This window comes from Pongo abelii, chromosome 21 (genome assembly GCF_028885655.2).
Source record: "Pongo abelii isolate AG06213 chromosome 21, NHGRI_mPonAbe1-v2.0_pri, whole genome shotgun sequence".
Taxonomy (NCBI): Eukaryota; Metazoa; Chordata; class Mammalia; order Primates; family Hominidae; genus Pongo; species Pongo abelii.
In genome coordinates, this window is record NC_072006.2 from 11,666,771 (window position 1) to 11,738,859 (window position 72,089).

Sequence of the window (72,089 nt, forward strand, 5' to 3'; positions counted from 1 at the left end):
TAAAGATGTTACTAAATTGCTGCAATCTCATTATAAAACTTAACAACTGAAGACTTGCTTCTCATGGATAAGCCAAGAAAGTGGTTTCTTGAGATAGAATCAACTTCTGGTGAAGATGCTATGAACATTGTTCAAATGACAACAAAGGATTTAGAATATGAAATAAACTTTGTTAATAAAGCAGCAGCAGAGTTTAGGAGGATTGACTCTAAGTTTGAAAGTTCTTCTGTGGGTACAATGCTATCAAACAACATCTTATGCTATAGAGAAGTCTTTCACAAAAGGAAAAATATATCAATGTGGCAAACTTCATTTTTGTCTTATTTTAAAAATTTCCCACAGCCACCCCAGGCTTCAACAACCACAGCCCTTATCAGTCTGTAGTTATCAACACTGAGGCAAGACCCTTTATAAGCAAAGAGATAATGGAGATAATGAAGGCTCAGATGATTTTTTTAAGCAGTAAACTATTTTTAATTGAGGTATATGCATTGTTATTTAGACATAATGCTATTGCATGTTATTAGAATATGGTATAGTATAAACATAACTTTTAAATGCCCTGAGAAACTAAAACCTTATGTGACGTGTTTTATTGCAATATTTGCTTGACTGCAGTGGTCTGGAACTGGACCTGCAAGATCCCTTAGGTGTGGCTGTATACTGTATATCGATTATTTCTTCCCTCTAGAATGTAGGCTCCAAAGATTAAAGGCTTCATTTTGCTTGCTGCTGTATCCTCAGTACCAGGCACATATCAGATGCTTTGATATGCAACATTGAAAAGAAGGAAGGAAGAAAGAAAGGAATGGAGGGAAGGAGAGAGGGAAGGAGAGAAGAAGGCAGGAATCCAGCGTATACACATGCTCATGGTACTTTTTTGCTTTTTGCCAGAGTGTAGCTGCTACCTTACACTCATATATAAAACACAAGGATGTCATTAAATAGTGGCATAAGTGGTCTTCAGGAACTGAGTGGTTTGGGGGTTAGGATAATTCTCTTGGAAGAATAATGATAAGGCACTAAGTATGTGTTGGAAGCTGTGGTGAGTATTTATTTTGGCCAGCTCAGTTGAAACATATTTATTAAAACAGAGTTTCACTGATACTAATTCTATTCAACATGGAAGCAAACAGGATAACAAAAGATGAGTTAGGTTCTAGTTTGGGGAACCAGAGGACTGGGACTTGGGGTGGGGGGCTGACTGGTGGCAGTAGAGGGGAAATGTTATTATCGGGAAGAAGTTTCAAGATGTTCCAGGCATTTACAACATTCTTATTTCCCAAAATACCCAGAAAATCAGGTCAAGTAAGACATTCTGGCCCTTCCTTCCTATAAGAACATACTTCTTACTTTTTAAAGAAAGTCTGTGAAAAGCAAAGAAGGGACCTTTTTACCAGAGCTGACTGTAATGTCAGCTACTTGTGGAATGTGACAACTGCTTGTCATTCTCAATGTCCGATCACCAGAAGGTTTCTCCCTAATCACGGATTCATGTAAGAACTTGGCTCTAAATGTTTCCAACACTAAAATTGTCTTTTCCAATAATTCATTTTTTTAATTGAGAACACTAATCTTCCTTTCTTCGAACTTAGAATACTCTTCTTTGACCTTTGCCTCCCTTCATTGCTATGCTCAGCCTACAGTCACATCCTAATAATTTCTTCCTCATTATGCCTCTTCTTTCACCTCAAATGACTTAACCCCATCATTCAAGGGCAGGTCCCCATCACTGGTCATCTAGATAGCTCTGACAACCTGCTAGCTGGCTCCAGGCTAAGTGAGGATACTGTATCCTCAGTACCAGGCACATATCAGGTTGCAAACCCAGATTTCTTTGGGGGACTCTCAGATATAGAAAGAAAACTACAGCGATACAGAGGGATCCATTATAAGTAAAATCAGCTGGGAATAAATGTTTTCAATGTAGCTTACTCAGGAGACCCTTTGTTTTTCTCAAGGATCACTCAGAGTTTTCATTATGTAGTTATTGTACCAGGGTGCTCAGTGAGGAAGAATTCAACACAGAAATTTTTTCAGATATATATATATATATATATATATATATATGTAGGCAGAAACATGGGGTCACCTGAGAAAATATTATTTTCTGTTCTGCTGTATACTTATGGAAATCTGGCACCCTTATACTGGAAAAAAGCTGTATGGCACATTCTATTATTTGTTTACAATTCCATCTCTCCATGGCCCTGGTATGTCTTCCTTGTGGGAGGACTTTGCTTCCAACCCTTTTGATTTGGGGTTTGACCATGTGACTGTCTATAATGACAGCTCTGCATAGAGGCTTCAAAAGGCCTGCCATGTTGCAGCTTGCCTTCTTGAGTTTCTGAGTCCACCGTGAGAAGAGGATGCCCCACACAGCTATGGCTCATTCAACTCAGTCCCAGAGTGAAAATATGAGAAGCAAACCTGAAACTGACACAAGCCTAGAGTCCAGCCCAGCCCAGTCGATTGACCTACAGCTGATCCATGGACCTATAAACAAATGAACATGTATTTCAGATCACTGTATTATAGGTATATGTGTTACGGAAAATCATGGCAGAATGCATGAATACAGGTTATAAGGGGACTATGTGCCGCTTTATGTGCGGGGCCAACCTAACGCTGCTTTGCCCTTAAAAAGGACTTTTCAGCCCCTCATTTTAGTTTTCACCCCACTGTTATTATTATTATCTTGAGATGGAGTCTTGCTGTGTCACCCAGGCTGGAGTGCAGTGGCTCGATCTCGGCTCACTGCAACCTCCACCTCCCAGGTTCAAGTGATTCTCCTGCCTCTGCCTCCCAAGTAGCTGAGATTACAGATGTGCATCACCACACCTGGCTAACTTTTGTATTTTCAGTAGAGACTGAGTTTCACTATGTTGGCCAGGCTGGTCTTGAACTCCTGACCTCAGGTGATCCACCCGCCTCGGCCTCCCAAAGTGCTGGGATTACAGGCATGAGCCACCATGCCCAGCCTCATCCCACAGTTCTGACTTCTGCTCTTTACTCTTGTGTTCTGCTAACATCGCATGGAGCACTGTGAGCGATCTGCAAAGTGACCAGAATTATACCAAAGAGTTGGACTGGGAATAAAATAGGTTAATCCTGGACAGAAGAGAAATTCTGTCATAGGTGAGGACACTGATCACATTTTTTAAGTGGCTTAGGTGAGAAATAAATTTAAATCATCCAATTGACAATGGCTATCACTGGCAGAAATTATCAACACAAAATCAACTTGACAGTGGTGGCAACTTCACATTAGAACATTTGCTCTACAGGAAAAACTAAAAAAAAAAAAAATTATAAAGGAAGTGGTGAAAACTGCAGTGGTTGAGAAAAATTAGATTTAATAGGAATAATCAGCAGCAAATAAGACAATGACAAATGGAATAAAAATTGACCCAAGAATCAAATCATCTCAAGGAATACTAATGTGAAATGATAGCCTTGGAAAAAATGGACTCGGTATGAATAAGTGCCACAGGAACAATGAGAACACATGGACAGTGGAAAGGGAATATCACACACTGGAGACTGTTGTGGGGTGGGGGTAGGGGGTAGGGATAGCATTAGGAGATATACCTAATGCTAAATGACAAGTTAATGGGTGCAGCACACCAACATGGCACATGTATACATATGTAACTAACCTACACATTGTGCACATGTACCCTAAAACTTAAAGTATAATAATAATAAAATTTTTTAAAAAAAGGAAAATACTCTCAATAGGGAAACTGTGATTTGAGGATCTAGACCACCATGGCACATTTCTGCAGTGTTTTTCCTGTGGATTCCACGTCCCCTCGGCCATCAGCATGTGTGCTGTGGACCTGACCTCCAACTCCAGCCAGGCTGCCTCCTTGGAGTGGAGAAAGTTCTCTGAGGTGGCCAAGAGAGGAAATGGGACAACACTGATGTCTCCAGCAAGTTCAGCACCCACCAGTGGGCCCCGGCTGCCAGTGCTCTCCTGGTATGGCTTTGGATCTTATACCCAGGGTGAGTCCATGCATCCAGCTCAAAGGGCTACCCTCTCCCTTCCAGGTAGGTTTCATTTCATGAGGCCACACTTCAGAGTGTGATGAAGGCAAAGCATCCGTGTGCTTTCTATGTCCAGCGCCATCAGTGGGCTTTCCTCAAATTCTGGTATTTTATTGACAGAGGTTACCCCCTGAAAAGGTGTCACCATTTTATACCAGAGCTTTCTGAAACAGTGGAATTACTCTTTGTAAGGCACTGTTGCCTTGTCTGGCATATATGTTAGCATGCATGTGTGCGTGAAAGCACATGAACTCTTTATGTGTGTGTATGTCAGCATGTGGATGTGTGTATTTATCTGTGTGCATTTGTGTGTGATTGTAGGTGCATTTGAGGGTGTATGAGTGTGTGAATATGATTATGATTTTCAGTGTTTGCCTGTGAGTGTGTGTAGGAATGTATATACTTGTGCGTGAGTATTTCCATATTGTATGTATATGTATGTGTGAGTATACTGGGTGTGTGTGTATATGTGTGTTTTTGTGCATTCTGATGAGAACTTTTTCAATTAGAATACACACTACCCGTTTTGGTCATTAATATCATTTATTTTATTCATCTTTTGGGGATTTTAGCACTTTTTGTTTTCTTTTTTATTTTATTTATTTATTTATTTATTTATTTATTTTTTGAGACAGTCTTGCTCTGTTGCCTAGGTGGAGTGGGCATGATCTCAGCTCACTGCAACCTCTGCCTCCCGGGTTCCAGTGATTCTCCCATCTCAGCCTCCCGATTAGCTGGGATTAAAGGCACCCGCCATCATGCCCGGCTAATTTTTGTATTTTTGTAGAGACGGGGTTTCACCATGTTGGCCAGGCTGGTCTTGAACTCCTGGTCTCAGGTCATCCACCCGCCTCAGCCTTCCCAAATGCTGGGATTACAGGCGTGAGCCACCGCGCCCAGTCGGCACTTTTTGTTTTAATCATACCCCACCTCTTTCTTCAATGAGCATTCCTATTTTTTCTCTACTGGATTCTTTTTCTTAAATGTTTTTAATATCGTTGAAATCTCTCAACAATTTGTTTCCCTTCTAAATATTTCTGCTACTTTTCAAAATTTCCTTTAATAATCCTCTTGTATTCTATAAATTTTACTGGCCCACTTTCCTTTCAGAGAATTAAAGCTGATTAGACTTTAGGAACTGGGAGAAAAGTGGGGGATAATTTGTTCACTTGTTCATTTAGTAAATATTAACTGAGCAACTGCCAAATGAGATGTACTGTTTTAAACACTACAACTATAGTTGTAAATAAGATTCACCTTTCGGAGACTTACATTTTAAGGCTATTCCAAGCAGAGCGAACAGCATGTGCAAAGGTACAGTGGTCTGCCCAGTAAAGGCCTGGTTACCAAGCTAAGGGATTGTGTCACACTGTCATTTTGCTCCATTGTATTGGTTATGCATGTCACAGGCACAGACCAGGTACAAGAGGAGAGAACACACAAAAGCAGGAATACTAGGAGGCGCAGTTCATTGTAGACACCAATGTGACAGACATTTGCTCATACCATGCACTAGGCAAATATGCTAAGTTGTGAGGTACCCCTGCCCTTAAAAAGACTGAAGGATCTTGAGGGGCTGAGGGATCGAGAGGGGAATTCATACCAATGTCACACCAGGAACTAAGTGAAGATGTCTGGTGAGCAGTGACATGCATACTACAGAAGCATTCAGGAAAGATCAGTACTAAGAAGAAGGGGCCCGCTGGTCCATAAAAAGCTGCTGAAGTCACAGATTGACCGTGGTTGTTCCAGGAGTGAGAGGGGGATGGAAGATCAAAGCCTAAGAAGCAAAGGCATTTAAAGAACAGACTATTCCACAAAGACTATGAAGCAGAGTTGCGGGATTAAAAACAAAGAGAGGAGAATGGACAAATACATTGTAGGTTTTAAAAATTGAGAAATAGAAATTACACACACACACACACACGTAGTGTACAACATCATGCTCTGAAATATGCATACATTGTGGAAGGTATCGATTGAGCTAATTAACATATACATTACCTCAACTACTTATTTTTTTGTGGTGAGAACACTTAAAACTCACTTTTAAATTTTAAAAACACAATACAGTGTTATTTACTACAGCCACATGTTGTACAATAGATCTCTTGAACGTATTCCTGCATCTAACTAAATGTTTTTCTCTTCGGCCCTCCCCACTAACCCCAGCCTCTGGTAACCGACATTCTACTCTCTACTTCCATGGGATAAACTTTTTTAGATTATAGATAGAAGTGAGACCATGTGATATTTGTCTTTCTGTGCCTAACTTATTTCACTTAACATAAAGTCCTCCGGGTTTATGCACGTTGTGGCAAATGACAGAATTTTCTTCTTTGCTAAGGCTTAATATTATAGTATTCTACTGTGTATATCTACCACATTTTATTTTTTCATTCATCCATCAATGGACACTTACGTTTATTCCTTGTCTTAGCTATTGTGAGTAATGCTGCAATGATCATGGGAGAGTACAGGTATCTCTTTAACATGTTGATTTTATTTTCTTTGGATATACACCCAGTAGTAGAATTTCTGGATAATATGCCAGTTATATTTTTAATTTTTAAAGGACCTCTGTACTATCTTCCAAAATTTACATTCCCACTAACAGTGTATGAGTTCTTTTTTCTCCACATCTTCCCCAACACTTGTTATCTTCTGATTTTTTTAAATAATAGCCTTCCTAACATATGTGAGGTGATAGCTCATTGTGGTTTTAATTTGCATTTCCTGGCAGTGCTACTGAACACTTTTTAAAACATACCAGTTGAACATCTGTATGTTTTCTTTTGAAAAGTGTCTCTTCAGATCCTCTGCCCATTTTTAAATTCGGTTATTTGTTTTATTGCTATTGAGTTATTTGAGTTCTTATATATTTTGTATATTAAACCCTCATCAGATGCATGGTTTACAAATATTTTCTCCTATTCCATAGGTTATCTCTTCTCTCTGCTTATTATTTCCTTAGCTGTGCAAAAGCTTTTTAGTTTGGTGCAATTTAATTTGTCTATTTTTTGCTTTCATTGCCTGTGCTTTCGGGTTCATATTCAAAAGTCATTGCACAGATAAATGTCATGGAGATTTCCCCCTATGTTTTCTTGTAGTAGTTTTATATTTTATGCTCCCTCACGAATGGGATTAATGCCCATATAAAAAAGGCTTCAGAGAACTGCCTGGCCCTGCCATCTTTTCTGCCACGTGAGGACACAGAATTCAGCCCTTTTTACCCTTCCCTTCATGAATCTTGCTGTCTCACCCAGGTTGAAGTTCAGTGGCATAAGCATAGCTCACTGTAGCCTCAACCTCTCGGGCTAAAGCAATCATCCTGCCTCAGCCTACCAGGTAGCTAGGACAGTAGACACAGGTGTGCACCAGCATGCCTAGCTAATTTTTAAAATTTTTTTGTAGAGATGGGGTCTTGCTATTTTGCCCAGGCTGGTTTCAAACTGTTGGCCTCAAGCTATCCTCCTGCCTCAGCCTCTGAAAGTGCTGGGATTAAAGGTGGGGGCCACCATGCCCAGCCAAATTTACCTTCTTTAAAATATTTCTTTACCCAGTGTCAGGTATTACATTATAGCAGCCAGAACAGACTGAGACAAAGTCGGTGCTCACGTCCCTCTCATCCCCACGCTTAGGGTATCTCTTTCTCAGGCAGTGCTGCTTGGGGTTAGCGGAGGGGTGATGCAGATAATGTGAAACTGTTCTTTCTATCCTCTTCAATGCATCTTTTCTTATTTCTGTGCTATACTCAGGTGCTGTAATCTCTCATCTTGTTTCCCTGGTTCTTGTGAAGGTATTTTAATGAATGGATTGTTGTTTAAATTGATGTTTCTATGGAGGGTGGCTGCTGGAATGTCCTATTCTGCCATCTTGCTGATGTCAGCCTCAATAAATTGTAGTTATTCAAGAATGGAATACTAGTCAGCAACAAATGATCTACTGATACACACAGCAACATGGAGGAACCTCTAGAATGAGCACATTTAATCTAGGGTGGTTGCTGTCAGAATAGTAATTGTTTTTACGGGGTCGAGGGGGAATTTTCTAGAGGAAGGAGCACAGCTAACTTCTGGAGGGAAGGAAATGTTTTGTATCTTGATTTGAGTGGTGATTACAGGAGTGTATATATTTGTCAAAAAGTCAAACTATACATTTAAAATCTGTGCATTCATATTATATAAATGATACCTTAATAAAACAACACAAAACAAGAAAAAAACAATATATACTATACCACCTCTATTGAGAGATGTTTTAGTAATCTCCAGGTTTTCACACCCAAAAATGACCCTGAAGTAAAGGAACATTTGGACAAGAGCACTTATTTGCCTCCCTAAGTATTTCCTAAAGATTGATCCATAGATGGGAGATTAAATGTTCCAAATTCATGAGCACTTTTAAAGATCTTGATATTATTTGCTTTTAGCAGATTTGTTAATACCTACCCCTATCCTCTTTCCTTCCCTCCATCTCTCTTCCTTTCCTTCTTTCCTGCCCTCTAGCTTCTTCTTCCTCCCACTCCTCATGTATATAATATACATTATATACATATATGTCTTTTTTGACTGATCACCCTATTCCAAAAGCATTATTTTCTTTTGGTTTGTGTGTCTTTGTAACAACACCACACTGCTTTAAATACTATTGGTTTCTGGAATGCTTTGATATTCTGTAACACCTTTTAATTCAGATCAACATATCATATTACACTACTAAAGAGACCATTCCAAGTCTTGATTGCATTTTTTAAAAATGGAATTATAATAAGGTTTGTGAATAGTCCTAAAGTTGTGCTTAAGGTTTGCCTGAAGCTCACAAATTTAGAAATGCTTCTAAAGATGTTGAATAACTGCACAAGTGTAGTGGAACATTATTTAAGCCTAAGTCCTTCCAGCACCAGCATGTGAAGGGTACATTTTCCATCTCACTTGGTCCATGTGACTTAGCGTGCATTCCATGAGCCAGTAATGTTGGCATCACCTGGAAGCTTGTTAGAAATGCAGAATCTCACACTCCACCCAGACTTACTGAATCAAGCTGGCATTTTTACAAGATTCCAAGATGATGCATATAAGTAGTAAAATTCAATACTCAAAGCTCTCTGTGGTTGCCAATTCTGTGTGCATTAAAAACCTCCGGAGATATTTCCAAAATGTAGAACGGGGATAAAGTGTAGATTTTTGGTGAGGCCAGGCAGGTAGATAGGATTCCACTATGACCAGGGAGAAAGTCCACACACAAGGAAGAGCTGAGGATGTCTAGATGCTAAATGTAGTATAGTCCCTAGTAATAACTAATACAGTAGTCCAAATAAACAGGGAAGATTCCAACCTAGAACCCATGATCAAGTCAGGAGGAGGGTATATGACCCGAGGGAAGCGATTATGGGGAGGGAAATTGCCTTCTGAATATCTATCCATTTTCTGGTTGTTTATGGTTGCTAACGAGGTTGAAACATTCTCCTCTGAGTTCTGCACAATCAAGCAGCCTGCATGAGAGTGAATCCTTATCATAAAAAATCTCCGTATTTTCCTTTCCAACTTGCATCCTTCATTCACAGGTAATCCTTGCAAATTCTAACTCATCTGAAAGATAAATTCCCAATGAAAGGAATTAGGACAGCATAGTTAGTCTTCCTATTCTATAGATGTGAAAACAAAAACACCAGAATTTTATTAGCTTCCTAATTTTAATGGAAAACTAGTCTATAAGGTTGACCCTAGTTTCTGAGTTGATTGATCAAAATTCCAGGTACTTATGGTGAGTATACACTACCAATCTTTTTTGAAGTTTAGAGTTTATATCAAATCAATATTCCTACAGCCTGTCATCACCAAGTAAAATTCAAAAGTGCTGTTCAAAATAATAATATTAGTTGGGTTGTTTTGGGCACATTACACTGAATATAATTTTGGTGGCATAATACTGCACCAAGTAAATGGCACAACTGAATTAAAATAATAAGCTGTGAGTGTGAATTGTGTTTGGTAATGGTAAGCTATAACGGCTTATGTGTTAATATATTATTAGTTTAAAATTATTAATTTTGCATTCCCTAAGGTAAAATGGCAAAATGATGCTGTGTACAAACTCTTTATTTTTTAAACCTACAATTTGTACAAAGATTGAAAATACCAAGACAGGTGACCAGCAGAAGTTCAATGAGAAAATAGGACAAAACTTTACACTCTATTATTTGAAAAATGGCAATGCTAGAAGTGATTGCTAGAATACTAGAATGGCAATGCTAGATCCCGCCATAGCTTAGTGCTCCTAACCCACCCCAAAACATGGTGGAGGAATGAAGTTGTGTGGGGAAAAAAATCTTTAGAAATGTGCTCAAATTTTGAGAAGACTGAATAAAAAAGATGTGTAGGTAGTCCAGAAATAAATGAAACATCTGTGAAAATAAATGCTCCATCCACCCACATTGAGGTCTCTACAGAGACAAAAAAATCTATCAGTCTTTGCCATTTTGTTTCTCTCCTACTGGGAGGAAAGGAGAAATAGGAGCCTAAATGATCATAATGACTCTGAACTGATTATTTCCAAATGTGAATATGAAGCTAACAGGGTAGAAAACTAAAGGGGAAATAAATATGCCAGAGGTGAGTAATAAGAACTCTGGGACAACTTCCCTTCTTGCTCTGGAAAACTCAAGGGTCTCACCTGTACTTTCCCTACATATGTTGGAAGGATGTGAAATGGACTTAGAGAGAAGCGAGGGATACTGGGGAAGGGAACAACTGCAGCTCTTTGATGAAAGCGAAGGCCCTGAGGCCTGGTTTGAATTGGGAAAGGGATGTGAACTGTGCAGCTATCTATATATATCTCCTAGACCAGATTGAATGAACCTTGGCTCATAAAAGTTACAATTTCAAAAGAGAGAATAGAAACTAGAGTCTCCAACCCCCAACCCACTAAGCTATAGAAAAGTCCTCAATACACAGCCCTCCAACTGAAGGTCTGAGGGCAAGAGAAACCGGCCTCAGAGATCCAAGGAAAATTCACCAACATCATTTAAGAATAAATTGAAAGTTTTGATACAGGTTGAATTTGATCTCACTTGCAAAAATCACGAAAAAAAGTCATAAATGAAAATAAAAGCCAATAGTCTATAAACACTTTAAAATCAAGAGGTTCATCCCTAAAATATGAGTAGCTAAGAGTTAATAAATCTATTAATATGACATATGCTACAATAATAGAGTAAAATATGTATTGTATACATTATATACTATAAATAAACATGATACAAGTCAGTATTAAATAGTAACATAAAATAAGTCAATCAATTAAAGGAGAAAATTAAGCAAATTCAATGCCCATTTTTTGGAAAACCAAACAAAATTGCCTTATAACATACTTGACTATTACAAAATGATTTTAGAATGTATCAACCAATGCCAGGATTTTGCAAGGTAATATTTGTTAATTTAGGGGAACTTCATGTCTAGACATTCTCCCTATTTATGAAAATTTTCTTATTGAGGTAGTCAGTGAAAAGTTCTGTCCTTTCTCCCACATCAGAAATCCAGGGAAGGAGATGTTCATTCCTTTTGCCAGTAGGTAGAGAGATTGCAGGTATATAGCCTAGGCTTAGCATTTTTTACACTTTTATCTAGGAATTTAAACCATGAACCAGAGGCTGGGGCTGTGGCTCACACCTGTAATCCCAACACTTAGGGAGGCTGAGCCAGGTGGATAACTTGAAGTCAGGAATTAGAGACCAGCCTGGCCAATATGATGAAACCCCATCTCTACTAAAAACACCAAAATTTGCTGGGTGTGGTGCTGTGCGCCTGTAATTCAAGCTGCTCGAGAGGCTAGGGCATGAGAATCGCTTGAACTCGGAAGGTAGAGTTTGTAGTGAGCCAAGATGGTGCCACTGCACTCCAGCCTGGGGACAGAGTGAGACTCTGTAATAAATAAATAAATAAATAAATAAATAAATAAATAAATAAACCATGAGCAAGAGACAAACAGGAAAAAAAAAGAATGAACAATTATTTATTTTGGAAGAAACATCTGAGATGGTAGGTAGTGTCAAAGATAGCAGTGCCCAGTGGTGGAGGTCTCAGAAATGGTATAAAAGTCACACAAATCTTGGTTTTGCATTCTCCCAGTCTGGTTTTTTAGCCTCTGCTGACTGCTGGAACTACTTGATAATCTTCCAAAAATTACTTCTTGCCTAAGGTCACCAAGACCAGTTTGTGTGGCTTGCACCTGGACTCTTGGCTGGCACTGGGACATGCTGCTTAATGGTGGGAAAACAATTAATAATTTCCATTTAAGTCAGGAAAAATACAAGGTTGTATATCACCATTACTATTTTTAGCATTGTCCTGGAAGTAAAATGTAATTAGACAAGAAGATTATGTTTGGTTTACATATTGAAAAGAAGGCAGAAAATTTATCATGATTTGTAGGCCATCTTATTATCTACCCAGAAAATCTAGGAAAAAGAGAGGAACAAACAAAACATATCATAAGCAATAAGATAATTCAGAGAGGTTGCTGGTTACAAAATTAAAATGCAAAAATTAAAGTTCTCTAGCTACACATAGTAGCCAGCATATTTAGGACAGCAAAACAAATATAACTGTGGCCTGAGAAGATAATGTTCAGAGGTGAGCAATGCAGACACTAGTATGCTCCGTCTTATTGGGGAAGTTTCTATTGGTAAGAAATAAGAGGAGGTGATATACTGGGGGACAATCTGCTCTAACAAGCTTGAAAATATAATTGAAGTATAGATCTCATTTAAAAGAGAAACTTAGTTTTAAACTATAAGTAAACTTAATAGGATGCATAAAGTATTCTATTCTGAATAGAATGCATAAAAGTTATATTATGTGAAAATGCAGAACAAATAGTAGAAAGTTTGCTAGAAATAATTGTCATAATCCTCAGGTAGCATCCTCTAGAAGCACTAACTAACAATAAAATAAAACATAAACCTTTGCAATGGCAAGATCACCTGGACCAGCTGCTGAAACTGAGTATCACTGGCACTGTAACAACCTGATGCCAACCTGAGCCAGTCTGAAGGAGACAGCATCTTCTATTAAGTGCTCTCACCAAAAATGGTAAGCCTAGCCAAGCCTTTTGACTTAACTTTAGGTTTACAGGAAATAGGGATGAGAAAGTAAAACAACTCCTTGATGAAATAATCATATATTCTGCAGGACACTTGGCCGGGTCTTTTCAAAAGTCAATGTCATAGACAATTTTTTTTTTTTAATGGTGAGAGGCCTGTTTGATATTGAAGAGATGGGAGGCATACAACAGCGAGTAAAATGAGTGTCTTTTGATTTGATTTTTGTTTTACAACAAACCCAAATCTTCATCAATTGATGAATAACTAAATAAAATGTGGTATATATTCACACCAGACTGATTCATGCTATAACATGGATGAACCTTGAAGATATCATGCTAAGTAAAAGAAGCCATACAAAAACGCTACATACTGTGTGGGATTCTATGGATAAGGAATGCTCATAATAGGCAAATTCTTAGAGACAGTAAGTAGATTAGTTGTTGCCATGGATGAAGAAGGGGAAATGGGAGAGTCATTGCTAATGGGGATAAGATTTCCTTTTGTGTTAATGAAAATATTCTGGAATCAGAATTTATGCAGTGCTGGTTACACAACTGTGCTAAAAACTGCTAAACTGTACACTTTAAAAGGTTGACATTTACAGTGTACTTCAAAATAAATTAAAAAATGTAATGAAGCTGCAAACAATAACAAAACCCAAAAGCTTTATAAAAGGCATTTTTAAAATAAGTGGGGAAATTTTAGTATAGATTGCATAGTTAACATTAAGGAAATTATGTAGGCATGATAATGGTGTTGTAGTTAATAGAACAATGTCTTTTTTAGGAGACACATGCTGATATATTTAGCATTTAAAGTATCATGATGCCTATAATTTGTTCTCAAATAGTTCAGCAAAAATATAAATGAATTAAATAAAAATTCATAAATATAAATAAAACATGGCAAATAACAATATATGTATTTAAATGGTGAGTATATGGCTTATTGTTGTACTCTTATTTTAACTTTTCAATATCTTTAAATTTTTTCATGAAGAAAGGTTTGGAGAGGAACTGAGGTACTTAAGACATCACTCAGGTTACTAGAAGGACACCCAGAAGGAACTGGTCATATGGAGATACCAAATCTATTGACATTATCTAGACTTTCAACGTCCTCCCAATGAGAATACTGTCGGCACTATTTTTAGAACTTGAGGTTACAATAGGAAAGGTCAGCTGGAGAAATAAACATGTGAAAATAGTCAGAGAAATTTAAAAAATGAGAATGAAGAACGTGATCACCAATCTTATGAGCTATTAAAGCATTATACATCTGGGTGCGGTGGCTCACACCTGTAATCCCAGCACTTTGGGAGGCTGAGGTGGGCGGATCACTTGAGGTCAGGAGTTAAAGACCAGACTAGCCAACATGATGAAACCCTATCTCTACTAAAAATACAAAAATTAACAGGGCATGGTGACATGTGCCTGTAATCCCAGCTACTTGGGAGGCTGAAGCATGCATGAGAATCACTTGAACCCAGGAGGCAGAGGTTGCAGTGAGCCGAGATTGCATGACTGCACTCCAGCCTGGGGAACAGAGCAAGACTGTCTCACAAAAAAAAAAAAGGAAAAGAAAAAAAGAAAAGAAAAACCACCATATAAATCAGTTTGATACCAGTGAAAATAGTCATTTTAGAGAATAAAATAGGAAGCTCAGAAACTGACCCAAATATATATAGTTATTGCTTATATTTAAAGGTGGTTTTAAATATCGGTAGGAGAAGGATTATGTAATAACTTGCTCTGAACCAAATGGCTAGCTGTTTGTAAAAAGGCACATGTGGATCTTTTATTCCTTATTCTAAATACATTCTAGATGCTGTAAATCTTTAAGAAATGAAACCATAAAAGATTAGCCTGCAGGTAATGGTATCATAGATTGTGTTTTCATAATTGAGTAGCAAACAGAGATGGAAAAATCACTATGTATCTGATATTTCCTCAGTGGAAATTGATACCATTGTTGCCATTGGGAAAACGAGTAGTGAGTCCCCAAGTTTAATGGTGCTGGGGATGTTCACTGCATTGCATTTGTTGAAGGCAGACTTTGTGGAGAAGTTTGCTGTTCTGAACATCATTGAATGAGGAACGTTACTGTTACTCCCTTGTTCAGAAAGAGAGAGGGTGTATTAGTCAGGGTTCTCTAAAGGGATAGAACTAAGAGGATAGATGAATATATGCAGGGGAGTCTATGAGGAGAATTGACTCACACAATCACATGGTAATGTCCCACAATAGGCCATCTGCAAGATGAGGAGCCAGGAAGCTAGTCCAATTCCCAAAACCTCAAAAGTAGAGAAGCTGACAGTGTAGCCTTCAGTCTGTGGCTGAAGGCCTGAGAACCCCTGGCAAACCACTGGTGTAGGTCCAAGAGTCCAAAAGCTGAAGAATTTGGAGCCTGATGCTCCAGGGCAGGAAGCATCCACCACGGGAGACAGATGAAGACCAGAAGACTCAGCAAGTCTGCCCTTTCTGTTTTCTTCTGCCTGCTTTTATGCTGGTGGCTGATTAGGTGGTGCCCACCCAAATTGAGGGTGGGCCTGGCTCTCCCAGTCCACTGACTCAAATGTTAGTCTCCTTTGGCAACACCCTCACAGACACACCCAGGAAGAATACTTTGCATCCTTCAATCCAATCAAGTTGACACTCAATATTAACCATCACAGAGACGGTCTCACTTTGGGCCAGGGGTAGGAAAGGGCAGCCTGTAGCTAGAGATGCTTGTCCAGATAGTTCAAGGTCAGCTGAGCTTTGTGAGCAAGTGTACGTGGTTTCAAAGTCAAAAATAAGTATCTGACACCCAGCATTTCGCAGCCTTCAAGGGACATGCTGGGGGCCTGCATACTTAGGTGACTTACAATAATAATGCCACTTTCTTACTTCTGAGTTGCACTGTGAACATGGAAATTGAGCCGTTGCACTGTGAACATGGAAACTGATCCTAAGAATGAGCCCTCTCTATCCTTGGTTTTGGGATAAATCCAATGCCTGTTCCAAAGTTTTCTCCAAATCCTGGAGAAGCTTATATTCTCTTGTCACTTCTGTGTTGGGCAGGCTTTACTGAAAACTTGGGAAGCAGAGGGATTTTAAATGCCCAAATAATTAATTGTCCTAACCCCAAGACTTGAAAAGTCACAAAAGTCACATCCCCCTGGTTGTTTCAGGTCTCTATCCTCTGACTTTCCTTGAAACTCAACTCCTCTCTTTCCAGTATGCAGCACAGTCTAGATAGGACAGCTCCTACTCAGCCTAAGGCTGACTTTTGCACATCCCAAACCTGATGTCCTGACCAAAAAGAAAGAAAAAGAAAGAGAAAGAAAGAAAGAAAGAAAGAAAGAAAGAAAGAAAGAAAGAAAGAAAGCCAGTTGCTAGCTTTTAGCAGCACCGAAAATAAAATTAGAAAAATCTTCAGAAACTTATTTTCTTTTCTTCCTGCTCCACACCCCTACACCCCATTCTCTGTAAGTGAAAGGGAGAGGGAGAGGGAAAAACAGGTTCATTTTTTACCACACATTAAAATTTTGCCACAAAATTTTAGGAGGCAGAATTTTTGTTTTAAATAGATTTCTTTTTCTTTATCACATCACTATTCTCATTCACACACTTAGGGTTATTGAAATGGAAATAGATACTTCTGCCCCAATATCCATTCTTCCCTTCTTTCTCAAAAAGAGAAGCTCAACATTTTAGCTCAGCTTACCTACCAAGAATAAAAACATTTTTCTGGTCTACTTTAGAGTTGGGTGTTACTGTGTGACTGTTTTCTGGCAAATGGGACAAGCTACGCAGAAACACCTTGTGACTTCTGGGGAGTACATTTAATGGAAGGACAAGCACTAATTTGCTCCTTTATCCATCTGCTATTTAAAACATCACTGTGATGGCTGGAGCTCTAGAAGCCATCTTGGAACGTGAGTTGGAGTCAGCATGCTGATGATGACAGCATAGCACAAAGAGGACTGAGTCCTTGGGAAACCATGAAGCTGCTAGCCGTGAAATGCTTCCCTCCAGACTCTATTTATATGGAATAGAAACAAATTCTATTTTACTTATGTCACTGTCATGTTGCATTGTCTGTCATTTGCAACCAATTTATTAATAACTTATATGTCTTTAACTATGTTGGTTTGTTTGTTGTTTTGGCCTGCAAGTCTTTATTTTCTCACTAATACATTGTGTCCTACCAAGACTCTTACAGAAAAGTAACCTCCATACTGAAGGTTGCCCTTTTTATAGCTCTAAGAGGACATTGATTTCCAAGCTCCTAAAGCAATTACAGTATACACATCAGTAGGTGTTCAGCTGCAAGTAAGAAAATTCCTCACTCAAACTACCCTAACCGATAAACAACTTGGTCATAAGTTGATGTGAAATTCAGATGCCCAGCAGGTTGCTCAATTCAGTGTCTCCATTATGTCAAGATGGACCCAGGTTCTTTTCCTCTCTTTACCCTCCCATACTCACTGTCAGCCTCAGCCTCAAGATGGTGCCCAGATGCACTTTTAGGCATCATATCTAGTCACTGTCATGTCCATAGAAGTAGAGAGATTTTGTGTTTCTTTCATGAAACAAGGTTCCTCCAGTTGACCAAATTGGGTCACATACCAGAAACTCATTGTCAAAGATAAGGGATTATCCCTAGAGGATCTGGAACTAGGGCAGTGACGAGGGGTTGCATATGAAGAACTAGATGAAGTCCCATCTGGATGAAATTTGGGTATCTAAGCAATTTAGGACTCTTTCAGTAAAGGATGGATGTCAGGCAGACAATCAAGGGCAGCCACCAGAAATATGAACCAACTACACAATTATATTACTTCTTGATCATTAATATAAAATCTTTATGTTAAGTCCAAAGATAAGAAGAGAAATACAACTCTACTTCACCTATTATTCATCTTATAAAGTAACCTTCAGTAATACAGTTGAGACCCTCTCTCTAATTGCATCCACTTTCCCTTCCTCATACACAGATGCCTACTCTTCAATATTTAATGTTTATAATGTCTATGTATTTATATAAGAATTAAGTATATACTTGTATCTCTAAGAAACATTTGGTATTACCCAGCAAACATAAAGATTAGCATACCCTAGGACACAGCAATTTTATTCTTAGGCACATACAATTTTGCATGTTCTAAAAATGTACATAAAAGCATAAAACTATTATTTTTTTTGCAACTTGATTTTTTCTCACTATTATGTTTTTAAGACTTTGCCATATTGTTATGTGCAGCTTCAGCTTATGTATTCTCATTGCTGGCATTGTATTTCATTGTATAAATATGCCACAGTTGATTTACCCGTGCCCCAGCTGATGGAATTATGCTATTTCCAAATGTTTGCTATTATAAAATTCTCTTATGAACATATTGTATATATCTTCTTGATCAACATGTGCAAGAGTTTCTCCAGATATATTCCTAGGAGTAAAATTGCTGGGTCATCAGATAGATATACATTTTCAGTTTTAGTAAATGCTGCCAAATTCTTTTCCAAAATGTTAGTGCCAATTTACTCACCCAGCAGCAATGAATGAGAGCTCTTGTTGCTCTGCATGTTTTCCAACACTTGATAGCCTCAGATTTCTCATTTTAGCCAGTTGATGGCTAGGAAATGCTACTGTACTGTTTGAATTTTCATTTCCTGGATTAGTAGCAAGATAGGGTGTCTTTTCACATATTTACTGCTCTTTGCTGTTCTCTCTTCTGTAACTTTTCCTTTCACGTACTTTATTCATTTTGCTGTTAAGTAGTTTGTCTTACTGATATGTAGAAGTTATTTATATATTCTGGATTGTACATTATTCCTTTGTTACATGAGCTGCAGATATATTATTTCTGGCTGTGGCTTGCCCTTTCACTTTCTAATGGGGTTATCAATGAACAGAAATTATAGATTCTGGTATATTCATGTTTTCTTTCAAAGTTTGTACTCTTTTTCTTAAGAAATCATTTCCTGCTTTGAGGTTGAGAGACTGTTTTATTATATGTTTCCTTTTAAGGATTTAAAACACCACATTATCTTTATCTTATCTGTTATGTTACAGAGAGTTTTTATGATTCATTTCTAAGATTTAAAAAATTATTTTGATTTCTTCTTTTACTTCTAAGAAAGTTAGAGTTTTAAAAAATTTACAAATATGTAGGGCTTTTATGTGGCTTAATTTTTTAAAAAAGTATAGTAAGCATAAACATAACAAAATTTATTATCTTAACCATTTTAGGTGTACAGTTTAGTACATTTACATTGTATGCAACCGTCATCACCATTTCCATAATTCTTTTTATCTAGAAAAACTGAAGCTGTTCTCATTAAACAACTCCCATTCCCTAGCCTCTTACATTCTCCCTTCCCATATTCTCCATCCCCCATTCCCTAGCCTCTTACGTTCTCCATTCTCCTTTCTGTATCTATGAATTTGACTACACTAGGTACTTCATATAAGCAGAATCCTACAATATTTGTACTTTTGTGACTGGCTTATTTCACATAGCATAGCTGTCTTCTGGTTCATCCATGTTGTAGCACGTATCAGACTTTTCTTCCTTTTCGAGACTAAATAATAGTCCATTGTAGGGTAGAAATTTTGTTTGTCCATTCATCCGTTAGTGGACATTTGGTTGTTTCCACCAAAATGAATAAGGGCTGTTGTGAATAGTGCTGCTATGAACATGGACGTACAGATATCTGTTTGAGCCTCTGATTTCAGTTTTTTTGGAGCATATGCCTAAGAGTGAAGTTGTTGGATGATAAATGGTAATTTTATTTTTAATTTTTTTAGAATCTGCCATACTGTTTTCCATAGTGGCAACATCATTTTACAACTCCACCAACAGTGCACAAGGATTCCAATTTGTCCACATCCTCGCCAATATTTGTAATTTCTGTTTAACAGTAGTCATCCTAATGTGTGTGAGGTGGCATCTCATTGTGGTTTTGATGCGTTTCTCTAATGATTATTGATGTTGATGATTTTTTCATGTGCTTATTCATCATTTATATGACTTCCTGGGAAAAAAGCACCAAATTGTGTCCTTTGACCATTTTTTAATTGGGTTGTTGAGTTGTAGGAGTTTTTTAAAAAACATTCTGGACAGTAATTTCTGTCACGTGCATCTGTGTGAAGAGACCACCAAACAGGCTTTGTGTGAGCAATAAAGCTTTTTAGTCACCTGGGTACAGGCAGTCTGAGTCCGAAAAAGGAGTCAGCAAAGGGAGATAGGGGTGGGGCAGTTTTTATAGGATTTGGGTAGGTAGTGGAAAGTTACAGTCAAAGAGGGTTGTTCTCTGGCGGGCAGGGGCGGGGGTCACAAGGTGCTCGGTGGCAGGAACTGGCCATTTTCACTTCTTTTGTGGTTCTTCAGTTGCCTCAGGCCATCTGGATGGTTACAAGCAAGCCTGGGCTCAGAGGCCTGACAATTTCTTATCAGATATATGGTTTGCAAATATTTTCTCCCTTTTTATAGCTAACCTTTCCACTCTGTTGATTGTGTCCTTTAATGCACAGAGGTTTATTAATTCTTATGATGTTCAACTTTTTTCTCTTGTTGCCTATGCTCTTGGTGCCATATCAAAAAAAAAAGAAAAAATATATATATAGCCAAATCCAATGTCTGAATCTTTTCTCTCCTTAAAGAAGAGATGGTAACAATACTTGCTTGTATGAGTCTGTTTGGGCTGCCGTAACACCACCACAGGCCAGATGGCTTAAACAACAGGAATGAATTTTCCCACAGTTCTAGGGGCAGGAAGTTCAAGCTCAAGGTGCCAACAGGGTTGGTTTCTTGTGAGGGCTCTCTCTTTGGCTCACAGCGGCTGCCTTCTTGCTGTGTCCTCTCATGACCTTTCCTCTGCACGTGCACATTCCTGGCACCTCTTTCTCTTTAGGAAGACACCAGTCTTTTTGGATTAGGGCCTCACCCTTATGAGTTTATTTAACCTTAATTACCTCCTTAAAGGCCCTGTCTCCAAATGCAGTCACATTAGGGTTAGGGCTTCCGTCTATCAATTTTGAGAGGACACAATTCATTTCACAGCACTGACTCAAAATTCTGTGAGATAATAAAAGTGACTCATTTAGCACAGTGATGCTATACATTTTATAGTCAATTAATGTTACCAGTGGGTATTTACACCACCACTATTATTGTTTAAGAATACAATCGAGGGTGTGTGAAAACTGAACTGAGAAGTTCAGTATGACTAAAAGTTTGTCACTTTTAAATGCTTGAAACTCAACTTAATTCTACCCCTTAATAGCTATATGAACTTATGCAAATTACTTAGTTCTTCTGAAACTTAGCGTCTTCTACTGTAACATGGGATAATAGCAGCAGCCTCATTTCAGGCTTTTTTGGGGGATGAGGGTGTGAATTAAATAAAAGAATGCATTTAAGGTACTAAGCACATACCTGGCAGATAGAAATCACTAAATAAATGGTAGCCACTATAGCACCCAAGATAGAGTGGATTTACAATAAATGAAATATCTGAGGCAACTGAAAATTACATGTAGTGAAAATGACAGAGCTAGGATAGTATGAAAACTTCCAGCCACACAGTTGATCCATTTGCCAGAGATGAGCCACTAACATAGTTTTAAACCTTCTAGGAACCATCCCAATAAAAGAAACATGAGCAGTTAAAAATTTCACAATATCTACAAGGCAAAAACCAACCAACTATTCATAAGAGGCACAACTATTTATGATTTTACAAATGGATAGCATTTTATACTGTGAATCCTCAAGAGGCTCTCCATCTCCTTCTGCTGTCTGGGTTCTCACCGTTGCTAGGTTCCTGACCCTCCCCAGGCTGTCAGGTTCTGTGAGCTTCTTTCCATTAAATTGCCTTTTCTGCTCAATTTAGGCAAAGTAGATTTCTCTTGCATGGAGCCAAAGATGCCTGTTTGATCTAAATACCATTATGGGGCACACATTTTGCCTCAACTCTGTGAGAGCTACTATCCCAGGTAATTGACACGTGTTAACTTTTAATCATATAAAGTAATTACTTGAAGTAGGTACCACTGGGGCTCAGAAAAGTTACATGAAGTAAGTACTATTTGGGTTTGGAAAACAATGCCCTAAAGTATGGCTGTTTGGAATGCTGAATGCTTTGAACTAAAGGAGAGCCATTCTCTCTCTGACCTTCTCCCACCCCCTGTCTCTCACCCCTCTTTCCCTTTCAAAGTGCAGGGAGGGGATTTCTCTGAAGTTCCCTTATCTGACTACAGGAAGTTCCTCCAGAGGCATGTAATTTTCATGAGCCTTCCCACTAGAATGTCATCAAACAGAGTAGATAACTCATAGGAAAGGAGACTTCTGAGGACTACTATCTGAGGGACTTTGCCAGTATAATAAGAGAGCCTATGCTCATCATGCATTTCCTCCCTTAACCCACCCATAGCTTGAGTCACCACCTCCTCACCAGAAGCCTCAAGATCCTATTTCTTTCTGTAGCTCAAAAAGCTATTTAAGCTTAACTGCCTTGCCCATCTTTGAGTCTTTTGATATTTGTCAGGCTCCTGTGTATATGCATGTTAAATCTGTGTGCCTTTCTCCTATTAACCTGTCAGCTGTCAAGTCTATACCACAGGCTCAAATTATTAAGACTTCAGAAGGTGGAAAGAAACTTCCCCTCACCCCACAGTTCAGTCAACACCTGCATTTGACAGATGAGGAAATGGAAGCACAGAAAGGTTAAAAAGTTGTCCAAGCTCACCCAGCTACAAGTGACAGAGTAAGCATACAAATAGTACTGTCCATGACCTTGACCACTGCCTTTCCATCCTGGAAACCAAGATCAGTGCCACCAGGCTTTTTCTGACAACATCCCTCAATGCAGGCTTAAGGCATTATGCCCCAGCACAGTTAAGAATAAGCAGTCTTTGTGGGGAGCAAAGTGATCTGGATCAGGTGTGTGGCTGTTTATAAATCTACCTTAAGCCAGGGATACTTCAAAGTATCTAGAGGAATGAAAGGATTTCATATCCATCATGCATTTCTAATTAAATTCTGTTTTTTTTGTTGAACATTTGAAGATGTTGAGCAGCTGAGCATTCCAAATTATATACCCCATCAAGTACCAGGGAGCTAGAGCAGAGTGAGTATTAATGCAGGTCGGCCTAGTTAAAATCACAACTCTGTCATTTCCTAGCTCGGATATCTAGAAAAGGTTATTTAAGCTCCCTAATTTTCTCACTTGCAAAATAATATCTATCTTACAGGGCTGTTGTAATAATTAAATAAAAAGAAAGTTTTGATTAAGTATAGTTCCTGACAAACAGCAAGTGCCTAATGCACATGAGCTTCTGTTACTCTTGTCCATGTGTGCTACTGTTACCTGCAGTGCAGCCATCCTGTGGTGTTAGTTAACTACAGGACCATTGAGTAAATGACTCAAGAGCTTGGGGGTAGGATTGTTATTGTCTAAAAGACAAGGAAAAGGACATGTTTCTGGATGAACATCTTCTCCATTTCCCCTTAAAATTGAGCAGAGGAAGCGTTTGTCATCCGGTCCACAAGAATAATCTTTGGTTGGTTTAACCACATGGAAAACTGGGCAAACTAAATCTTCCAAGCATGGTTGCAGAAAAATTCTAAAGCTGATCTAACCAGCAGTCACTTTGGCCATATAAAAAGTAAAATAAAGCTCAACAAATTCATAAATAGAAAGTCCAATTTTGGAAGGTCAACTTCTTCCAAAAGTAACTAACTGCAGAGTGCACACTTGAATAGGTGATTTGTTTCATAGGGATGTTAAATATGCAGAGCTTGAAGGAAGGTGGGTAGAGATGGAGTGGTTTGACAAACCAAAGACTTAGGCTATAAATGATTGCTCTGTAGCCCTTTATCCTTATAATAACCTGTATGGGTGGTAATAAAACCTTGCCATCTGGAGATAATAGAATGCTAATCCTTTTATATTTACATTACCACCAAACGGCATGCACCCAGTCTAGCCAAGTATTTATGTAATATCACTAAATTGAATAAGCACCTAGGAGATGTTTCCCCAGTAAATATAGGTGGATCACAAGCATAAAGTAGACATGTGGAGCAATTAGAACCCTCACACACTGCTGTCGAAAATGTAAAATAGGGCAGCTACTGGAAAACTATTCGAGAGTTACTAAAAAATTTAAACACAGAGTTAAATTTGACCCAGTAATTCTACTCCTGGGTATATCCCCAAGAGAAATTAAAACACACATGCGTGCAAAAAAAAGTTGTGTATGCATGTTTAAAACACCATTATTCATTATTGAAGAAAAACACCCTGGAAATGACTCAAATATCCATGAACTAAAGAATGGATAAACAAAAGGGTACTTCTACACAATGAAATATTATTCAATAATAAAAAGGTGTGAAGTATTGACATACGCTACAAAATGGATGAGCCTTGAAAGTATTATGCTGAATGAATGAAGGCAATCACAAAAGATCACATATTGTATGATTCTAAATATGCGACAATTCCAGAATAGGCAAATCTATGGAGATAGAAGTAAAGTAGTGAGTGCCTAGGGCTGGGGTGAGGGTGGAGTAGGGAGTGAATACTAATGGGTAAGAAGTTTATTTTTGAAGTGATAAAAATATTCTAAACTTACGTCATGGTGATGATTGTACAACTCTGCGAATGTACTAAAACCATTGAGTCGTACACTTAGGATTAATTCTGTGGCATGTAAATTATATATCAATAAAGATTTAAAAAGAAAGGATTAACTAGGTAGTTTGGTTGAGACTAGGGAGGGAAACACTACCCTAAAAGTAGCTATTGGGAAGAATCACAGATGGAATATCCAGGCCAATAAACTCCAGAGCAGTGCCTCCCATCTGGGAGTGACACTGCCCACCAGGGGACATTTGGCAGTGTCTGGAGACATTTGTGTTATCACACGAGAGAGGGTTTCTGCTGGCACCTAGTGTGTGGAGGCCAAGGATGCTGCTAAATATCCTACAATGCACACAGGACAGCTCCCAACAACAAAGGCTTCTCAGCCCAAAATGTCAACAGTGCTGAAGTTGAGAAACCCTGCTTTAGCTGAAAGGAGTTAGGCAAAGCACCTGCTTCATAGGGTTGTTCTTCTCACCTCCACCCCATCAAAGGAGTCTGGGTTAAGTAGAGGTAGGAAGCTGTCACCTAATGTATCATTTATACTAAGAATTTCACAGTCTAACTGTCTACAGTCTGATTCTTAGAGTTGCTTACCACCCAGGGTCTGCCTTGTTAGAAATTTACCACCATTTGATCAGTTTCCAAGAGCTGGTAGTTTAGAAATAAACACAAGATAGTTTATTATTCATCTGCTCCAACCAGCGTGTGCTGTGTTTAGTGCATCTTTCATACATTCTCAGTAACAAAGAAAAGTTATTGGTCATTTATTGCTAAAGACTGGAAAATAAATTTGTAATAGTTTACAAATAATCAGAATCCATTGTCTCTGTGTTATTTCTGAATCCAACTTCACAGGATCATAATAAATTGGCAAAGTGGAGGAAGGGATTTTTAGCCATTATGTAGACCAGAAATATTTATTTGATAGAAAATCTATACTGAAGCCAATAAAAACACATGGCAGCTGGAAGACATCTCATAGTACTTCTAGAGATACTTTATAATTAGCCACACTTAGAGACAAGCCAAACAGCCAGTCAATCAAGCAAATTAGTGGCAACGAATTTGGGAAAAGGATATGTTATAAAACTGGGCACATAACAAGCACATGCAGAGAATTCTCCCAGAACTTGAGAACATTAAAGTGAACTCAGTTTGCCTGTCAAATATAAATAAATTGCCAGGGGGTCAGGAGGTTTGGTTCACTTATCTCCTAGAAACTTTAGGATCTCATTTTCTTTATGGTTAAAATAAAAGGGTTGAAGTAAATGAGCAGCTCTCAAAATTAGTGGAGCTTATTAAATATGTCCAGATTTTCAAATGGAATTCCTAGGAAGTCTGAATCCACTGGTCTGGAGTCAGGCATAGGCACCCATGCTTCAAGTTATGAATGATTTTCATGTACATCCTGGTTTAGGAATAACAGGACATAGTTATCATATTGATCCTGGATGCTTTACCTACCCAGAGGTCCAGGGCTTGGGATGGTGAGGCAGGAATTGTCCCCTGCAGGTAAATCATAAAGGAAAATCAAAGAAATCTGCCAGGGAAGATGAGGGTCTGGCACAGAGGGTGCTAAGGGGAGGGAGGATTCCCAAGTGCTGGATGCTGTTGCTATGGCAACCCCATCTTTTCCCAGCATGTGTTCTGAAAGGCTGCCTGTGCTGTGCGGGGCAGTGGGTGGGGGAGGCTCCAGGTCTGATGGGATGCACATTGTTCATGTCATAAATTTGGAGATGAGGACTTGTGAATAGAGCAGGATAATCAAATAAAAGCATGTCTTAATATTAAGAACCAACAGCATTTCTTAGTAATCTTAAATGTTTGGATGTTTGGTTCATGTTCATTGCAGGTAACCCAAATGGAACCCTGTTTTCTACTTTGATTTGTTTTCTAGAGATTTTTCTGAGTTTGATACTTTAATGCTTCTCTCCACCCCAAGCCCCCACCTCATGGAGGTTCATTGTATCCTTATTTAGAAGAACAACAAAAACGACCCAAAAGGTTTAAACTAATTAGAGTGAAGCAGCATGCCTGCCCTCATAGTGAGCCCCAGGAGGACAGACTCCTCTTCCACTCTGAGTCAGTCCTTCTGCATCATTTGTTTTCCCCTCATGCTCCTTGTAAGATGGCAATGACAGGAAGGGAGGAGATTAGCTGTGGAATGGAATACTAAGTGTGGGGAATGAAGGTCCCTGAGAGATCCTGACCTACTCAGAGTTGTTTCCTCACTGATGGATCAGCAGTACAAGGTGATGGGCAGGAGGATGTCTGAAATGCACATTGCAGTCACAGCTTCTCTACTGACCCATGAAGTCTAGTGTTTATTAGAGCCTGCATTATACTGAATGCTGAACTAAGCATTTTACATGAATTACTTGTTTAGTCCTCAGAAAAACCCTCTGGTTTAGGTTCTATTGTTTATCCCATTTTACAGAAGGAATGTTGAGATTTAGAGGGTTTCCATGACTTGTTCGAGATCTCGCTGCTAAGTATGTGATATAACAGGCCCAGACACATGTCTGTCAAAGCTTGTGTTCTTGACTACCACTGTCTCCTAATGAGCCACACAGTTTTTCTTGTGTCTACATGAAAGGGTTGGCTTAGACAATGGCATCTTGGAATAGGTGTCACTTGAAATAAGTTTGGGGAGTACCCAGGGAAATAAATTAAATATTTTTCACAGGACTTCTCAAAGCCTATATATTATGCTGATATGTACTGATAAAACATTCATCCATTTCTCACATTTATTTGATCTTGGAATAGTTTGCTCTCATCTTATGGGACTATTGTTGAACACAACTCACTTTAAGAAATACAGAATTTGGTGATTTTTAAGAGCCCGATTAGTATTAAAGTAAAGGCTCTTCTTTCTCTGCTCATTCTGGCTATGTTCTTAATCTGTCAAGCTTTCTCTATCCTTATCCCCTCACCCTTTTTTTACGACAACTTTATGAGGTACTTTTTGGTAATAGCCATTCTTACATGTGTAAAGTGACATCTCATTGTGGTTTTGATTTGTATTCCCTGATGGTTAGTGGTGTTCAGCATTTTTCCATATGCTTACTGGACATTTCTATGTCTCTCCCACCCCAATGTCCCAAAATAGACATTTTGAGGAATGCCTATTTAGGTACTTTGCCAATTTAAAAATTTTTTGTGCTGTTCTATTGTTTTAGTCCCTGACATATTGTGGATATTAAACCTTTATCAGATGTATGTATGCTTTGCCAATATTTTCTCTTACTCTGTAGGTTGTCTCTTCACTCTGTTGATTGTTTCTTTTGCTGTGCAGAAGCTTTTTAGTTTGATGCAATCTAATTTGTATATTTTTGCTTTTTTTCCTGGGCTTTGGGGTCACGTCTAAAATCATCATTGCTGAGACCAATGCTAAGAAACTTTTTCATGTTTTTTCTTCTAGCAGTTTTATAGTAGTTTCAGGTCTTACATTTAAATCTTTTTAAGTTGATTTTTTATATGGGGTGACATGAAGTTTAAATTCCATTCTTCTGCATGTGGATGTCCTAGTTTGCCCAACACCATTTATTAAAACTCTTTCCCTCATTGTATATTCTTGGCACCTTTACCAATGATCAATTGACTGCAAAGGCATGGCTTTGTTTTGGGCCTTCTATTCCATTCTATTGGCCTATATGTCTGCTTTATTCCAGTACCATGCTGCTTTGATTAATATAGCTTTGTAGTACATTTTGAAGTCAAATAGTGTGAGGCCTCCAGCTTTGTTCTTATTCCTACAGATTGCTTCAGCTATTATGGATTGTTTCTGGTTCCAAACAAATTTTAGCCTTTTTAAAATTTAATTTCTATGAAAAATGTTATTTGAATTTTCTTAGGGATTGCATTGATTCCATAGATCACTTTGTACTATGGACATTTCAATAATGTTGATTTTTCTGATCCGTGAACAAGGGATGTATTTCCATTTATTTGTGTCTCCAACTTACTTCATTTTTTTTTTTTTTTTTTACAGTTTCAGTATACAGGTCTGTATATTGGCTAAAGTTATTTCTAAGTTTTTTTGGATGCAACTATAAATGGAATTGACTTTTTAAATTTCTTTTTTCAAGTAATTCATTGTGTATAGAGAGTCCATTTCACATACACACACATGTGCACACACACATACATACACATACATTGTGTATTGAAACTTTGTTGTATATAGACAGCTCATTTGTGTATAGAAAGGCAACTTATTTTTGTATGTTGGTCTTGTATCCTGCAACTTTGCTGAATTCATTCATTAGTTCTAACTGATTTTTGGTGGAATCTTAGGGGGTTTCTAAGTATAAGATCATGTCATCTTCAAACAAAGACAATTTTGTTTCTCCCTTTCTGAATTAAATGCCTTTTATCTCTTTTTCTAGCCTGAATACTCTAGCTAGAACTTCCAGTGCTATGTTGAATAGAAGTGGTGGGCCTGGAGCTCAGGACCATGGGGGCCAGCCTCACGTTCACTGGGGGCAGGCCTGTGCTGGGGTCCATGGTGAAGTCAGGTGCTCACTCTACCCCCATGAAGAAGGCATCTCCTTTTTCTCTGCTGCATGAGCTTGAGAGAGAGGTGATGTGGGTAACATGAAACCATCCTTCCTACCCTCTTCAAAGCATCCTTCCTCATTTGTGCTCCGCCAAGGTGTTTTAATCTCTCACCTGAATTCCTTAGCTCTCCCGAAGGTATTTTAACTGTGAATGGTTGTTTAAACGGATGTTATTGTGAGGGAATAAGCTCTGGGAACTCCTATTTCACCATCTTGGTAACATCACTTCTGTCCCTCCAGTTTTAAAGTCAGTATTCTGACTTCTGATCAAATTGAGGATTATTCCTGGGAAGGGTCAAATGTCACATGGTTTCTCAGTTGTTTTACCAGCCAATAAGAAGCTTTTTGTATAGAATTAATTTCCAGGCCTTTTTTTTTTTCATTTCCCTTTCAATTTCACTAACACAAAATAATGTACAACCCAGACCGCACCAGACATGTAAGTGAATTTGGCACGAGAGCTGTCATTTTGCCTATCACTGTGACAGTTAGTTCATCAATACTCTGACCTGCAGAGGATAAATCTAAAGCTTCCAATTTGAGGGAATTAGGGAACGTTCATCATCATTAGCAATAGTAAAGAAATTGGAGATAATTCACTGAATTCTTAAAAAAGATGCTTAGCATTTCACAGATATTTATGTAAAGATAATTAATTGTGCACTCTCCTTTTCTTTGTAGAGAAACAAGAATTTGAGAATCTGTGTCATTCTGATGAGCTGTGTAGCCTGGAGAATGTTCCTCAATTAATTCAAGAATCATCTGTGGGCTTCTATTATGGAATCAGCACTTTGCTAGATCCTGGGGCGATGGAAACAATAAAGTACAGTCCCAGCTACCAAGGAGTTCAAGTCTAATGTCTTCACATTATTAATTTTCATCTCACCATTTACAGTTTCTAGTTTTCTAGAGAGAAATGAATACAGAGGAGGTTTTACTTACCAAGTTTTCTTTTATGACAGAACCAAATGTTTAGAGATCATTTAAACTAATATTATTAAATATCTCCTCCAGTGAGTCTGATAAAACTGATCCCTTTGAAAATAGTTTTGTCAAAAATGTCTTATTTTGATGTTGTATAGTAATATCAATATCTTCAACAGCCTTTGGCATGAATTAGCTTATGTCAATCCCCAGATAACCTGGTGAGATAGGTAGCGCAGGTGTTACAATTACAAACCAGTGGGCATCTTAGAAAAATCTCCGAAGAGATAGAGGGAACTTTTCTAATGCTGGTTGAAAGATTGCACCTTACAGCTCTACAGCACCATGAGATAGCTGTGATCGTCTCCACATGACAAAGATAAATGGTGTGTTTTGCCTAGGATCACATAGCAAGTTAATGCTAGAGTAAAGCAAGAATTTATCACTGGAAATGAAGCAAAATATTAATATAAATTTGCTGCTCTGGGATGGGATGGAATCAAACACCGTAAAAATAGAGGGCTTGAATCAACATTAGAGGAGCCAACCCCACACCCAGAGAGGAGTGAATCTGCGTGGACTGACCCCCTGGTTATTCCCCCACCACATTCCACCAGGCCTTCAGAGAGTGCCTCAGAGAGTACCTGTCTGGCTTTCAAGATGCCAGAAACCATGCTTATCCCCCTTCTAGATTTTGACTTTTAGGCGGCATGTGGCTAGACAGAGTACTCATGCAGAGCCAAGGGAAACTAAAAGGGGTTGACTGTGCCATGAATTATATAAGGCATGAAGGGAGGTTCATCTCCAGTGTTTTGGTTCCAGATATCTCTACTTAACCATTTTCATTATATTATTCTTTACTTTTTATTAATTCACTCACTTCACTCACTTATTTATTTACTTTTTCATTCATTCATTTACTCATTTATCCACTGTCTCCTTATTTTTGAATTCCCAGATATACATAGTAAGAATAACTTCAGTCTTAGTATAATGAATCAAGTTGCCTAATACTGCTCCATTTGTCAACTAACTATAATTTTTCCACCATGGGTCTTTTGGCTGTTACACAACATTTTTGAAAGTTTGGGGAAACTTATTTTGAATGTGAACTCTAAAATTTAAATATACATGTTTTATCTGAGGTTTTCTCAGATTTGAACTATATCTTTTTCCCACACTGTCTGTTTCACTTGAACATTTAGATATCTTGAAATTGGCTTCCATTGGTTTTATTATTAGTTCTGCTTCCACACTTAAAAAATATCCTGAGCTGCTGGCTCTAACATGGTTGCACCCCAAATATATTCTAGTTATTTGGAGGAATGTTGGTCAAAACTCAGACATCAAGGCAGTAAGTGACTTCAAAGAAGCCAGCCAGTGAGCCGTTAGAACACCTTTTCCCGTTAAAAGCATATTGCTTGTTCCTAACCAAATTACCGTATGCTTGTCAAGTTGTTTCTTTCATACAACTGTTTCTAGTATTTTCTTATGAATGATGTTAAGGTGGCTAGCATGTAATTAGTTACTCCAGCTTATATTCTGGTTTGAAGTAATGATATTTCTTTTATATATATATATTATTATACTTTAAGTTTTAGGGTACATGTGCACAACGTGCAGTTTTGTTACATATGTATACATGCGCCATGTTGGTGTGCTGCACCCATTGGCACATATACACCATGGAATACTATGCAGCCTTAAAAAAGGATGAGTTCATGTCCTTTGTAGTGACATGGATGAAGCTGGAAACCATCATTCTCAGCAAACTATCACAACGACAAAAAACCAAACACTGCATGTTCTCACTCATAGGTAGGAATTGAACAATGAGAACACTTGGACACAGGAACGAGAACATCACACACTGGGGCCTGTTGTGGGGTGGGGGGAGGGGGGAGGGATAGTGTTAGGAGATATACCTAATGTAGAGCAATGATATTTCAAAAATTTTAGAACCAGATAGTGTCTGTTATGAGACACATGGTTATTTAGCATTCAGGCTGCAAGAACTGTGTTTTCATCACCATCCTTGGTTCCCTAGAACCCAGCAAGTGCTGGGAATATAGTGCACACACAATTATGATGGAAAAATTATATTATTTTCATCATATTTTAGTTCTATGATGTCATTTTCTTTGTCCCCTGGCTCTCACCATAATGGAGGTGAACTCCAAGATTTGCTTCAGGTGTGTTAGACTGGCCTTGCCTCTCAAAGTGTCTTCTACACCTTCCCGCTGGCCTCACTTCCAATCCTGGGACCCCAGTAGTCATCTTATAGTTTCCTTCTAAGAGGGAAGGATATGGATGAACAGCTACAAGGTTATGTATGGTATCTCATTTCATCTTCCCAGCTGGTGCTTAGAAATAAGTCCCCTTATTGCCTTTTTACAGATAAGGAAACCACAAAGCTGAAGGAACTGACCTGATTTGACTCCAACAGGAAGTGGGAGACCCAAGGTCTTAGTACAGTTGTCTGACTCTGAAACTTATGTTCTTTATTTTACAAGGATAACTTCTTCAATTTTAGAGATCAGCAGCTAGCTTTCTCTGTTCCTTTGCTTTCAAACCTCTAACACTGCCACTGCTAATAACTTTCTTTCTCCCATCTCTTTATCTAGATCTACCAGACTTGCTCCTTGAGCCCCATACCCATATAAGTTGCTGGCTGAATATCCCACCTCTACCCAACCTCTTCTGCCTGTTGCCTCCTCCCATCTACCTTCCATTCTGTCCAACAGTCCCATTGCTTTTCCTACCAGAGCTGATGGTTCCTCTCTCCATCTAGTCATGCTGAATGCAAAACTTGCCTTAAAGAACTTCCAAAACTGGATAAAGAGACAAGGATGCTATATACAGAAAGTTAAAATATGATTCAAGATCTCAACTGTCATTGAAGATTATCACGTAAGAATGACCACGTGAATATGTATGATAACTATCTTTTGAATGGACCATTTGTGCTATGGAAGGTGGTCAGGGAAGAACACCTGGAGGAACAAAATTTAGCTGGACTGTGGAGGAATACAGGACCAAGATAGGCAGAGGACAGTGTCGGGGGCATGCCAGTCAGGGACAATGGCAGGAGGAAATGTGCCAAGGCCCAGGTGAACACAGCGAGTTCAAAGAATGAGGGGGGAGCTTGAGTCAAAAGAGCTTCAGGATCTTACCATGGGAAATGATGCATTCTTTTGAAGAACAGACTTAAAGACCATTGAGGTTTCAAGGATAATGTTCTGTTTTATTATTTTCATTATTCAGTTCAATCTTTTTTTGCAGATTGTTTAGAACATTGCTTTAGCATCTCAGAGGACAGATAAATTTAGAAGCTATGATTTAAATGCTGACTTAGGTATTTATCTGGTTCTGTAGAAATGTACCTTGCATTTCTGTAACAATTATTATTTTTCCTTCAATTATCTGTAGTTTCAGCTTTGCCTCTGCTGATTCTTTTTTAGCAATGACTGAATTGTAGATATTAAAATGAAATTCTTCTCTGTCCTTTTGTAATAAATTCAGCTGCAGCCTGAGTATTCTAACTGAATAGTCTGACTGTAGCTGTGACCTGACTTCATTTTTGAGGCTGTCAAAAGTAATTAGGGACAGACAGATTTTCCCACTCAGCATCTGGAAATGCAAAGATACAGAGAAGGAGTTTCAAGTGTCATTAACATCTCCTTTCTGCCTGCTTTTTATATCTCCATGTGAAATAGTCTATTTCACAGTTGGCAAGATCTATTATGGGAGCTGTCCTTCCCCCTATGGAGCATCAGATTTTCCCTCGATTGGGAAGAAGGAAATGGGTGCACATCTTTAGAAAACAGGATGGGTTTTTTTGTCACATTGGCCTGCCACTGAAAGCTGTGTGACATTGGGCAACTTGCTCATTCTTGCCTGTGTTAGTTTCCTCATCAGGGATTAGTTACTTCTATAGATTTTGTGAGGATCCCATGAAGTAACACATGTAAAACAACTTGCAAAGTAATAGTTTCCTTTAATAAATTGGACAGAAATTGTATTTCAGAAAGACTTCTTTCCCCCCAGGAACAACATGATTAGGAGTAGCAATATTTTTGGATGAGAAAAGGTGACACACAGAATGTCAGAAAAGTGAAAAGGGATATGGGTCACTGTTGAAAACTATCTTTCATTCAATAATAAATAAAGTCAAAGTATATTTAAATTTTTTATTTTTTAATGATTTAAATCTTATAGAAAAGTTGAAATTTGCAGTGCACCTCAAAACTCAATTAGGTAAGGGTAAAAGATAAAAAAGGAGGCTGAGGACAAAGATTATCTTTCGTGAATTCACAAATTTGCTGAGGGCTGTTCCTTCTTACCATTCTCTTCTTCAATTACATTGCAGATATTTATTGGATAAATAATCACACATTTGCAGGACACTTTTGGCTAGTGGAACCCAGCAATGCATGCTCAGCTAAGCTTTGCCTCTGGGGTGCAAGATAATGCAGCTTCTCAGGATTTAAGATGGACTCTTTTAAGCACAAATCCCTTTTTGTTGAAAAGGACTTAATGACAAAGCTATTCCTCCCAGTAAAACCCAACTAACTGGGCTAACCTCAGGCTAACACTATTAACTGTATTTTCTTTAGGGGCATTCCATTTTTAGAAGAAGGGACCAAATGACAAGAAGAAAGTTTAAGTTATTCTAAATGACATTTGATTACAAGGACTCTTCATCTGAGAGTCATGATGTCTCATGGGCTCATGTAATCAAACACAAAAAATTTTTGGTTATTGATATAACCCTATGCAAGATAATCAGTGTGAATTGAACCATGAAGTACATAAAGGAGTATTTAGTTTTGGCAGGAAGCAGCATCGGATAAGACACACCTCAGCCAATGGAAAAAGTGGTTGCCATGGTGACACTGGCCAAGACTGGCAGATGTCAATCATCAGGGTAAGCTGATGGTTACCAGGGCTGCAAAGACAGCTCACAGTGAGGAAATCCCAAGGTTTTAGGAGGATTCTGGGAGGTTGACATCTAGACAGAATAACTGATTCATATGCCCTTATATTCTCCCTGTCTCAAAATTACCTTTATTTTATTCTGCATCTAAAAACCCTTGAAAGTTAAAGGCACATTCCCAGTTTGGCTGGACTCACCATCATGTGTCTGGACTGATCTTTTTTTGCTTTACCTAGAAAGATCTGCAAACGTTGTCCAAGAGAGACAGTCCTGTCTTCTGGGAGGATTTGAAGCCAGTTAGGGGCTCTGTATTTCTGAATTGGATTAAATGCCACCTTCCAAAATAAAGTAGGACAATCAGGTGTGCTATCACCTTCCATCCCCAAGCCTTCCTCGGTTTGCCTAGAAAATTGGAAACAGCTGAGGCTGTGGTGGTGAAAACTGAAAACTAAGCTCATTTATAGGAGACAATGTAAGATCAGCACACACACACACACACACACACACACACACACACACACGGCTCTGTGATTCAATCTTTAAATTTAAATTCTCTAAATTTGCATCTAGAAATACAAATTCTCAGGCCTCACCGCAGATTTCCAAAATCAGAAAGTCCAGAGTGAAGCTCTGCAATTTGTGTTTCAATGAGAACTCTAGGGCAGGAGTCTCCAGCCCCTGAGGTGCGGACTGGTACTTGTCCACGGTCTGCTAGAAACCGGGCCTCACAGGAGGTGAGTGTCAGGTGAGCGACCATTGCCGCCTGAGATCCACCCCCTGTCAAATCAGCAGTGGCATTTGATTCTCAGAGGAGCAGGAACCTTATTGTGAACGGTGCATGCGAGAGATCTAGATTGTGCACTTCTTATGAGAATCTAACTAATGCTTGTTGATCTGAGGTGGAACAGTTTTACCCCAAAATCATTCCCCTCACCCCCGGCCCCATTCCTGAAAAAATTGTCTTCTACAAAACCCGTCTCTAGTGCCAAAAAAGTTGGGGACCACTGCTCTGGGACATTCTGATGTGTGTGCGGGTTGGAGAATTACCGTGTTAAAAAAACTGTAAGTGCTATGAGCCACTCCCCAGAAGGGTTCTCTTCTTCAGTTTTAGCTATCCAGGAAATTAAAGTAACGTTGGCATTATAGTTAATTGTTGTGCCTTGGGGAATGAAGGCTTGGATGTTTATTTTCATGTAGAAATGAGGCTCATATTCTCTTTTAGGTGACTTCAAGAGGAAAAAATGTTATAACCTGAAAAGTTTACATTAATCCTTTTTAACTCCCGTACTCTGAGATTCCAACTACTGTGTTGAATAGAACTGTGGGCTCCTGTCCACTGCATGCCCTTTCTGTGAGTCAGAGGACATGCTCTCCTTGACTCCTCCCATGGCGGGGGTCTTCCATTAGCATACCACAACAGAGAAAAGAATCTGCACAATCATGCAGTCTCCCCAGGGTTCAAAGAAAGCGGCATTGTGCTGATGTATGGAGGTGAAATTCTCATTCTCTTAGTAACTGCTACTAGAATGTTTCTTATTTGGGAAATTAACCTTTGATTTGGTAGCTGAGATCGTGAGGATAAAAAAAGTGCTATCTGAAGGAGGTGCAACTATAAAATAGCACCAAAGGACTTTGCATGATTCCAGAGGCGGAAACCCCACTGTGCCCGGGGGAGGAGAGGAGACCAGAGAAAGCAGAAGAAGGTGGGAGGGGTGATGCTGAAGGTGATGCACAGGGTGATGCTGAAGCTCATCTTGAGGAAAGAGGCAGTGGTGAATCCTCTGTGGTTGGGTAGTTGAAGGAAATTTCTAGATGCCTAAAATTACATTAAAGAACATTTGTGTTACTGAACTAGAAATACTCCTTCTCTCCCCCGCTCTACTTGTAAACATTTTCTGTGTGCAGGATATTTTGTGTGCGGAAAACAAAGTGAAGAGGTTGGTTGGATTCTGAGGCAGGGAAGCAGCAGCCGGGAGACAGAGGTTGCCACGAACATAAACATGCCGTGAATATGTCCAGAAATCCTGGGCAGGACTTTAAACTTCCACAGAGTGTGGAAGTGGGATTTGGACTACGATTTATTCAGGTTTCTAAGGCAAAGATACCTCAGTGGATGACAAATTTGCATTTATTTGTGATGGTATTTGTTCATAGTCATCATTCCAGACAACAATTTTACACTGACAAGTGCAGAGAGAATTTGTTGTATTGCCCTCGACAAATGAAAGGAACAACAGTCTTCTCACCACCCTGGACTTCTCTCCTCTAGGTCAATATTTCTGCTGTCTTGTCTCTAAAAATGTAGTCAAATCCACTGTGGCCCTAATTTAAACCATGATCAGAGAGCTCATATAAAGAAGACCTGGCTCAGTGTACTCAGAACCTGTCTTCAAAATCTCTGTACAGCCTGCTACCTTGACCTCGAACATTTTATACAATCCATATGCTCTTGATCCCAAGGACCTCTGAAAGCAAGTCACGAATATCCAGTGATAACTATCTTGGACCCGCTACAGTCTATTTCCAATGGCCACCATTCTGCTCAGCTTCTGATCCCTGAATTCCTTTCCTATTTATGCACATTCTTCACTTTGATCCTTGAGCCAGGGGCTTACAAACTCACTACCTCAATGGTACAATGTAGATAACACAAATGAGTGAAATGAGTTGGGAGTAAACAATACAGAGTGGAAAGGACTGTGGCAAACCGGAGAGCTCATGCACCATCTAACAGGTAGTGGTTACCAGCTCCAGCAACGTGTTCCCATAGGGGAAATGCAGACCCAGGCTGATAGATCTTCCAATCTTTAAATGCTGACAACTCATTCCAAATTACTACAAATTAGTGCTTGAGCAAAAAAAAAAAAAGAAGCTGTAGCATAGAACTTAGGATCCCAAGCTTCAGAGACTTTCTGGGTTCAATTTCTGAGTCCTCCACTTCCTTACTGAGTGACCTTGTCCAAATGGCTTAACCTCCATGTGCTTCAGCTCCCTCATCAGCAAAATGAGGAGAGTAATAATCTTCACCCCTCAACGCGGTAGTGAAGATGAAGTACATTAATAGGTAATATATGTGAATTCCTTAGAGGCATGCCTGGCAAACAGAGGCATGATATAGTTGCTGGCTGTTGTTATTAAGCTTGGGGGCTGGTTTGATCTATGGCATTTATAACCTCTTATATGGAGGCTTTGGCTCTACACTTTGTAATACCCCTGACTGCCCTGGAAATACACTCCACATGCCTGGCGCTCCAGCCAGAGTGGAAATGTTGGTCATCTGTTATGAATCACTCTGCAGCTGGATCCTGATGCCATTGTTCAGGCCTCTTGTGTCCTGATCCTGCAGTATCTCGGCACTGACTCCACTGTTCAGTTACTTAGGACCCAAGTTTCTGCCCCCATACCCCAGGTCCTTAGCAGAGCTTCCTTAACTTTGTGACATTTCACATGTTCCCTCTGCTCCACTGTGCTGCTATCCCAGACTTGAAACCTCATTTCCTGAATGGACTTGACCAGGCTGCATGGCCTTGTGCCTCTCTGCCCTGTGTCTCCCATGTTGACCTACTCTAGCCTACCTCAGTCTAAACCATGGCTAAAGAAAAAAGAAATAATAAGCTGCTAAGAAGGTAAGCTCAGCCACTGATTTTTCTACACCTACGGTTTAGTGTTGCGGGAAGTCAGGGACCCCGAATGGAGGGACCGGCTGAAGCCATGGCAGAAGAACATAAATTGTGAAGATTTCATGGACATTTATTATTTCCCCAAATTAATACTTTTATAATTTCTTATGCCTGTCTTTACTGCAATCTCTGAACATAAACTGTGAAGATTTCATGGACATTGATCACTTCCCCAATCAATACTCTTGTGATTTCCTATGCCTGTCTTTACTTTAATCTCTTAATCCCATCATCTTCATAAGCTGAGGAGGATGTAGTTCACCTCAAGACCCTGTGATGATTGCATTAACTGCACAAATTGTTTGTAGAGCCTGTGTGTTTGAACAATATCAAATCTGGGCACCTTAAGAACAGGATAACAGTGATGTTCCGGGAACAAGGGAGAAGTCTGGCTGCAGACTGGGCAGAACAGAGCCATATTTCTCTTCTTTCAAAAGCAAATGCAAGAAATATCGCTGAATTCTTTTTCTCAGCAAGTAACAGCCCTGAGAAAGTGAATGCCTGCCTAGGGGTAGGCCTCTCAAATGGCCACTCTGGGGACGTCTGTCTTTTACGGTTGTAGATAAAGGACGAAATAAGCCCCGGTCTCCTGCAGCACTCCCAGGCTTATTGGGACAAGGAAATTCCCACCTAATAAATTTTGGTCAGACCGGTTGTCTGCTCTCAAACCCTGTCTCCTGATAAGATGTTATCAATGACAATGCGTGCCGGAATCTTCATTAGCAATTTTAATTTCGCCCCAGTCCTGTGATCTCGCCCTGCCTCCATTTGCCTTGTGATATTTTATTACCTTGTGAAGCATGTGGTCTCTGTGAGCCACACCCTATTCGTACACTCCCTCCCGTTTTGAAAATCACTAATAAAAACTTGCTGGTTTTATGGCTCAGGGGGCATCACAGAACACGCCGACATGTGATATCTCCCCCGGACACCCAGCTTTAAAATTTCTCTCTTCTGTACTCTTTCCCTTTATTTCTCAGACTGGCCGACACTTAGGAAAAACAGAAAAGGACCCACATGAAATATCGGGGGCTGAATTTCCCCTAATGGTTTAGGAGCTTTGATCCTAAGTAAGAGAACATCTTCAACTTTCTAACATTTTAAACATAACATTTAACATAAGACCTCCTGACCACCTCCCAACACACACACATAATATTAGACAAACATCAAGGAAAATAAAACAGCCAAAAAAAAGATACACAGTGACAAGAAATTTATAAATATAAGAAAGGCAAAAACATGTAGGAAGAAAAGCTGGATAGGGGAGACAGAGAGAAATTTGTAGCTTTAGTATCTAAAAAAGTAATAACCAAACTGCCGTACAGCACCAAGGCTCCAACAGCTAAGACTAGAACTCTGTGAATGCATGATTACATTGAATATTGGGCCCCAAAGATTATGAACAGTATCGCTGAAGGTAAAAGCAGTGAGAGGAAACTTTGAAAGCTAGACTTGAGGCCATGCACAGTAACATTTATATTTCATTTTACAGGTTATAAAGCAGTGTCCCCTCATGAAATTATAGTCATCTATTTCCACATCTGTCTGCTAAATCAGACCATTTGCTCTTTGAAAGCCAGAACCATGTCTTTCCAATTTTGATCTCTGTGCCAAGCACACAGCACATCTTCCACATAACTGTTTCCTTCTACCTTCACAATAATCCCACAAGACAGGCAAAGCTGGAGTTATACCAGGTGTTGACTTTGTTATCATTAAACTTCCTTCATGCATTGTGCCTTGTGGAAAGAAATATGGTTTCTGATCCCACAGAAAATGAGTTAGGACAGCATAGAAACAGAGAAACAAGATGTCTTCATCCAGAAGAACCTTCAAGTTTGCTATTTATCCTCCAGTTTGGTTGCTTTAGAGGGTGTTGAGCAAAGCGAAAGTTTGGCAACAGGAAGAAAACTTGCTGTTAGAACAAGAAAAATAAAATCAATGTCTGTCCCGTTCTTTTGTATGCTTTGGGCTGTCTTGGAAAATACCCCATCTGCTGAGGGTCCTGGTCAGGGCCCTTCTTGCCATTCTCCTTGAAGAATGGAGAGACTGAACACCTTCATGGATCACTCTGTAGCCCCAAAATATGACTTTAAATAAGTCACCCCAAATAAACCAACAGTAAACTCATGGGAAATGAGCAATCCACCCATGGTCATGCTCACCTTCTCTACTTCTCTTGAACTTCTTTAGGCCTCCATTGTTTTTCCATCCATGTTTCTCCACTGAAGTCTCCACCATGACCAAGGAAGGCAGAGGAATGAGAATTCATTGGAACTTGAGGCTTGCCTTAGCAGAGATACTCAAAGTCTCATTTGAATTGTCAAAATGAGGTGGTTGTGCTGTTTATTTATTTTGTCAGCAGATTTAAATTATTAGCACTTCTTCCATCCCATGGGTAATTTAAATTTGGCCATAGAAAGTAGTAAGTACATAGAACAGTTTTTGTCTTAGAGTGGTAAAGAAGGATAAATATTAAAAAGTGGACAGGATTATTTTATGAAGGTAGAATGAATTGATCTTAACTGCATATATACTTTCCCATTGCTTCATCCCTTGGGCCTTCCATTTGCTTTTTATAATTTATAACTCACAACTTAAACATTTAGCCATGAAATTAAAATGGTCTAAAAATAAAGCAGTACGTTTTGGAGCCAAATAAATCCACTGCCATTAGCACACAGAAATTTGTATGCTGCTAATTGCTAATTATTCATATGGCTAACATAATCCAAGCAGAAAGAAAACAAAGACAAAAAGAAGGAGATCTGGGGAGGACTGAAAAAACAAGCCCCGAGTCAAGCAAAGCAACTTCATCAAATTTCCTGGCAATCAATTAACAGAGCTACCTTGCCTTTCTCTTGAGATGCCAAACTGGTTGTGTAATCTAAACACAAACAACAGGCAGGAGAGGAGGGTGCTGGACGAGAGCTCTTATTTTAGCCTTTTCTGGGCCCAGTTGTGAAGAAGTGCGAGTTTCAGGCCCCCTCCCCAGATGAGCAATAAGTTGGTGTCTTTATCAGTTTGTCATTAGGGAGCACTTTTTCTCCTTTCATGTCTTTGGGTTCATCTTTGGCAAATGGAACGACTCAACATGCCTCACTGATTATCTTTGGAGAAATTTGTGTTCAAGGAAGAAGCCAGGCTGAAGTAGGGAAGTGATGTCTCCTCCTACCTTTCTACTCAGGAGCTCCTCTATGCATTTGTTCTTGGAGTGAGTGTCCCTGGCCTCCCATTGAATGAGGTAGACTTCCAGAGCTGAGTGGGAATTAAGAAAGCATCCACTTCAATTCTCACAAACAAACTGAAGACCAGAGAGGGGTGATGATTTACCGAGGGCCACATGGCTACCAGGAAGAAGAACAGGGATTTCCAGCCAGATTTGCTGATGTCTGGACCAAGGCTCTTTCAAGAAACCCCTGTGCCCGCCCCACCTCCCAATAAAAGCATGTTTCTGTCCTATGCCACGAGGTCTTTGATACACTTTCTGTGTTTTAATGGGTGACAGTTTGTATGAAAAAATAATCTGTACTGCCATGTGAATATGGACACGTGCAATTTTTCTTTTGAATAACAAGCATTGTTTGTCTAAATACTGCAAAGCATAAACAATGTGGTCTGAGAGCTCTACTCCTAGATAACTCCTGCAGATTTTTAAAGTACATGTATATTTTTAGTAATAATAAATATAACATTTATTAAATTATTATTATGTGCCAGACAAATATTCATATAATTCTTAAAACAGCATTCTGAAGTAAAAGTTATTATTCTTGTTTTATAAATAAGAGAACTGAGGCATATAGAAATCACACAGCTGTTGATGGAACCTGGATTTAATTCCAGAAAGTTTGGCTTTAAGGCTTATGCTCTAAGGCACTGATTGATCAGATGTACCAAAAGTTATAAAATGTAGATCAAAGCCTTCTACCATGCCCTACTGGCTTTCTTCCCAAAAGTTAGCCAATTTTTAGTCTCTTACCAGGAAAAAAAAGTAATGTTTGTACCAACGTGCTATATTAATACACAGAGGCACACACTACTGTACTAGGAGGTCCTCCTCTGCATGGCTGACCTCTGCCTCGTGGTCCTCCGGCCTTTGCCTCTCTCTCTGGATCACCACAGTTCCTGGCCCTGGAGTCTGGAGATTTCCCAAGCTGCAATCCCTTAGGCTGTATGAGTGGGGGTGGGAGGGGGTGGTATTCATTCCCTCCCTGAGTCAGCCAGGGGCTCCATGAGAAACAGAAGGCAGACTCGTTGCATTTGCCCGGAGAGAGTTTAATGAAATGGCCCTCAAAGACCAGCAGCAGTAGGAAGCCGTCACCATCTCAAGGGCGGAAGGAGCAAGGGGAGAGGTCATGTTATTGGAACTTCTTCCAAGGAAGATCCTTGGAAGACGGGGCTCTGGACAGGAGCAGTGGCCACAGAGGGATGCAGACAAATCTCAAAGAAGCTACAGGGAAATAGGGGGAAGGAATATCAGGACTGTTCTCTTCGTCTCCACCCTCCAGTTTCCCGAGGAAGGTCCCTCTCACTGGCTAATCCAACTAAGGCCAGAGGGCAAAGAAGCCCAGGGGATGCCACCTTTAGAGGTCAGTCTCCCTGGGCCTAGAGGAGGATGGAGATAAGCAACGAATAGAAGGGCAGCAAGTGAATAAGAACTAGCCATAGAGCCCCACAATGATGGGGAGGGCCAGGAAAACCCAGCTTTTTCTATGGAGACCTTGAGCCAATCTCCACGAGCTCAGCCGCGTCCAGCCCTATTCCCTGCTGGGCCAGATTCCTCTTTGTTCAGAGTCTGAACAAAGCTCTTGAAGCCCTTTCGGCCACGTCCTACAGTGTAGATGGCGTTTCTGCTCCTCTCCCATCTGCTTCTTTCCTCCTACACTCAGTGGACACTTCCCATCCAATGAATGTTGTTTCTCTCTCATTCTCTCTGAATTTGTGGGTTTAAAGAGTCATCTTTTTTTAAAATGCTGTTTTAGTAAGGTCTTGAGAAGAAGAGTATTAAAACGCATGAGGTCAAACCACTAAGTTTAACTGAAAAGTTTAATAGAGCCTTGAATCTTTAAATATATGTTTTTCTGGATAAGTTTATTTCTAGGTATTGTATATTTTAGGTTGATAATTAATTGGATTTTTAAAATGTATTTTCAAGCTAAATTTTTAGTTTTTAGATAAGGATAAGATTTTTAACATTAATATTTAATATAATATTTTGTACATTAACTTAGTTACTAGTTATCTTACTAAATTAGTTTATTTTTTAAATTTAAATTTAAATTGTAATTTATTTGGCTGGAGTAATCTAGGTATATATCAGAGCAAATAATATATGTTGCATGCTTCTTTCACACACACACACACACAATAATATATATACGTATATACATATATATATGTATATATATGTGTATATATATATACTTAGTATATTTTTCTTGTTTAACTTCTTTGGTTAGTACTTCCAGAATAATGTTAAATAAGTTTTAATAGCGTTCTTGTCCTATTTATAAAATAGAAATATTTCTATTTTTTACCTTTAAATATGGTAATTCATATTGTATATGTGATTATTCCACTTCATGACTCATATGCCATCTATTCTTATCATACTGTTTTTCCTTTTAAATGAAAGGGAAATGTAGGATATTTGCAACTGCCTTTTTAAATTTAATGAGTTAATCTTACGTTTTATATCATTTGATTTACATTACACTATGTTAACAAGTTATGCATTATATTAGATTTTTGAATTCCTGGAATAAATATTTGACTACAATTCCCTGTTATTAACAATATGCTCCTGAGTTTTATTTGCTAATATTTCATTAAGCTATTGACTTTAGTAACCATTTTCTTAGAAAATAATTATCTTAATCTAGGCTTTTGATTTTATTTCTAAAGTTGTTATACATGTTCTGTTTTGTGATTATTTTAATTTTGTCTGTATCAACTAGTGTTTCCTTTTTTACATTTTTTTGCTTCTTGTGTGTTTCCACATTCTTGCCCCTTTTTTTCCTAGTTAAGTTTATCATTTTCATAGTTTATTATTGCCATTATTTAAATATAGTTTTTCTTTTAAGTTTGTTTTGGTTTTGTTTATAATCTCCCCTTCCCGCACCCCCGCTCCAGCATTTTCTAACTCCTTATTTTATTCTATTTTCATTATTTCCTCTCTTCTGTTTTCTTTAGATTATTTTATTCTTCTTTGTCTTTTTTATTTAGATGCTAGATTTATTTACTTTTGTATTTCCTAATGATTATACGGCATTTAAGACTTTAAAGTGTGTTAGGAATTAAGCTTTAGCTATAATAAGTTGTGCTGATTCTTAAACATTTCTTGCTCTTTCGTTCACTGAAGTTTTTTCACCAAAACTGCCATAGTTTTGACCCTTTAATAATTTATGATGGTATCCTCTTTGTTATTATAATGTTTACTCTTTTATTCTTGAGAGTATTGTTGTTATTTTGTGTGGCAAAAAAAAAAAAAAGAGTTTTAGCAACCTGCTCTCAAACTGCCCCTGTGAGCCTCAAGTCCTGGGCATGTGACTTTTTGACATGAGTAATTTGATCTGCCACCAAGTCAAAAGCTTTTTTTGTTGTTGTCATTTTGTTTTGTTTTTTAACATGAGGACATGGTGACAAGTGCAAAAGAATTAAAGATTTAAAAATATACACTGGATTGTGAGCCAGAGTCTCAAACCCAGATGTGTCATATAGGTAGTGTTCTCTGATTTTGTAACTGAAAAAATTTGTGGCTCTCCACCTGTCTCTGTAGTACCATTTGATCTAGGCTATTCCTGATTTTCTCCTTGTTGAATCCAGTGATTTCTTTTCATTTACTTTTGTGTACAAGTCACAGACTAGAACTCAGAAGTTCTAGCCACCTAGATGGCTCTAATATCCCAAGGAAATTAACAGGGGCATCAGTAGGGACTGGACTGTTTCCACTGCTCCTTGACTGAAGTGATCTTCTTAAGCCAGTAGTGCACATGTCTTTCTCAGGAAGAGTTTCACGCTCACTCTGGCTTCTGGCTGTACTCAGTCTTGGAGCTCTAACTACATTTACCCCTGGCTTCTATTATGACATATGCAGCATGAACTTTTGATGAAATAATACATATCGTGTTGCTTAACCAAATGACCCCAGGAGCAGGCACACAGCTGTTTGTTCTCTCTCTCTCCCTCTCTCTGCCAACCTCATACCAGACTTGGGGTCATGATAAACTACAGGATCCTTGTGCACACCACTCAAATCCAAGGGAAGTAGAGGTGTCTTTGACACCAAGAGGTGCCATGTTGTCATCTCTCTAATGCCCTCCTTCATAAGGAAGAATTGGGCAGAAAATGCAGTGTTTCCATCCACCAAAGGCCCAGACAAGAAACAGAAGCAGAGCAGTGGTTCTCTTCCACTCTTGCTTCACCCAGGATCAAGGTGTGAGTTCACTTTGCCCACCTCCTCTTTCTAAGCCTTTCCTCTCCTTTGTCTTTGAAACTCCCTTTTATCTAGTAGACTGTGCTCTACAGTAGAAGGGATTTCAAATCACCATGCAAATCTGCACAACCCTACATGGGAGAATGATGGATCATTGAAAGATGGATGTAGTATCTCTGCATTAGCTATAAATTATAACTTCAGCTACCTCTTACTTCTCTGTAGAGGGCAAGTAGGAGAGAACCTATAGCTACACCATGTAGGTTGAAAATTGAGCATCAGTGGATACTTTGAAATATCCTACTATGCAAAGTAATATGCTAAACAAACTCTCCCCCCAACCTTAAACTTTTACTATTCCTTATCACAGACTCTTAGATTTGTGTTAGGGATAGGGCTGTGTAATCTCAGAGTTGGGAATGGTACAGATTTGGTTCAGGGACTGGGATAAAAGTTCAGAAATGGAATTAGGTTGGAATTAAAATGGTGTTGTTGCCTTGGATAAATACCTGGGTTTCACTGTCTCACTCCAAGAAGATTAAAAGAAGATCTCCCAAATAGGAGATCTGGCTTGTGGCAAGAGAACCAGATATTATAGGCAGGCTTGAGGAGGTGGTGTCTGATTTATGTAAGGCCCACAGATTGGTTGGACCAGGTGTGACGTTTACATAGCCAGCAGGGAAGGCTGCCCACCCCACCCTAATCATATTATGCAATTGAGCTTTCCACTTGGCCAGTGCCATCTTGTCTGCTCTTTACTGTACACATGGCTGGCAAAGAAGGGAAGATGGAGCGACCATGTTTGATATGGCTAGCCCCAGGTAGCCTTTTCCTATTGGCACAACTGCCATCATTCACCCTTACAAGCTTCCAGCTTGCTTGCCTGTGTCTGCAGCTCAATTTTACAGGCTGCTGTTTGTTACAGAATGATTTGGGGACTGCTTTTCATTAAAAAGAAAACCTTACTGAGGACTCCTATACTTTCACCATCTGCCTAAGATTTCATCTTAACTCTTACATCAGAATTAGGTTGCACCCAAAAAGTGTGTGATGTAGAGTCATCTGTTTACCTCAGTTGATGGTCTCAGGAATGGTCCTCAAGTGCCATGTTTGTTTATTCTCTGAGCATTTACAAGAATCTTGAATGATCTGCATCTCTTTTGAAACTACAATAGGTGTCTTCATTGAATTTCTGCTAATAAATAGACTTAGCTACTTATTATTAATTGAACTCATTTCATTTTCCACTTGAAGTTTGCAGAATGTACACAACATTCTTTTCAAAGACTTTCTGGTTATGCCAACCTTACTTGGTATAGTATTTTTAGACTGTGAGGGCATTGGAAGGAGTTAGTTCACAGTGGCATCTCTTATTCTCAGCTCCAGGGTAGACCTTTATCTTTTTAATCACAAAAAAACACAAATTGTAAATCATTTAAACAGTAGAGGAATGAATAAATAAAGGTCCTTATACTTGGATTTGGAGTTAAGATTGGAGTAAGAGATGGGCACAGAGTAACATTCAGGTACATCAACCATGTGCATTAACAGGTAATAAGAAACAGTGATTTCACATTTTAACTGGACTGAAAATGCAGCAAGTAAATGACTGCACTAACCTAACCCATCATCAAACAGGAATGCTTTTCTTGGAAACTTGGTTGTGAAGGTGAGAAGGGCAGTAATTACATGGGTCTGCATGGTCAAAAGAGTTTAACTTTCTTGTTGTTATTGTTAATTAAAGGCAACTCTTGGGATTTGTAAAAGCTGATAAGAGGAGAGATTCTTCCAACACAACTGGGATTAAATCTGCAGATGGCACACGAAGTAGAGCCAAACCCACTCCCACCCTTCTGTTGTGTAGGGCTGATGTTCCTGGCTTTCCTTCAGGTACCAGATGGAAACTACTCTTGAGCAACCCTCCTTGGTGACTCACTGGCTCATTATCCCACAGCCAGCTCAAGTATTTATACACATTATCATTTGATCTGGTGAATTCTTCAGAACATTTGGACTTGATTGGTCATTTTATTGACCCTATTGTTGACTATCATGTGTGGTATTTAACTGAAGGGGTATTTTTGAACACTCATATATGCTTTTCCTACATAAAGGCAAGCATTTGTCCAAGGCAGCCAGTCATAGGAAAGGGTAGTAAAGACTTTTGCTTCTATTCTCTCTAGAGTTCTTGCAATAAGCAGTCCCTTAATGAAGCCAGATGCATCCCCTTGCACTTAGCTACAACATGATTAGTGAAAATGACTCAGAGCTGTAATTTTAATATGCCAATTATTTTCTAAAGAAAAATATAAGACTGCTTTATATGCAAAAAATCATTTGTGTCTATTTCACACATTGTAAGTTCTTTGCACTGGGTTTGAATGTTTACTCTAGAATAAAGCCATCATATTTATAAGGTTTAGTGTTGCTGTAAAATTTCTGGCTCCAAAAATATTTGTAAAGTATTTGTCATAAATCATTTTTAACTTTGTAAATTTGTCAATTGTATAACATATGTCAGGTAAACTGCACATGACCAGACAGTTTTATGACCATAAGCCGAGGCCAGCCTATTGTCTCATGCCAGCTTATGCACAGGTTGGCAGTAGACACCTTCATAAAGAAAGAGATAAACCTGATTCAAGCTTTAAAATAGATTACTTATTTATTGGCCCCTTTTACTATCATTTATAAGCTCACAATTTTTGAAGTAAAAGGGAATCTGTCATTTAAAATTACGTTTTATTTATTTATTTAAAATATCATTTATTAGGTTTTGGGAAAAGTTTCTAAGTAAAAATCACTCACAAATCCACCCTTCTAAAGATAACACTGATAACATTTTCATTTTTCTTAGGGTTTAGTAGTAAGAATTGGACGTGGAATCATTGTATTAGGGGAGGGTAATGTATTTGCTTAAGAATAAACGTAAAATATAACTGGTAGATTGAATTGGGTTTAGGTATGTTTGAATATGCTATAAATGTGGTGCAACTAGAAATGATATGCGTCAAGAAAAGGACACACTGGGAGTAACAGACTGGCAAAAAGAGACTGCACAATATTTACATTTTTGAAACAATAAAGAAGTAAGCCAAGAATTCATTCTGGAGTTCAAACAAATAAAGCAGAGCACTTGCTAAGATGCAACTGAGTAGGAACGACTCCTTTTTGTCCCAATTATGGGGGCCCACTTCTTAGGGTAATGATATTATTAGGCTGGTGCAAACATAGTTGCAGCTTTTGCCATTACTTTTAAATGGCAAAAGCTGCAATTATGTTTGCACCATCCTAATACAATGAGAAATGCTGCATGCAATTGAAGTAAGCAGTAATTAGGGCCAAAGCTATGTGTGTTCTAGAAAGCTCTACCAAGGGAAGGTCAGGAAAGGAGTTTGAGAGGTTTGCTCAATGGGAAAAGGAAGAGATCATGAGGGGAATGGACCGGGATTCTAAGTAGAAAAAATTGTTATGGGGCCTTCAGTTCAGAGAGGCAGATTCAGACAGTGTTTAAATGGGTGGGCTTTGAGTTCAGACTCCCTGGGTTCAAATCGTGGTTGAGCAAGCAACCTAGCCTCTTAGTTTCCTTGATAGAAAAATGAGACTGGTAATGGCTGTGGTGAAGATTGTGAGAATTAAAGGATGTAGAATGCTTAAAACAGCACTTTACTTGGCTCATAGTAAAGTAACTGGATAAATATCAGCTATTATTATCCCACAGTGACTTGATCGTGTGCTTAGTGTAGACAAGCTGAGGTGTTGAAGCATTGCTTGCCCATTGCTGCATGGAAGAAACCTGAGGATTAAGACGTGGCCAAATGGGTTTCCTGCAAGGTTTATGAAACGGCTTGCATTAGTAACAAGGGGAGGGGGCTTTTTCTATTTCAATAACATTCTCCACACTTTGGAAAATGTATTCTGTTCTATTTTCTACCTAGAGGTTTAGGACTGGGAGATGAGAGTCAACATTTGTATATTTTTACATTTGTGGTGCCCTAACATGTGATTTGCCTTTTGATTTTTTATTTAATATTGTCATAAGCCTTTTCCAGTTAGATCTTTTTATACTGTTAATGCTTAACTAATATTAATATTATAATATTAACATGCTTATTATTAATGTCCACATGATGGAGTATTATATGATTGTATTATGACGTACTTAACTATTGTTTACTATTAGAAATTTTATGAATTCTGATATTTTCCTGTTATAAATGATGTGGCAATGAGCCTTTCTTACTAATTCATTTCCTTAGGAACTACTTATTGAGCACCCACTATATCCCAAGCTCTCTGGGAGGCACTGGGAATAGCAGCGAACTTGAAATAAATCTTGGTACATCTCTGATGTTCTTTAGGGTAGCTTGCTAGAAGCAAAATTGCTGTTCAGAAGAAATGAACATTTTAAGGCTCTTGATATCTATTGCCACATACTACTTAGAAACATACTGATTTACAGGTCTGTAGTAATAGATCATACAATTCATCTTGAACAAATACAATGTTTCTCTCTCTTCTTTCTTTCTTTTTCTTTCTTTCCTTTTCTTTCTTTCTTTCCTTCCTTCCTTCCTTCCTTCCTTCCTTCTTGCCTTTTTTGAGTCAGGGTCTTACTCTGTCTCCCAGGCTGGAATGCAGTGGCTCAATCATGGCTCACTGCAGACTCAAGCTCCTGGGCTCAAGCAGCCCTCCTGCCTCAGTCTCCTGAGTATCTAGAACCACCAGTGTATGCCACCAAGCCTGAATAATTTTTTAATGTTTTTTTAAGGTAGGGTCACTATATTGCCCAGGTTGGTCTTGAAATTCTGGCCTCAAATGATCCTCTTGCCTCAGTCTCCCAAAGTGCTGGGGTTACAAGCATGAGCCACCACACCTGGCCAAATAAAATGTTTTTTTAGGTATTCACATAAGTTTAAAAACATCTCCACCCACTTCAGAAAGCAGATGGAAACTCAATTCTGAGAGATGGTTTTCCCTTTCTACATCAGGACTTTCAGTATAATGAATAAACTACAGCAACTCATTTAACTTGGTGAAATCATTTTAAAAGACTGGAAATAAGAATGAGGAAGATGGAGAAAGAATAAAACCTTTGCTATTGATTAACCAAGCAATATACTTTTATAAAACACGTTTCCATATTTTGAAAGCAAAGGGACATGGTTTGAGGATAAGTGTTCAAAAGATTATGACAAAAACAATATTATAGTGAGATTCTAAATGATTTCAATTTTCCCCTTTATTTTAAACTATTGGATATGTGGAAATAGGATGCATCAAAGATTGGCCACATGGAAAAGGGAAAAATGGAGTAATGGGGCAGAACACATTAGGTGCCAGCAACGCAATGAAACTCAATAGGCATTAAAAGCAAATGCAAAACTTTGTCCACTGATTCAGCTATAAGCCTTGTTTCAATGTGCTTTTTATTAAAGTGAAAATCTTCCTTTACATCAGTGGAACCATAGATTAATTCCTGTCTTTATTCTTGTGGATTAAGGAGCTACCTGCTCAGGATTTTAAAACAAGATCACGAAAAACAGTTCCTTTGAAAAATTTTTGTTGGAGAACATTTTCTTGGTGTTAAATTTAGAGCCTGATCAGTGGCAGAATAGGTGAAAATGACCCCTAGGCTCACAGCACATAATCAATGTAGGTTCTAGGAGAAGACAATGAGTTGGTACCCTCCTTAGAGGTCCAGAAAGAGGTCACTGGCTCATCTCCTGAGAGGGGAAAGTCTGATACCTGCAAAAGACTACCAACAAGGCTTGGCTCGGAAGCAGGATTCCTGTTTCTGAAATGGTTAAGTGTTCAGAATCACTGTCCTCTCAGGAATACTACTACCACTACTGCAGCTACCATTTAAGCTGTTACCGTATGCTGAATACTCTAATGTCTTTTGTACACAAACTTATTATACCTTCCCAAAAGCCAGGGAAAGATATTCTATTGACCTCTGTAAGGCCATGGAAGGGTTTGATTGCATGTGTAAGATCCTACAACTTCCATAAAAGGGTTTGAACTCAGAACTTACTTTAAAAACTTTGAATGGAGGATTTCTCAAAGAATGTACTTGGAAAACAACATGACAGTCCAGTTTCCCAACCTGAAATACAGGGTGAATAGGAGCACCAACAAGGTAACTTAATGCTAAATGGATGAGATCTAAAATCCTGAAATCCCTACCAACTCAGGAGAAGGTCAATCTCCGACCCTAGGGAATTTGTAAGGATTAGATCTTAGTCATAATGGTTAAAATACATCATAGGGAAACCTGAGGTCATTCTTGAAACTATAAGCCTGTGCCTGTGTTCTCCCAAAAGAGTTAACATGCCAGGCACAGTTTTCCTAATCAAAATCCCCTTGATCTTAGCTGAGTTTAAAATGATACTTCCTGGTCACTTAAACCACTAAAAAGAAACTACAACAGGCCAAATTTGTCCTGAAGTCCTCCCCAAGTAACAAATCTTAGAGTGAAACTTCAGAAAGCAAAGAAAGGAAGCCCCTTTGAGTTGACAGTATAGAGGATACCCCCTGCAGATTCCAGTCATTTCTATAACATGCAAAGCTGAGTACAGAGAGGCCCAAAGCAAGCTCAGGTAAAGGCAAGGCTCATCTCTCTCTCCTTTTCTAAGTCTTGCCTGGATTCTGTGTAAGCAGATAAGCTGATGTCACTGAAAGTGGAAGTCAGTGCTTATTAATGGCACACAGTGAGAGAAGTACAAAAACTGAGAATGTTTTGACATTTTTATGGAAATTTGCCATTGCCATGTGTTCTGGTTAACAATTGCTGTTTAACAAACATCCAAAATAAAACAAAGTGGTCTAAAACAAAAATGTATTATCACATTTCATGGTTATGTGGGTTGATTGGGCTCAGCTGGGCATTTCTTATGTGATGTCTGTCTTGTGTTTGCTTTTAGAAGGCAGCTGGAGCTGGAGTTAACTAAAGACTCAGTTGGACAAGGTCTCCAGAATGATTCCTTCATTCACATACTGGGCACCTCATCTGGAATGGCTAGAACAGCTGGAGGCTGGCTGGGCATCTGTCTCCATGCAGCCTCTCCATTTGGATAGGTTGGGCTTCCTCTCACCGTGGTGGTCTCAGAATAGTCCCACCTCTTAACTGGTAGGTTGCTTCTCCTAGAGAACACACAGCAAGAGACCAGGGCTGGGAACTGCAAGGCTTCTGGTGAACCAGCCTGGAAGTCACACAGCATCACTTCTACCACATTCTGTTGCTCACACTCACAGGCACAGCCCAGATGTAAGAGGAAGAAGGGGACATATAGGGATAGGAATACCAGAAAGTGTCCTTCATCAGGGTTGTCTTTGGAAACTAGCTACCACAACATGATATCCAAGTGCATGATGACCAAACTCATCTTGTTGAGCTCGGTATAAACTGGTTCAGGAGTAGAACTCACATGGCAATTTGCACATGGCATGTGCTGCCTACTGGTCATATAGATTGGATTCAAGCATTACCACAAACAGTTTGAGAACGCTAACTTCTTAATCTCTGCTTCTGCCCAATCTGTCCTTATTTCTACAACTACACTCAACATTGGTTTTCAACCTCAGTATATTCCTTTGATTCTCACATATTAAATTAACTTTTCTTCAGCAACTCCCTGGAAGCAGTTTTTTTTTTCTAGCCACATACATTTGATCTCAAGCTCTCCTCCTGCTCGACCCTCTTCTTACTTTGGCTCTGCTGTATTTTTCTTCAACCAAGCCTTGCTTTATAGCATGAGCAGCTCAGCACTACAAAACAACACTTGCAGACTTCTGTGATGTTCACTTTTGCCTCATGAAATTTACATTTTAAAAAAGAAAACCTTTACAGATTGACAAGAGTAAAGAAGCAGGCTTCTTTAATATCGTTAATGTCGTTTTTCTCTCTTGTCAAGGATTTGGAGATGCAGAGATTTCCATTAAAAAATTATTTTGAAAATGTCAGAACACCCAATAGCAGAAGAGTAAAAACACCTTTCCCCATTATCCATATTCAGCAGTCCTCAAGACAATTGATTTTTAAGAAAACCCATTGATTTATTAGAAGACTCCATAGTCAATTTCTGTCGGGTTGGAGAAGAGAGCACAATCAAAAGTTCTGAACTATTCTGCCCTTATTCAAGGACAGAAATTTCATCTCTTGAACTTTCGGATAATTTATCTTTCATCATATCTGGTTACCGCACAGCAAAATGTTTTGAGAAACAAACCCCTAGAAAGGAGCAAAATTCCTTCCCAAGGATCAATTCAGCAGATAGAGTCCAGAATATGGGTTTTTATAAAGGTATTAATGTAATGGCATTGTTAGGGATGGTCAGTATTGCAGAGAACAACTTCTGGCATCCTCAGATAGGACACACCAGAATCAGTAGAAGCATGGCTTAATCTCACACTGGGTGTACTAGTTGTATTTCTAGATGTAGACAGATTTGGTAGAGTTAAACAAAAAATACTTGAAATGTGAAACTATTATAGATCCTCTTGCACAGTGAAATGACTTTGCGTAAATGAGTCTTAGATCAAAACATGTTTAAACAGTCTTGTTTTCTAAGGCAAACATTCGTGTTGTAGTGCATAAAGAGAACACTTGGGGAGAACACAATGTTGCTCTTCAAATATTTCAGAGTCTGTCCTACAGGAAAGGAATTACACTTACCCGCTTTTATTCCTGAGGTCAGAACTAGGACAAGTGGGTAGATATTGCGGGGAGGTGGACTTCACATCAACTTAACGAAACTATATTTAAAATTAACCTTTTTTTCAAAGTCGAGAGAGCTTCCATATAAGATAGTGAGCTTCCAGTCATGGACAAAGTTAAGCACACATTGGGTAACTGCCTTCGGGGGAGGCTGAAGAGGGATTTTTATAATACAAGCGTTTATTTTTAATTATAATACCTGTATGTGTCTAGGTTGTGTACATGTAATTGTGTATTCATGGCAAACTTTGAAAACTAGGATTTTTGGTAGTCCAAGAAGAGATTAAAAGACTCAAAACAGATTTAAGCACATCGGTGATAATTATAGTACTATCATCACTGTGACACAGTAATATCCCAAAAGCTCTATAAAAGTTAGACACAGTTTGTATATTACTCTCTTCACTTTTCTTCTAGTACTGTGTTGAACTTTTGATTGTCACAAGAGACTCTCGTCTGTATTCACAAGCAAATTTTTAGCATGTTGTGGTATTTTAGTAAAAGCTTCATTTATCTCTAGTGTTGGGTTGATGCTACTCCATACCTTGTCTAAAACTCAGTTGATCTCAACTTTCCATCAATGGCATTGCTATAATTATAATTTAAAATTTTTGGCAGTACACGTGAAGGTTTCCAGTACACTGGTATGCCTTACCACACCAGTTGTTATGGAAGGTATATTGGGCCTGGTCATTCCTAAGGGTTTGAAGTTACTTCTCTCACTTTGTGTTACATTTGTTTTTAGAAAGTAAACTAGTAATGAGCAAATAGTACCAACATCTTATGAAAGGTGGGAGATTTTTCTCCTGCGAAGATAGGTTTATTTTAAAATTAACGAAGGGAATCCAAGAAAGCCTTCTGATTTCTTTCCTTTTTCTTCACTCAGAGACCTAGAATGTTATTGAGTGCCAGAATCTCAAACACATGTTTTACAAATAAAATAACATCTGTACATAAACCATTAATCATTATCTTAATCATTACATGATTCGCCTTGTTTTGAAGGGTACATGGTACAGCTTTCATGAGCAAATAGTCATAAAAGAATCATATTTGCTATGCCCATGCCACTCTCTTGAGTTGAACACAAGTGTCCTTAGAAAACTGCAGAGAATTAGCCCATTGTATTTGATGCTTTTTATGTGACTGCCTGACAAGTTTAATTTTTTTCTAATGACAGAAGAGATAAATCATCAGTGCATAAAATTTGAAAAAATACAGATAAATGCAAAAAGGAATCACCACTAACCCAGATAATTTTTGTTAACACGTTAGTAAATTTTCTTAGGTATTGCAGCTAAATTTCCCTGGGACTGTAGGAACAGATCACATGTAGGAAAAAGTCACTAATAAGTCAGAAAGCCAAATCTTCTGCATATATGATCACTGTTACTATGGAAACCAACACCTTCCTGGATGTGACAAGCAAGCATGCTGAGGAAATGTCAGCTGATAGCATCATGGTAGGAAGCTGAGAGGAGGAGGCCTGTCCCTGTTGGAAAGCTGTGCCTGAAATGAGGACACCAACAGGAACATGCAGTGCACATTGGTGTCACCACCAGGCTAAAAGAACCTCCAAGGCCTGGACGTGACAAGAGACAAACCTGTCTGACCTCTCACAATACCCAAGCCCTAGCGGCAACCCAACCACAGGGAACTCTTCACGGTTGTATCTCAGCACCCAGAGCAAGGCCTGGCAACAGACAAGTGGGGAAGATGCTCCCCAAGTGTCTGTCGAATGTATGAGCAAAATAGTTATGGTGCTCAGCACCAAGGTGGTCTTTCTCCACACCTTTTCTTTCACTCATAAATGAGCCATAATGAGTATGTGCTTGTTATTATAAATACAAAAGACAATATAACAAGCCGGTTTTGTTTTTCCTAAAAACGTATCTCCTTGGCTCCAGGAAAGCCCCTAGAACCAGGAACTTTGAGCACAGTGGAATTTTGCACTGAGATGCCAGTTAGAGAATCCCTAGGCATGGATAACCTTCCTACTGGAAAAGTAATTTAATCATAGCATGCTCTGGCTTTGGGCTATTTGCTGTAATCCAAATAGAGAAAGCATTTTAGAAACTGAGTGACAGTCTCCTATATTTATCCTGGATCCCTCTTTCTATAAAGCTGCAGATAAAACTACTAACTAAAATTTTAATAGGACCCTCCATGTGGTCTCTGTCACTGACAATTACAAAATTTCTATTCAAAGAGAAGAGAATGAGTTTTTACATATCCCTCCAATTTTCAAAAAATACAGCATCTCTTATAGTTTTTTTTCTCAGTTTTTGCTCCAGTTGAAAGTGATCTGTTGATGAAGGCCAGTTAACAAGGCCCACAATTTTACCATAATATTCCAAAACAAGTGAGACAACTCTTTTTTAAAAAAAAATTATTCATTAATTTTTATTTTCTTCAGCTTTATTAAGGTATAGTTGACAAAAGTTGTATATATTTACAGTATAAAATATGATGTTTTCATATATGTATACATTGTGAAATGATTAAATCAAGTTGTATACTAATTATTTTATAAATTAGAGCAATTAGTTTCCTAGAGATTAAGAAAATACAATTAATAGGAAAATGTGAGCTACTGGTAAAGAGAGCAAACTGAATAAAACATATTAGGGTCAGATCTATAAGCTTTTGTGGCTGGTTATTAGGAATTTGAGAGCCACCAGTTCTACCATCAAGATGAGATCTGGCCTCACTTGTCTTACTTCATCTATACTGTGGGAGTTACAGCTCTTCTTCTCATTGAAAGGATCCGCCCATGGTCTTGACAATTATTTTCAGGGTTCTCCCAGTCATCTAAAGGTCAGGATTTACAAGTAAGATTCTCCTTGTGCATTTTCCAAAGCAGTAAATAAAATTCTAACTCTAACTGACCCTTCTCCATGATTACATGGATCTGAATAAAACACTCACTGTAGTCAGCATCCATGTGTATTTGAGTCCCTGTTGAAGGGGAATGGCCCATTTCATGTTTTATACTATATCCGGAGCAGACATCACAATGTCACATGACAACGTTATGATCCAGATGTCAATTATATTTAAATACAGCCTTTGGAACTCAACAATTCTCTTTATTAGGAAGTTAATAATTTTGCGGAGTTTTTTTTTTTTCTGTTCTTCTCTCATGGTAAGCAGAATTCTAAGATAGCCTCCAATATTCCTGATTCCTGGTGTAAACAACTTGTATAATCTCCTCAGCCTTGAGTGTGGGCAGAACCTGTGAATATGGTAAAATATTACTCCTATAAATAGATATATTCTATGGCAAATGTGGAGAAATTTAGAATATATAACTAGGGTCACTAATCAATTGACTTTGAGTTAATCAAAGGAAAATCATCCAGGATAAACCAGACTTCATCAGCTGATCTCTTAAAAGCAAAGTTAGAGGTCAGAGACAGGAAATCAGGAGACCTGCTTTTGCTGGCCTTAAATAAGATGAAATCTGCCATGAGTTCTATAGGCAAAAGGAGCTGAATTCAGTTAACTTAAATGATCTTGGAAGAAGATCCTACACATGGCAGTCTTGACTGACACTTTGCAGTTTTTTGAGACCTAAGTGGCGGATTCAGCTAAGCTGTGCCTGGACTCCTGACCCACGGAAACTGTGAAATTATAAATCGGTCTTGTTTTAAGCCACTGAATTTGTGGTGATTTGTTAAACAGCAATAGAACAGTCTCCTCTCTTTTTTTTTTTTTTTTCTGAGACGGAGTCTCGCTCTGTCGCCCAGGCTGGAGTGCAGTGGCACTGCAAGCTCCTCCTCCCAGGTTCATGCCATTCTCCTGCCTCAGCCTCCCGAGTAGCTGGGACTACAGGCGCCAACCACCATGCCATGCTAATTTTTTTGAATTTTTAGTAGAGACGGGGTTTCACCATGTTAGCCAGGATGGTCTCGATCTCATGACCTCGTGATCCACCTGCCTCAGCCTCCCAAAGTGCTGGGATCGCAGGCGTGAGCCACCGCGCCCGGCCAATGTCTCCTTTCTTACACATGTGCACGAGAACATACAGACACACACACCAATGTCTAAGCTGGCCCCTGGCCCCTTTGATTTTTAAGGAAACGTTTGTTTGGTAGGGAACTTTTCCTTAGAAGATTCCCTACATCTCCCATGTCTACTAGGGAAAGGCTCACTCTCTCTCCTGCTGTAGGCACCTCTATCCCAGTTGCAACTATGAGCAGGGTGCACCTCTGTTCTCTGTGATGTCTTAGGGCTCTAGACACACACCTGAGAGCCAATGTGAACCAAAGAGGTCCCCTGCAGGAAACACAAAAGAGGATGATAAGGAATGGAGGGTTGCACTGGAGTTTAGTCTTTTTTTTTTTTTTTTTTTGTCTTCGTCCTTGGAATCCAGGCTGCTCTCAGAACTTCCAGATGCTCGCCCTTGATTAGACCTTACAAACGTGTCTGACCCTTCTGCCTCAGTCTGACACCTAGAAGATTTGGTTGATAAAACTGCCCAACCCTGATGTCCTTGTTTGTTTTTCTGCCATTGCTCCAGGGCCCTGCCCTTTGACTAAGTTTGTGACTGTATTGCCTTTAAAAAATAAAACATCCCTTGATAAGGCCATCCTACCAGGTAGATTTGCAACAAGTGAAGCCCTGGGTGAGTGGGGTAAGAAACCCCACTCACCACAAGATAGTGTAGGAGTTATAAATAAGAGCCTTGGAGACAGACAACATTGAATTTGTGCTAAGTCTCTTCCTGAGAAATTGGAGTTATTTTCTGTGCTCCAGTCTCCTCATCTGCAAAATGAGATGCCTACCTCATCTGGTGGACAGATAATTGAGTAGAGAATGCTTGTGTGGCTCTTATACAGAGATGACGAGCCATTTAGGAAGTCTTCATCAACTACTGCTGGTTCCACTTCAGCCCTGACTTGGGTTGGAGGCCACATTCCTCTCAACCTCAGTCTTCTAGAGCTTAGTCATGGCAGCACTTAGTGCCTGGATCTTTCTGACACTGGCCATTGACTGCCTCAAAATTAGAGTCAGGAAACCATTGCTTCAATAGCTTTTTGTCCAAATAGACAATAAAGTCCTGAGGATGAAAATATGGAAGCTATATTTGTCAATGTGAGTTGTATGAGGAAAAAAAAATATGGATACACACACACACACACACACACACACACAAGAGGATATCCCACGGAAGTAGTCAAACATCAGGTGAGTCATTGACATAGCCTCATAGTCTCAGTCACTCTGCTCTATCGTGGACTTACATGTGAACAATCTGGGGGCATTCCATGAAAAATCATCTAACTGGAGTCATTTTTCCAAAGTTTCTAGGGAAAATGAAATCATTTGTAGTAATAACTTTTAACATATAATTTGTTAATTTTAGCCATCTGTAACTATCAGTAGCTATAGAGAAGGGTTCTTAACTAGGGGTCTCCAGATCCCTAAGGCATCCACAGATAGAAATTGGCAGGGAAGTCGGTAGACTTGGATAGAAAGAAAGTCTTAAAAATATTTGTTTTCCTAGCTGACATTTACCATTTGCTTCCAATTTAAATCTAGGCCACAGTCCATAGCACTACTAGCACTATCCCTGACTTGTCACCAACAGAAGTCATAGATATTTTCACGCCATGTTTCAGTTGTTGCAGTTCACAAAATATCATTTTTACCCATCACCGCTTCAAAATTAGGTGGTTATATATCAGGGTAGGCAGTTATTTAATACATTAAATGGGTAGTTATTTACTGCACTTATTAGGGTAGCTAGTTGATAAATGCATGTATAAGGAAACATATTTTTGCAAAAAATGTATAACCACAACCTAATCATTAGAAAAATGCCAGATAAACCCAAATTGAAGGACATTCTAAGACCAGAATTCTTCAAAAGTAACAAGATGGTGAAAGACTAAGGAGACACAACAGCCACATGCAGTGTCAAACCCTGGATTGAATCCTGGGACAGAGAAAGAACACTAGTAGAAAAAACTGTTGAAATCCAAATAAAGTGTACAATTTTGTTCAGAGTATTGCCTCAACATTAATTTCCTAGTCCCTAAATGAGCCATGGTTATCTAAGTTGTTAACCTCAGGAGAATCTGGGTGAAGAGTGTACTGAAGCACTGTATATTATTTTTGCCACTTTTCTATGAGTCTAAGTTTATTTCAAAATTCAAAATTAAAGTATTACATTTGGGAACTGAAAAAAAATAAAGAATCACACATATTACCCTATCATATATTTTCATAATACTTTGGTAAAGTATTTCAATATAATTATTTTCCTTTGAAATCCTGTGTATTTTATGATTTAAAAAAGTCATCCTAAGAAGGGGCACACCCACCAGCTTCCTCAGACTGCCAGAGGAATCATGGCAGATAAAGATGAAGAATCACTGATTGAAGGCAATTGAAAGTTGCAGATACCAAATGCCAAGGCTACTGGATTAAGATCTATGAGGAATGCATTGACGGAGGAAACTCATCACTTTGGCTTTAGTTTGGAATGAGTTGGTCTTTTCTTTAGCATCCTGCAATGTCATTCAACATATGTGTCCTGGAGGGAAGTTGACCTAGAATGACAGGCGAGACCAACCCACTGAAAGCTTCTGGCCATGAGTCACATACCCCATGCACTGGACACTAGCATCCCGCTACTCTCCCTGCACAGCAGTGCAGAGGCTCATCTTTCTCTGTGATAACACATTTGTTTTGTGCTTGGGTCAGGGTTTTAAGATTAATTACTTCCTGGGATGTTTGTTTGTCAGATATGTTTCCAAACCACTAACGTGCACACACAGGCTCTATCCTTCTGCCAGGCAGTTACGAAAAAACAAACGAACAAACAAATCTTGTAGATGTTACTGGCCACCTCTGCAGGTGCTGGTGATGAAGTCAAATCAACAGCAGAATCTCATTGAAAGCAACATGTTAAGAGGCATTTAGCAATGGATATTTATCCAAATTGCTCTATGATACGAGAGGCAGAGAGGAGAAAAGAGGGGTGCCAATAAAGAAAGTGGGATGAGGAATTTGGCTACATCATCAGGTCTACCCTAAAGATGGCTACAAAGTCTGCCTCCAAATAACGGACGAACACCTGAAAACCAAACCTACTTCCTTCTTTCCTCTTCTGACCTAAAGAGGCCATGGAGCCCTACTGGAATAAACTTCAGTGGCTGAAAAGGGAAACATAGGTTTGCTCTATTTCATGCTAAAACCTCTCTTTAGAAATAATCTAATAAAACGGAATGAAAAAGTACAAACTGTTTGTTTTGGTGGCAGTGAATTATGTTTTGGTCAGCTTGAACGGAAGTAGGGCAATATTAAAGCACTATGTCAAGAGACATGGGGATGTTTACTGCCCTTCTGCACTTAGAGTAGGCACTCACACTCAGACCTCTGGAGCAGAGATGCCACAGAACTTTGCCTGTGTTTGGCCAGTTAAATGTTTTGATGCTGCCCATGTAAGGGCCATTATTATCTGTGAGAGCTAGCAATGTTCAGACAGATGTGGAACTCAGAACGGCAGAGGGAAATCTTAAAATCATAATCGAGTGTAAATGTTCACTGAGGTTTTGGAAACATCTCATTAGGGGATCTTGAAGAAAGTATTTGGAGGAGCTCCTGGTAATTTTATTTAAGGATGAACAGAGGTTTAGGATGTTTCTAGGCCCTCAGCAATCTTGCATAAATACCATAAGGCTGTATAATCTAGCTATGAGCTTTCTCTTTTGATAAGAATTAAAAACAAGGCAAATGTATCTCTGATTCCCTCCAAGAACTTCCTGAACTACTAAATAGAAAGTGACTTTGAACACCTACTATGTACCAGATGATATTCTAAATGCTTTTACTTCCTTTAATCCTTGCTATATTCTTAAGAGTTGAGTACTGCTGGTCCCATTTTACATTTGTGAATTCTTTGTGGAATAAGGGTTTTTTTTTGTTGTTGTTGCTGTTGTTTGTTTTTTGAGACAGGGTCTCACTCTGTTGCCTGGGCTGGAGTGCAGTGCTGTGATCAGAGCTCACTGCAACCTCTACCTCCTAGGCTCAATGATTCTCCTAACTCAGCCTCCCAAGTAGCTGGGACTGCAGGCACGCACCACTATACCTAGTTAATTTTGAAAAATTCTTTGTAGGGATGGGAGTCTCACTATAATCCCCAGGCTAGTCTTGAACTCTTGAGCTCAAGCAATCTTTCCATCTCAGCCTCCCAAACCACTGGGATTACAGGAATCAGCCACGGTGCCCAGTTAATTTAGGAGCAAGCTACAGGGCCCTGAGTATTGCTTCCTAGGCACTGTCTTCAAGAACAGAAATTGTTCATCTGGTCGGAAATTCTGAATTTCCTTTCATGGAAATCCATGTTACTTTTCCCTAAGAAAATAATAACATTGGTATTTTCGGAGAGGAGGAACCATAAAATTTATGTTATATTTAAAAGCCTATGACTTTTTTAAAAGCATTATTTCTATCTTTGTTTTTTTTTTTAACTTTTAGGTTCAGAGGTGCATGTGAAGGTTTGTTACATAGGTAAACTCATGTCACAGGGGTTTGTTGTACAAATTATTTCATCACCCAGGAATTAAGCCCAATACCCATGTTCCTGAAAAAGACATGATCGAATTCTTTTTTATGGCTGCATAGTGTTTCATGGCATATGTGAACCACATTTTCTTTATCCAATCTGTCATTGATGGACATTTAGGTTGACTACTCCATGTCTTGACTATTGTGAATAGTGCTGCAATGAACGTATGTGTGCATGTGTCTATGGTAGAATGATTTATATTCCTCTGGGTACATACTCAGTAATGGGATTGCTGGATCAAATGGTAGTTCTTCCTTTAGCTCTTTGAGGAATCGTCATACTGCTTTCCACAATGGTTGAACTAATTTACACTCTCACCAACAGTGTGCAAGGATTCCCTTTTCTCTGCAACCTCACCAGCATCTGTTATTTTTTAACTTTTTACTGATAGCCATTGTGACTGGTGTGAGATGGTATCTCATTGTGATTTTAATTTTCATCTCTCCAATGATCAGTGATACTGAGATTTTTTTCATATGCTTGTTGGACACATGGATGTCTTCTTTGGAAAAGTGTCTGTTCAGGTTTTTTTACCCACCTTTTTTTTTTTTTTTTTTTTTTTTTTTGAGACGGAGTCTTGCTCGGTCGCCCAGGCTGGAGTGGTATCTTGGTTCACTGTAACCTCTGTCTTTCAGGTTCAAGCAATTCTCCTGCCTCAGCCTCCTGAGTAGCTGGCATTACAGGCATGTGCTGCCACACCTGGCTAATTTTTGTATTTTTAGTAGAGGTGGGGTTTCACCGTGTTGGCTAGGCTGGTCTTGAACTCCTGACCTCAGGTGATCCACTTGCCTCAGCCTCCCAAAGTGCTGGAATTACAGGCATAAGCCACTGTGCCAGGCCTTTTTGCCCACTTTTTAATGGGGTTGTTTTTTGCTTATATATTTGTTTGAGTTTCTTATAGATGCTGGATATTAGATCTTTGTTAGGTGCATAGTTTGCAAATATTTTCTCCCATTCTGTCGATTGTTTTTTTTTAACTCTCTTGATAGTTTCTTTTGCTGTGCAGCAGCTCTTAATTAGATTCCATGTGCCAATTTTTGCTTTTATTGAAATTGCTTTTGGTATTTTTGTCATAAAATTTTGCCCATTCCTATGTCTAAAATGGTATTACCTAGGTTCTCTTCCAGGGTTTTATAGTTTTGAATTTTACATTTAAGTCTTTAATCCATCATAAGTTGATTTTTGTTTACAGTGTAAGGAAGGGGTACAGCTTCAGTCATCTACATATGGCTAGCCAGTTATCCCAGTACCATTTATTTAATAGGGAATCCTTTCCCCCATTGCTTGTTTTTGTTAGCTTTGTCAAAAATCAGGTGGTTGTAGGTGTGCAGCCTTATTTTGAGGTTCTCTGTCCTGCTCCATTGGTTTATATGTCTGTTTTTGTACAAGTAGCATGCTGTTTTGGTGACTGTAGCCCTGTAGTGTAGTTTAAAGTCAGGTAGAATGATACCCCCAGCTTTGTTCTTTTTGCTTAGAATTGCCTTGGCTATTTCGGCTCTTTCTTGGTCCCAAATAAATTTTGAAATAGTTTTTTTCTAGTTTTGTGAAGAATGTCATTGACAGTTTGATAGGAACAACATTGAATCTATAAATTGTTTGGGCAGTATGGCCATTTTAATGATATTGGTTCTTCCTATCCATGAGCATGATATTTTTCCATTTGTTTGTGTTGTCTCTGATTTCTTTAAGCAGTGGTTTGTAGTTCTCCTTGTAGAGATCTTTCACCTCCATAGTTAGTTAGCTGTATTTCTGTATTTTATTCTTTTTTTTTTTTGGCAATTGTGAATAGGAATACCTTTCTGATTTGGCTCTTGACTTGGCTGTTGTTGTTGTATACGAATGCAAGTGATTTTTGTACATTGATTTTGTATTCTGAAACTTTGCTGAAGTTGTTTATCAACTGAAGAAGGTTTTGGGCCGAGACTATGTGGTTTTCTGCATATGGAATCATGTCATATGCAAACAGGCATCATTTAACTTCCTCTCTTCCTATTTGGATGCTCTTTATTTCTTTCTCTTGCCTGATTGCTCTGGCTAGGACTTCCAATATTATGTTGAATTGGGGTGGTGAGCAAGGACATCTTTATCTTGTGCTGGTTTTCAAGGGAAATGCTGCTAGCTTTGGCCTATTACATATGATGTTGACTGTGGGTTTGTTATAGATGGCTCTTATTATTTTGAGGTATGTTCCTTCAGTACCTAGTTTATTGAGAGTTTTAAATGTGAAGGGGTGTTGAATTTTATCAAAAGCCCTTTTCTGCATCTATTGAGATAATCATGTGGTTTTGGTCTTTAGTTCTGTTTATGTGATGAATCACATTTATTGATTTGTATATGTTGAACCAACCTTGCATCCAGGGGATGAGGCCTACTTCATCATGGTGGATTAACTTTTTGATGTGCTGCTGGATTCAGTTTGCAAGTATTTTGTTGAGGATTTTTGCATCGATGTTCATCAAGGATATTGCCCTGAAGTTTTCTTTGTTTTGTTGTGTTTTTGCCAGGTTTTGGTGGCCTCAGAATGAGGCCCAGGTGGCCCGGGTTTTGGTGGCATCAGGACGATGCTGGCCTCATGGAATGAGTTGGTGAAGAGTCCCTCCTCCTCAATTTTTTGAAATAGTTTTAGTATGAATGGTACCAGCTCTTATTTGTACATCTGGGAGAATTTGGCTGTGAATCCATAAGTTCTTAATTTTGGTTGGGGGAGGGTAGAAGCCTATTTATTACTGATTGTAGTAGTCTGTTTTCACACTGCTGATAAAGACATACTCGAGACTGAGTAATTTATAAAGAAAAAGATGTTTAATGGACTCATAGTTCCATATGGCTGGGGAAGCCCCACAATCATGGCAGAAGGCAAAAGGTATATCTTACATGACAGCAGGCAAAGAGGGAATGAAAGCCACGTGAAAGGGGTTTTCCTTTATAAAACTGTCAGATCTCATGAGACTTATTCACTACCTTGAGAACAGTATAAGGAAAACCATTCCCATGATTCAGTTATCTCTGACCAGGTCCCTCCTACAACACCTGGGAATTATGGGAGCTACAATTCAAGATGACAATTGGGTGGGGACACAGCCAAACCATATCACTGATTCTATTTCAGAGCTCATTATTGGTCTGTTCAGGAAATCAATTTCTTCCTGGTTTTCTTGGGAGGAATGTGTCTAGGAATTCATCCATCTCTTCTGGATTTTCTAGTTTGTGTGCATAAAGGTTTTCATAGTAGTTTCTGATGGTTGATATAATTTCTGTGGGGTCAATGGTAACATTCCCTTCATCATTTCTAATTGTGTTTATTTGGATCTTCCCTCTTTTCTTCTTTATTAGTCTAGCTAGCAGCCTATCTATCTTATTAACTTTTTTTAAAAACCAACGCCTGGATTCATTGATCTTTTGAAAGTTTTTTTGTTGTTGTTAGAAAGATCTTAAACTAACAACCTAACATCACAACTGAAAGAAATACGGAAGCAAAATCAAATCAACCCTAACTTTAGCAGAAGACAAGAAATAACCAAAATCAGAACTGAACTGAGGGAAGTCAACACACACACACACACAAACACACACACACAACATTTAGTGCTATGAATTTCCCTCTTAACACTGCATTAGCTCTGTCTCAGAGATTCTGGTATTTTATATACTTGTTCTCATTAGTTTCAAAGAACTTCTTGATTTCTGCCTTAATTTCATTATTTACTAAAAAGTCATTGAAAAGCATGTTGTTTAATTTCTATGTAATTACATGGTAGGGACCTGTTGCTGGCCCAAAAGTACATGTAGGAGGTAGCTGGAGACACTGGTTGTGAGGCGCTACCTGGTACTGAGGAACAGGATTGGAGACCCACTTTAAAAAGCAGTCTGGCCACATTTTCACAGAGCAGCTATGCTGGGGGTTCCACTTTAGCCTATGGTTGCCTTGGACTCTCCAAAGTCTGAAGGCTGGAGTAGCTAACTCACTGAAACAGCAAAGATAACGGCCCATCCCCCACCCCTCTGGGAGCTCTGTCCAGGGAGATTTCAAATCTCTGTTGGCTGAGAGCACTGGCAGGGGTGGCTAGGGACCCTGGTTGGGAGGTCCCACGCAGTGAGGAGGAACAGAATTGGGAACCCACTTTAAAAAGCAGTCTGAGTTGGGTGTGGTGGCTCATGCCTGTAATCCCAGCACTTCAAGAGGCTGAGGCAGGTGAATCACCTGAGGTGAGGAGTTCAAGACCAGCCTGGCCAACATGGTGAAACTCCATCTCTAGCACAAATACAAAAATTAGCTGCATGTGGTGGTGTGTACCTGTTGTCTTAGCTACTTGGGAGGCTGAGGCACAAGAATTACTTGAACCCAGAAGGTACAGGTTTCAGTAGATTGCACCACTGCACTTCAACCTGAGTGACAGAGCAAGACTCTTTCTCAAAAAAAATTAAAATTAAAGTTAAAAAAAAAGCAATCTGGCCACATCTTCACAGAACAGCTGTGCTGTGCTGGGGGATCCCTTCCAGCCCTGGTTGCTTGGACTCTCCAAACCCTGAAAACTGGAACTGCTAAGTCACCCAAACAGCAAAGGTGGCAGCCCATCCCTTTCCTGGGGAGCTCCATCCCAGGGAGGTGCAAAGCTACCACTGCTGGCTGGCTAGAATTCTAAGCCAGAGGGTCTTATCTTGTGAGGTGCTATGGAAGTGAGGCCTGCAGATAGTCCCTGGTCAGTCGCCTGGATTAAGCCTCTTTCCTAGGGTTATCTATGGGGGTCTAACCTCCTGCTTTGTTGGAGTTGCAGCTACTTTTGCTGGGAAGCCCAGAGAGCCCAAGTATCTAAGGCTCCCAGGTCTCCACCTGTACCAGATGGCTGCTCTGCCAAGACTCCACGTAGCTCTGAAGACCCCGGTGGAGTGAGTTCATGAGGGGATCTCCTGACCTGAGGATTGCAAAGATCTGTGGGAGAAGCGTGGGTTCCCAGGGTCACACATTCACTCACAGCTTCCTAGAGCAGGGGATGTTTCCTTGGCTTGGTGTTACTCCCAAGTGGGCCATCATCCTGCCTTGCTTTTCTCCATTCTCCATAGGCCAGGTTATTTCCTTGATTAGTCCTAGTGCGAGTACCTGGATGTTTCAGTTGAAGGTACTGTATTAACTCACCCCTTCCGTTCCTCTCCATGAGAGCCACACCCACTAGCTGCTTCTAGTTGGCCATCTTGGCCATGGCGACCTCCCCCAACTTTTTTTAGTTGTGCAAATTTGTTGTAAATATTCTTTCAGATAAATATGTTACAGGAAAGAGTTAAAGAACATGCCAGTTTATGGCAGCAAAGATAATAAAAGTATTTCCAAGCCAGATAGGAAGATTCTAATTTAGGGAGAGGACATCTCTGAATTAATTAACACACGGCCATGAACTTTTAAAACGGTGTCTTTTCTGAAATACTGGTGCTGGTGAAATGTCATTGTAATAGGATGTAATAGGATAAACACCTAATTAAGAATACCCACTAACTCTGAACCCAATAAAGGGTGATAGATAGTTGGGAAGTGCAAGCTTAGGGCGGTAGATATTGGCGGTGTCCTAGGAAGCTTCCTTGGGGACCAGCTCAGGGCAACGAGCAGTGGGCTGAAAAGAGGAACCTTCAAATCCAAGGCCAGGATTCATGTCTGGAGGCATCGAGGGCCCTGTAGGATAACCACAAAGTTTTGTTCTTTGGTTCTCTTTGTCCACAGCAAACATCTAAGGTAGTAAGGTAGTGGTGAATAGCACAGGCTTTAGAGTTCGAAGAAGTATGTTCAAATTTCTACTCTGCCACTTAATAGCTATGTGATGTTGGGCACGTATCTTTACATCTCTGATCCTTAATTCCTCATTGTAAAACAGGATTATAATACTATTTACTACCGAGACTTTCATGAGGCTTAATTAGTAAATATATGTAAGGAACATGGCAGAGTTCCTGGCATGCAGTAAGTGTCCAATAAGTATTAGAAGTTACCATTATTATGGCTCCCTGCCTAGATTCCCCATCATGGGCTAGGCAGAATGAAGGGGGACAGGGTTAGAGAAATAGAAGAAATTTACAAGAGTTACACCAATACACAAATAGGTAAAATGCCAAAATGTGTTGAAGCCACAGGAGTCAACAGGAGTTAGGTTAATACAAAATATCATTATATTTTCTCATTAAGTATTTTATTTACTACTATATTATAGCAAATGCAAAATAAAATGCTTAAATGAAAAAAATTTCATAAGTTCTCAAATAAACTATTTTCTCATAAAGTTTAAAGTTCCTCAAGATTGTATTTAGGAGAACAAGACCCTTAAGATTGGAGAGCAACCCTAGTGTTCATTCCCCTCAAAAAAATGACAACCTAGTGCTACATCCACATTAACTGAGGACAAAAAATTCTTTCTCCAAAGCACTTATACATGAGGTCTATCTTTATATTTTTCTCCTCTAGAATGATTCTATTCTCTTTCAAATCATTTAGTACCCTTTATGCATATTTACTAAGTAATGTGCTTATTGATTTATTATTACCAAATAATAAATTTCTCAGGAAAGGATAGCCTGGCAAAACTGTCATACATAGCTAAAAGACTTGTCATTGGTTGTGATCCCTGTTAGTTTGAATAATTCAACAGCCATTTATTGTGCAACTACAATGCTCTAGTCACTTTGCAGATGCACGGGTTAAAGAGACAGACCAGGTCAACCTGCATACACACAGTTCAGTGGGCAATATGGAGCAGCTCTAACAGCAAGTGCTGCATAGTACCTGCTGTGTGCCACACACTATCCTAGCACCACTGTAGGCATCCACACTGCCTCTGAAGAACTGCCCATCAGGTAGGTACTGTCACATACCCATCTTACACAGGGGGACACTGGGGCACAGGAAGCTAAAGTAACCTACCCAGGACCCCATAGCTAGAAAGTAGCAGAGCTGGAAGTAGAACCAAGTGGTCTGGTTGCAGAATCTAAACTCTTCACTGTTAGTCTGTGCTGTCTATTTAAAAGAGAGAAGAAATAGGCAAACAAGGAAATATAAAAAAGACACTTTCAGAATGACAGTGCCATGAAGTGAAGAAGTCATAGCTACCATGAAGACATTAAACTGGACATTAATAAGGAAGTTGGTGGTAATTTTTTGGGTGTGGGCCTGTTTGCACTGAGATGGGGGACTGAGCATGAACCAACCATGGCCCAACTGGCCAGGGAGTGGTGTGTGAGGAAGAAGAAGGGATAACACAAGGACAAGGGGTTCCAGGTGGGAAGAGGTTTGCTGCATCCCAGAAGGCTGGTGGGGCTAGAGCATCAGAAGAGGTCTCAGATGGGGTTGAGAGTTAGAGCCCTAAACATTATTCTAAGAAGCCCCTTTTGGAGGGTTTTCACATGATGAGGACATGAACTAGCATGCACTACAGAGTTGAGATGCTGTATTTTGTCTTGTGACAAATTAAAGGAGAAAGTCATCCTATTCTTGGTACTTTTGACTTAGACACAATCTACCCTACAGGAGGATGGTCCCTCTCCCTACATCAGTCATGTGTCACTTGACCACAGGTCTTCTGCTCTGGGCTCATTTCCACTGGCTAGCAGACATATATTATCACCCCTATATACACAGCTCCACACAAAAGCTTTTTGCCCATAGGGCAGGGATTAGGTGTTTTTCCAACACCATTCTCATTCCTGCACCTGGCATGGTGCCTGGAGTACAATGAGCACTCTGGAAATACATGCTATGGAGAAAAAAAGTCAGAGAGAAAAGACATGGAGATGAGAAAGGAATGATGGAGGAGTGGTGGAATAAAGGAGGGGAAGAAGGAAGGGAAGGGAGGAGGGCGGGCAAAAGGAAGTGTAACTGCCCAAGGGGCTCACCTTGCCCGATGCCTAGACAGAGCCAATTTATCAAGACAGCAGAATTGCAATAGAGAAAGAGTAATTCGGCTGGGCATGGTGGCTCACGCCTGTAATCCCAGCACTTTTGGAGGCCAAGGTGGGCAGATCACAAGGTCAAGAGTTCGAGACAAGCCTGGCCAACATAGTGAAACTCTGTGTCTAGTAAAAATACAAAAAAAAAATTAGCCGGGTGTGGTGGCATGCACCTGTAGTCCCAGCGACTTGGGAGGGTGAGGCGAGAGAATTGCTTGAACCCAGGAGGCAGAGGTTGCAGTGAGCTGAGACCACACCATTGCACTCCAGCTTGGGTGACAGAGTGTGACTCCATTTCAAAAAAAAAAAAAAAAAAAAAAAAAAAAAGAATAATTCATGCAGAGCTGGCTGTGCAAGAGGCAAGAGACTGTAATTTTATTATTACTCAAATAAGTCTCCCTGATTTGAGTAGTAAATTAAATAAATTGGGGATCAGAGTTTTTAAGGATAATTTTGTGGGTAGAGGGCCGGTGAATCAGGAGTGCTGATTAGTTGACTTGGAGATGAAACCATTGGAAGTTGAAGCTGTTC

At 39.2% G+C, this 72,089-nt stretch overlaps 1 long non-coding RNA gene across 1 annotated transcript; it reads left to right on the forward strand.

Moving 5' to 3' along the window:
• Nucleotides 1-46,048: 46,048 nt before the first annotated feature.
• LOC129052273 (uncharacterized) lies at nucleotides 46,049-53,971 on the forward strand. The gene is made up of 2 exons (XR_008517250.1): nucleotides 46,049-46,341; nucleotides 53,265-53,971. It is a non-coding gene; the product is annotated as an uncharacterized LOC129052273 (long non-coding RNA).
• Nucleotides 53,972-72,089: the final 18,118 nt, after the last annotated feature.